General features: G+C 42.1%; 4 protein-coding genes across 5 annotated transcripts in view; 2 read left to right on the forward strand and 2 right to left on the reverse strand.

Moving 5' to 3' along the window:
• Positions 1-7,809, reverse strand: part of LOC135476167 (solute carrier family 15 member 4-like) — a 17,370-nt gene extending 9,561 nt beyond the window's left edge. The window contains exons 1-5 of the mRNA XM_064756098.1: positions 7,170-7,809; positions 5,826-6,006; positions 2,646-2,772; positions 1,133-1,283; positions 412-576 (exon numbers count right to left, since the gene is read on the reverse strand). Of these exons, the coding sequence (XP_064612168.1) occupies positions 412-576; positions 1,133-1,283; positions 2,646-2,772; positions 5,826-6,006; positions 7,170-7,721 (1,176 nt within the window). The 5' untranslated portion in view covers positions 7,722-7,809. The remainder of the gene's footprint in view (positions 1-411; positions 577-1,132; positions 1,284-2,645; positions 2,773-5,825; positions 6,007-7,169) is intronic.
• A 12,528-nt stretch (positions 7,810-20,337) lies between these two features.
• On the forward strand, positions 20,338-49,011 carry LOC135476331 (carbonic anhydrase 2-like). 2 transcript variants are annotated; one of them, XM_064756330.1, is made up of 8 exons: positions 20,338-20,695; positions 38,591-38,620; positions 43,319-43,486; positions 44,288-44,433; positions 45,046-45,138; positions 45,443-45,509; positions 46,764-46,921; positions 48,769-49,011. In XM_064756330.1, exons 1-8 carry the CDS (start codon positions 20,617-20,619, stop codon positions 48,988-48,990), a joined length of 963 nt encoding a protein of 320 aa, XP_064612400.1. In that variant the 5' UTR covers positions 20,338-20,616; the 3' UTR covers positions 48,991-49,011. The 2 variants fall into 2 exon arrangements, with proteins under 2 accessions (XP_064612400.1, XP_064612399.1); XM_064756329.1 differs by lacking the exon at positions 20,338-20,695 and adding an exon at positions 30,927-31,195.
• A 5,247-nt stretch (positions 49,012-54,258) lies between these two features.
• On the reverse strand, positions 54,259-56,469 carry LOC135477243 (uncharacterized). The gene is made up of 4 exons (XM_064757421.1): positions 56,393-56,469; positions 54,991-55,113; positions 54,551-54,633; positions 54,259-54,379 (listed from the first exon to the last, which is right to left on the reverse strand). Exons 1-4 carry the CDS (start codon positions 56,432-56,434, stop codon positions 54,289-54,291), a joined length of 339 nt encoding a protein of 112 aa, XP_064613491.1. The 5' UTR covers positions 56,435-56,469; the 3' UTR covers positions 54,259-54,288.
• Positions 56,470-70,867: 14,398 nt separating this feature from the next.
• LOC135476919 (interferon-induced GTP-binding protein Mx1-like) overlaps positions 70,868-72,089 on the forward strand; it is a 21,072-nt gene continuing 19,850 nt past the window's right edge. Inside the window, exon 1 of the mRNA XM_064757065.1 lies at positions 70,868-70,947. Coding sequence (XP_064613135.1) covers positions 70,868-70,947 — 80 coding nt within the window. The remainder of the gene's footprint in view (positions 70,948-72,089) is intronic.

The following is a 72,089-nucleotide window of genomic DNA, read 5'->3' on the forward strand; positions in this document are numbered from 1 at the left end:
CCCCTTCTAATTTACCTTCAGAGATTTGTAAATACACTAAAATGACCCAAAGTTTTACCCACACAAGTGCATTTTTGGAGGCAAATAAAAATATTATTTTTGGTGCTGACACAATTTTCCATGTTTTCCATGTTCTAAGCAAACCTCAAAATACCTTTCCAAAATCACTGGAACTCTAAGAATCAGGAAATATGGGAAAGTTAGTTACGGATGAAATTTATGGTCTTTTATGATAGCTTGGAAAAGCTTAGGTACGACATGCTCATTTATTCTTACAGACTTTGGAGCCATTCTACCACAAGAGATGTTGGCGCACTTGGTAAGCCTACCAAACCATAAATCACCATAGGGAAACAGTAACAGTAAGAAGGAAAATCTACTAAATACATGTATGAACAGTGCATGACTCACATCTGGGGTCTCCACCTCTGGATTAGTCCAATTTCCTGGGTTACACCAGTCTCCTGGGTTACAGCAGTTTCCTGAATTAGACCAGTTTCCTAAGGTAAACCAGTTTACTGAATCAGAGAATGTCAGTCTCATGTGTAAACCCTGAATGTAGAATGTGGTCTCCATCTGAAACAAAAAAAGCCAAAAAACATGCGCATCTTTTTACTGACTGACTGCTTTAACACATGCTTTAAGACAAGGACACATGATCATGATAGCGGGGTCTCATTGTGGGAAAAGAATGAAAGTATTTTTTTTTTTTTTCATTTTTGAGGGATATTTTATAAATGTTAGCCAGCTTGAGCTGGCCCTATTATTAACTGACTACCGTAACGTGTGTTATTTCTGAAATACAGTCACTGTGGCCTGGCCATGCAGAATACAACAACCTTTCACTTTTACAAATACAGCAAGACTAAAACCTGGCTCTGGGGAACCCATGACTATCCACAGGTTGCAGACAGACCTTCCCACGTACAAATGGAGAGGAAGCCAGCATGAGCTAGAATTGATCTCACAGCAGCTACATTGAGGAGAGGCTCCCTGATCATTGTGCTGTTCTAGCACCCTAAACACTATTAGCCATGGGGCCCCTGAGATGCAGTGCAAAGACAATTGATTAATAACATAAACTGCAATGCAAGATCTTGATTACATCTCTGAGCCATAAACACACACCAACCTGATAATACACCATCCAATATGGCACCATGAATACAAAGACACAGAGGATCTTCAATAAGGATTTCACATCTTCAACAATGCCATCAGTAAAACGACCTCCATATTGCATCTTGGCCCGGTCAAGGAAACCCACTCTAGCCGTGCCTCGGCTGAAAAAAAAAAACGAGAAATGCATTCAACCAAAATGTTGGGCACATTAGATAATATTCATAAATGTACTTGTTTAGACACATACCCCCATGGGGTCTCTGGGGGTAAAAAAGGTAAAAAATTCTCTGGGCAAGCTTGGTGTGAAAGGTAACTAACATATATATCTCTCACGTGTGGGCACGGGGAACAGAAAAGGTCCTTCAATGTCCATCTTCGTTTGATTTAGAGTGCTCTCATCTTTTAAACATGTCCTCGCCACGATATAACAGCAATATTGCCATTCACTCCCTCATTCTCAACACACGGAAGAATGATAACTGCTACAGCCATTTGGTGGGTATGCATCCGTCTGGCACCACTTTTGTTATCTTTGTCATTACATACATCTAAGAATAATAATTCATTGTCATTTTACTTTTTTTTATGTACATGTCATGTACTGTACATGGGGAGGTCTGTCAGCAACCTACAGATGGTCGTGGGTGTCCCCCTGGTTGTGCCCGGTTTCCTTCCACCATAATGCTGGCTGCCATCAAGAATGTACATTTATAGATGAATGAATGAATCCTTTGGGTTTAACGTTGTACTTTAATAACAATGTTTCAATACTATGACGAGTATTATTGTATTATTGTATTATATTATGAGTCATTAGGTGTGTGTACATATACTGTGTTTTCTTGTGGCAGAGCCAGTCCATGCCACCGGCGCTGCAGCCACTGAAGTGTCATTCTGAAGACACCAGACATGACGCCCCGCAGTCACATTATACTGACACCGGCCCAACCAGTCATGTTTCTTTGCTCTAACCTCTCAGTTCTGAGCCTCAACCGAGGCAGCAGCAAGTAATATTTGTAAAGTCTATCGTGGATCTATATGCACACTGCATATATACTACTGGATGAATAAATTATGGGACAGGCCATGGTCTAGTGGTTATTGAAAAGCTGTTTGCCTTTCAATCACCGGCACACTTAAGGTGTGGGTTCAAAACTGGCCTTCGGCAGGGAAATTGTAAATTTTGCCATTCTCACTAAAGAGGTTGACATAATGATATCTTTAGCCAGGGCGTGTCTCACTGTCTTTCAGACAACCTATTCTGAGAAAATAGAAGAAATTTGAAAATGAGGCACCCTCTTTCAAAATTCTGGCTAAATCTACCATGGTTGACAATGATCGTGAGTCTTTTTGACAACAGTATTAATGTTTGTTCGAGGCCATTCCTCCTGACATCACATATCTATTTTTCACGTGGCAAACTTCATCTGTAGCTCATCAAAAGGTTGCTGGTTTACCCCTTGACTAACAAGCAAGTCCAACTAAATCAGTCTATTAGCTAGAAGTTCCCCAGGGTGACTTACGAGTTGGTGAACCATTCTCTGTCTGAACTGCTGCGTCCTCGAGAGCTGGTGCATGATTCACACAAAACCTTACACACATTAGTCAGGATGCTGCCTGAGGGTGGTCTGCTGACATACACAGTACAACCTACAACACAACACCTTAGACACATTAGTCAGAATGCTGCCTGAACGTGGCCTGCTGACATACACACTACAACCTACAACACAACATTTTACACACATTAGTCAGGATGCCGTCTGAGGGCGGCCTGCTGACATACACAGTACAACCTACAACACAACCCCTTACACATATTAGTCAGGATGCTGCCTGAGGGTGGCCTGCTGACATACACAGTACAACCTACAACACAACCCCTTACACATATTAGTCAGGATGCTGCCTGAGGGTGGCCTGCTGACATACACACTACAACCTACAACACAACACTTTACACACATTAGTCAGGATGCTGTCTGAGGGTGGCCTGCTGACATACACAGTACAACCTACAACACAACCCCTTACACATATTAGTCAGGATGCTGCCTGAGGGTGGTTTGCTGACATACACAGTACAACCTACAACACAACACTTTACACACATTAGTCAGGATGCTGCCTGAGGGTGGTCTGCTGACATACTCCGTACAACCTACAACACAACCCCTCACACATATTAGTCAGGATGCTGCCTGAGGGTGGTCTGCTGACATACACAGTACAACCTACAACACAACACCTTACACACAACAGTCAGGATGCTGTCTGAGGGCGGCCTGCTGACATACACAGTACAACCTACAACACAACCCTTTAAATAAATAAGTCAGGATGCTGCCTGAGGGTGGTCTGTTGACATACACAGTACAACCTACAACACAACACTTTACACACATTAGTCAGGATGCCATCTGAGGGCGGCCTGCTGACATACACAGTACAACCTACAACACAACCCCTTACACATATTAGTCAGGATGCTGCCTGAGGGTGGTCTGCTGACATACACAGTACAACCTACAACACAACACCTTACACACATTAGTCAGGATGCAGCCTCAGGGTGGTCTGCTGACATACACAGTACAACCTACAACACAACACCTTACACATATTAGTCAGGATGCTGCCTGAGGGTGGCCTGGTGACATACACAGTACAACCTACAACACAACACCTTAGACACATTAGTCAGGATGCTGCCTGAGGGTGGTCTGGTGACATACACAGTACAACCTACAACACAACCCCTTACACACATTAGTCAGGATGCTGTCTGAGGATGGCCTGGTAACATACACAGTACAACCTACAACACCTTACACACATTAGTCAGGATGCTGCATGAGGATGGTCTGCTGACATACACAGTACAACCTACAACACAACACCTTACACACATTAGTCAGGATGCTGCCTGAGGGTGGCCTGGTGACATACACACTACAACCTACAACACAACACCTTACACACATCATTCAGGATGCTGCCTGAGGGCGGCCTGCTGACATACACAGTACAAGCTACAACACAACACCTTACACACATTAGTCAGGATGCTGCCTGAGGGTGGTCTGCTGACATACATAGTACAACCTACAACACAACACCTTACACACATTAGTCAGGATGCTGCCTGAGGGCAGTCTGGTGACATACACAGTACAACATATAACACAACACCTTACACACATTAGTCAGGATGCTGCCTGAGGGTGGTCTGCTGACATACACAGTACAACCTACAACTCAACACCTTACACACATTAGTCAGCATGCTGCCTGAGGATGGCCTGCTGACATACACAGTACAACCTACAACACAACACCTTACACACATTAGTCAGGATGCTGCCTGAGGGTGGCCTGCTGACATACACAGTACAACCTACAACACAACACATTAGTCAGGATGCTGCCTGAGGGTGGCCTGCTGACATACACAGTACAACCTACAACACAACACATTAGTCAGTTTGCTGCGTGAGGGTGGCCTGCTGACATACATGTACACAGTACAATCGGCCTCAATACCTTATATAATTAAAGATTTTCTGATGAAGATAATCTTAACCATGTAACCAAGAAACATTCATTGAAGATGCACATCTACACGTATGTCAATAGGCGATTCATTATGCAGTACAACATTTGCTTTTTGCTTCTTTCGATGATGACTTATGTGGCATTAAAGTCAGGTTTACAGGTGGAGAAAACCACACAGCCGTGAGTAAACCACCCCATACCTTACAAACCTCCTGACTGAAAGTCACAGCCAAACCACCCAGATATGGATTTGAACACGTGACCTATATGGTCAAGGGTCTGACAGTTAAGAAAAAAATAAGCCAAAAGTTAATCATGCAACAAACACCTCGAGTGCTCTCTGAAATCAGTCTCTATGAAAAACTGAGGTAAACCATACATACATGTATTATCAGATTTTCATTTGCTGGTACTTGGTTTGACATACAAGTACATGTAGTTTGATGCTACCAAGAGGAGGTTATGGTTATGGTAACCAAAAAAAAAAAATCTTGAACATTTGTCACTCAACAATTATGTACATCATGGAAATCAAATAACAATGTGGGCAACGTGAATACATGTAATTACCAAACAGAAATAACAATGTGGGCCAAGTCAGATATTAACAAACATGAATAACAATGTAGGCAAAGTCAGTATAACGATATGGGCAAAGTCAGTAATTCCTAAACATTACTGTTAATGTGGGCAAAATCAGTAATTCCCAAACAGGAATAACAGTGTGGGCAAAAAAGTCAGTAATTACCAAATATGAATAACAATGTAGACAAAGTCAGTAATTCCCAAACAGGGATGACAATGTGGGCAAATTCAGAAATTACCACACATAAATAATGTAGGCAAAGTAAGTATAATGATGTGGGCAAAGTGAGTAATTACCAAACAGGAATGACAATGTCGGCAAAGTCAGTAATTACCAAACAGGAATAACAATAAAGACAAAGACAGTAATTACCAAACAGGAATAACAATAAAGGCAAAGACAGTAATTCCCAAACATGAATATCAACATAGGCAAAGTGAGTAATTACCAAACAGGAATAACAATGTGGGCACAGTCAGTAATTACCAAATATGAATAACAATGTGGGCAAAGTGAGTTATTACTAAACAGGAATAACAATAAAGGCAAAGTCAGTAATTACCAAACAGGAATAACAATGTTGCAGCTCCCAGACAGCAGCAAGCCACCAAGTATCCCCAGAAGAAATGATACTGTTGTTGGAGATAGGCTATCCCTCCTAATGCTATGAACGCTCCCAAATTCACGCACCAGTAAAACCAGTTGAAGAACACTCGCATTGCTTTTTGACCAGAGTTTTTTAACTGAAAAATGATAAAGATTACAAATCATATCAATTTTCAGATCTCATTCATTTATTTCATCACCAGGCATGGGGACTGATTGTCAGATTGTCTAAAGTGTATCATGGAAGTCCAAAAATACCTCACCCTGCCTCCAAATTACATTAGCAATCACCAGATCTGATGAAGTCTGTTATTTTTTGTTTCCCACATTTTAAACAAAATAATCTGAAATCAGCCAACTGGAGCCTGCATCATGCAAGTTCCAGACAGGTTAACTTTTACTTTTAGAGAGCAATACCTATATAAAACAATTGTGGATATTTTCTTCACTAAACATCCTTTTAGGCATGTTAGGTGACATAGCTACCACCTAAAGTTAGATAGTGGTTTCCTGCCTTATGCATACTGCTCTTTATATACCAGTAGTAGATCTAATATAAGAACAGCATTTAAAAGCAACATACGATTTTAATGTTTATAGGAAAGAGAACTAAAATTGAAGTAAGCAGCAGCAGAAATAAATTAAAAAAAATGTACATACAATACTTACATTCAATTATTTTATTTATTTATTTATTATTTGTAGATTTTATTTCCATGAATTTAATGCAGTAAACTGCATTAATTGTAAAGTGGGCACTGTGGACCATATTGATATTGTACATGTCACAAACGACATCACATCAACTATTTTCTGGCCTTAAAAGAGGCATTTAATCTTATATTCCGGTTCTCTTTTTCACACACAGTTCACAGTTACACATTACAGGGTCAAGTGCTCACAAAAGAATATAAAACTGATGCGTCCTCAGTGAGATATATTATCAAGCAGTATGCATTCTTCATAAAAGCCACATACAATTCACATAAAGTACATTAAATGGATACAAATCTGACTCTGACTGGCTGACAGTGGAGATAGGATTTGCTGGGTTAAATCTTGCAGCTTTGGTCACCCTTGAATAAATGTACCATACCTAAAATTTAGCTTCTAGGCAAGGCAGAGCTTGCCTACCTCTCACACCAGCCAATCAGAACAGATGCTGTATCCTTTTAACTTATGACAAAAACCTCTTTGTGGAGTCAGTCCCAGATGTTTACTTCATTTCTATATGTTTTTCTTTCCCTCAATTTAGGTTATAATTTAAGCAATCATCCTGTATGAAAAACAGATAAAACACCTGATCTGCTCCAAATGGGGCTATGGTAGCCTTCACAGCACCAACTCCTATGGCAACAATAAACAAAGCCAAGTACACAGCCCAGGCACAGCTCTCATCAAACGGGTTCTTCAGTTGTGAGATCGTATACATTTTCTCTGTCCTATTCCCACAGACACCCGGTAAGGTTTCCGCATCACTATTCCATGATAAAAACGGCAAAAAGGCACATCCTCCTAAGTAAATCACAAATGAAACCAATATAGTTCTGGCTTTGCCGAGAAGACTGTCAGCCACCCATCCTCCAACCAAGGACATGCTGTATGACACACCGAACAGGAAAAACGAGGCGTTTGCCGCATTGTAAGACATCCAAAGGTATGGTTTTTTGTTCAGAAACAACACAAGGTTTCCAGCAATGGAATAAAACGTCACACGTTCCAAAATTTCAGCTAATAATATAGTAGCACAGGCCAGGCGCACTTTGCATTTTTCTCGCCCCTCAATCCCGCTCTGGTACTGGACGCTTCGTCTTTCCCGCCGCAGCAGTCTCTGTCTTTCGCCGTTCATCATAAATTCGTACGATTCTTTCGTCCAATTTACAGCCTAACCAAAAAAATTTGACAGAAAACTGTCATTTTGACATCACCATTTCCTGATCCCAATCGGTCGGTCGCCATTTCTATATCATGTGACTGGCTTTCAACCTTAGGGTTGACTAAAAACGCGGAATTGACTAAAAGCCGAAAATATGATGTAGGTCGCGTTTAATCTAGGTGGCCCATTTTTCAGTTTCATCTTAGCGGTTTACACCAACTCTTTGTGTTGAAATAAGAAATGTCTAAAGTCTATTTTAGTAATATAAAAAATCCCTATTCAGTTCGGGGTCTCTTAAGTCGAATTATATATTTCGGTATAGGCCTACATACGCTTGTATATCATTCGAGCTCACGCGCCTTTCTACGTGATTGTCTAAACTTTGGGTAGGAGTTTTAATGCTGAAAGTTTGAAATTTTGAAAGGGCGAGAGCACACAAGGAGATAGGTGGTGATGAGGCTGCGAGTGACGTCCCCTTGGCGTTGCTAGGCACTCCTCCCAGCTGCCGGCATAAAAAGGTCCAAATTTTGACGGTCAACCTATATCAAGATTTTTATGGCTTCTTTCTGACAGGCTGGGCCAGTTATGCACCAAAGCTTATTGGCCACGGAATGTTTCGGATTGAGCTACAGCGCTAAACGTTAACATTGTCGCTTATGGAAAATTAATGGGGGTCTGTGGCCACGTAGTCCTATGTGCGGTGTATTCTGTAAGATGGATTGGAAGCGAGAGGCCACGTGATCTCCTTAGTAACAAACGGCGTGGGTGAAGAAAACGGTCCTCCCAACGTTATAGCATGGGAAAATGCCTATTTTGGAATCGCTGTCAGCGATCTTGTATCCGTTGGATTTGTATAATTTTCAGCTTTCCAGATAGTATGAGTATATTTGGTCGCTAGCGAAGTCGCAAAAAGCGACATTTTCCCCAATGCTTTAACACTGGGTGGCCATTTTGTTTTAGAAACGAAAGACTGATCACGTGACCTCCAACTTCCGAGCCGTCTTACAGAATAGCTGTCCTGTGACCAAGTATGGAAATATACATGTATTAAGCATTCCGAATCCATGAAAATGCTATATGGTGTAGGCCTAGGCCTATATGCATGTACATATAAATAAACTAAATAAAAATTTACCTGTACGCGTGTCATCGTTGTTTTATGTTTTTCTATAAGAATTACACGTTCGACCCATGAATGGACATGTAGGCCTATATGTGTAGACAGGAATTCATGTGGAGAGCATAAACTCGTAATGGCCTACATCTACCGTAATACAAAGCCATTTTTATGTAAATTAGTTGTCTACCGGCATACTCTGATATAAGAATATATATTATATATACTATATGTAATCTAATACATTCTCCTTATAAGAATTATTCAGCACTAAATTATGTTGAAAGGATATAATTACTGACTTAATTTTTATGGCGTACTATTATCATATCGGTAATGGTGTGTATGTGCCTATGTTTTATGCATGTGCTGCGTCACTCGAACGTCATACGAAAGACACCAATAGGCCGGTCTCACCAAGTCACGGCTGTACCGCGAGCCAAGTCACCATTAATTAATCATTCGTTCTCATGAAACTCTCACATCTAAAATACGATGGAAAATAATTCAAATACGAATTAAAATACTTTTTGCTAAGTCCACACATCATATATGGAAAGGTTCTCCAGCAACCTGCAGAGGGTCGTGCATGGTTTTTTCCAGGCTTTGTGCGGTTTTCTTTTACTATAATGATGGCAATTGTTGTATATAAATGAAACACCGATCGTGAGAAATGACAGAAGGCCTTAGCCATGCCCAGTATATTACCCGCTGCCGAGAGTCCCAAGCGAGGAAATATGTGTACCAAACTGTGACAAGTATTTAACCCGAGTCTTCTGTGTAGGCTACATGTAGATGGAAGCATCCTGTGTATGGAAGCAATCTCGGACCAATTGTCTGTAAGTGCGATACAAGAAGATATATTTGATATCTTCATTTGATATTCATTTGATTAGTGTTTTACGCCGTTCTCAAGAATATTTCACTTATGACACGGTGGCCAGCATTATGGCAAGAGGAAACCGGATAGAGCCTGACTCACGACCATCTACAGGCTGCCTGCAGACCTTCCCAAGTACGTCCGGAGAGGAAGCCAGCTATAGCATAACTTGAAGATAGATAATTATTTATTATATGATGGGACGGCAATTTTTTGTTCGTAAACAACAACTATCCTTGCGCTGGCGAAGGATTACAGCTTATTGTGCGTAAGAATTAAGATATAAACAAATTGTCGTTAACAACATTGGGTGTGGGCTGCAAAACTCAATAACAGCAAAGGAAGAACTCGGGTCCAGTCATACCAAAGACTTTAAAAAGGGTACTTGTTGCTGCCTCTCTTGGCTCTCAGTACTCAGAGGTTAGAGCAAGGAAACAGGACTGTTATGGATTTCCCCCGGGCTCTGCCCGGTTTCCTCCCACCATAATGCTGGCCGCCGTCGTACAAGTGAAATTTTCTGAAGTACGGCGTAAAACACCAATTAAATAAATAAATGAATAAAATACAGAAGCCTATAGGGTTTAGAGGAGAGAAGGCCTCGAAGGAACTTGCATTATTTGCCTAATGATGTAGCCCTATACACTGTTTCTCAGTCATATTTTGCTGTTTTTGACTACTAAACTTTCTAGATGGACAGAAAAACCCCTTAAAGACGTTTTATATATGTGGGAGCGTGGGAAGGTCTTCCAGCAACCTGTGGAAGGGCGTGGGTTTCCCCCAGGCTCCGCCCGATTTCATTCCACCATAATGCTGGTGGACGTCGTATAAGTTCGTTTGAGTTCGGCGTAAAATACCAAACAAATAAATAAAAATAAAGAATAGCAAATATGGCGAGTTTATGTCCTATATTCTAATTTTACAAATTGGAATGAAACACAAATATAACAACGAAGCATGCATAAGCTTCAGAGTTATAATCTCCGCAGATGTAGAATAAATATACAGCTATAAATTTATTCAAAACGAACAAAAACAACTTCACCGGGACTTGCTTCTTTTTGGCTCGATCTCCGCATTCATGCAGCTTGATAACACTGAGGGATTTAAAGAGAGGGGAGAGAGGCGAGGGATAATCAATACATCCCCTCTGACGGGCTGTTTTCTTTCTTTATGCGTATTTACACACGGAGGCCTTCAACGATGAAAGTGAATTGAGGGAATTAAAATTCTTTTTCCCTTTAAAAAAGTTGCCCGTATAATCCCCTTGCTCGCGGTAATGTAAACGGCTGTAGATTTCTAATCATGTTCTTCAAGACGAACGGGTTAGCGTACGTACCTGCTGTCGGCTTGGTTTGTCTACTAATTTTCCAATCTCCGTGTATTCTAACATGCGCTCCTCCCAACCTTAGAGGTAAGTGATGAAATTAGACTCTACTTTATATGTAAAATACTGGTACTTCATGGGCGATGCCTCTTCATACAGCCTACTGGAACTTTCTCTCTGATCCGATATACCAGTGTTATAAAATAAATCTTGATAAACGTGAATTTACAGTTATATAGTGAAACTCAATGGGTTTTATATCTTTAATCCCATGATACTAGAAATACAGAGTTTTACCGTTTGACTTCAGTCTGAAGGATAAATCTACCCGGGATTTTTGGTAAGAGGGAGTGGGCCGTGACTGAGTGGTTAAAGAGTTTGTCTTTCAGTCTCTAGTATGCACGAGGTGAGAGGTTCAAACCAGGCTGTGAACAAGGAATTTGTACATTCGCGGGCAATCTTTTGTCTTCCACCAATATGGCGTGCTTATCTGTACGTTGTCACGTTTACCAGTGACTTACCAATGGGTGGTGATTTACCACGGGCAATCCAGTTTCCTCCACGCATGAATCTTACACTCCAAAAATTAATCTGTTAATTTTGACAGAAAGTCGGTTGTTTGACTGATGCTAGAATGTATTTTGTTCTTACAGCATAATACTATGTCATATTCAACATAATATCCTGTTAGTTTAATAGGATCTTTATGCTGAATTAATAGAATATGTGTAATATAGTTAACAGAATAATCTGTGGCAATAGCATAATGCATTCTACCATCATTTAGATAACAGACTTTCTGTTAAAATTAACAGATTAATTTTTTGAGTGTACTAAGGGGAAACTTTTAGAACGTGGCGTTTAATAACAATGGAATGAATAAATGAGTAAAAAAAAATATGAAAGCTTTCATGGATGTGTAATGTTCAGAATAAGGGATCATGTGGTCATAAAACGTTGTCAGCTTAATACATGTACAGTGTTCACAGATAAACATTGTGATGGATTTTCAAGATGTTTGCTAAACTCTCGGTGACCTTAATGATTCATTCACATGAGAACTGCATGCACACTGATATTCAAAGACGACAAAAATCCAGGTTAACCCAGGATGTTTTTTCACACATGTAATTCAACTTGTAAGGCAACGCAGCGCGGCGCAATGACCCATCAGCCTCTTACCAGTGCTATTGTTGTGAGTTGAAATCCAGCTCATGCTGGCTTCCTCTTCGGCCGTATATGGGAAGGGCCTGCGGCAACCTGCGGATGGTCACGGCTTTCCTTCGGGCTTTGCCCGGTTTCTTCCCACCTCATGTTGGCCGCCGTCGCATAAGTGAAATGTTCTTGAGTACAGAGTAAAAGACAGTCAAATAAATAAATAAATGGAAAGAAAAGTGCCTTAACAAACACTTTAACTTACTGTAGAAATCCAGACTAAGGCGACGACAAAGGTCTGTGGATAAATACGTATTAAGATTTGGAATTTTAGGATTTTCAAAGTTCTTAATTGGTCACGAGTCTTATAATTACAATTAGGGTGATGTTGACAGCTTTGCTGAGATTCACATCTTCTGCTTAGCAAAAACGGTTTGTGTTAAAATTCACATTGATTTATAAGATGTGGTACTTAAAATGGATTTATAGACACTAAGAATTCATAATCAACAATTTTGGGATAATTGGGAAGCCATCTATTAGCATATCGTCTTTCAAAGCATATTGCAAAACCAAATATATACAATTCCAACCGGGTAATAACTCGAGTCTGTATCTAGGCCACGGAAGTAAATTAAAACGGCGTTAAATCAAAACTTTTTCCTACGGCTGTAAATAGCTAATTGTAATCTGCTCGCCATAACTTCATTTTTTTAAAACTATAATAATTGTTCCTCATTGCTTTGATGGTGTCAAAATGTAATAAATTGTTAAAATATTACGCGATCAGAAATTACACGCTGCCAGTGTAAAAGATACACTGAGCTGTATAAGATTTTACTAGTGGTGTTTGCAGACGTATATATTATAGCTATAGGTATACCCGCGTTACTGCCGTTTAACATTTTATAAAACATCGTGCAATTCACGATGCCAGCCATAGTTCGGCATAGCCGAAAAAGACGGTGCGTCAACAAGATAATGGAGAACAAGCTGAATGACATTGAAAAAAATGATTAAGGGCTATGGAAAAACAACATGGCTCTGCAACAGGATCCACGTGTGGTACAAGCTAGATGAATGTTGTTACGTGAACTTTGTGAAACGGGCCCGGATCGTGGGTCCACAGCGTACGTGTACCAGGCAGTGTAACCGTTTCCCGCATCCTATATATCATTCTACAAGCAAACAAAGGCCTGTTGTTCGGTGAGTAATTACCACTCACTCTTCAAATAAACAACGGGCTTCTATCGCAGTTCCTGTCCCCATATTTAACGATAACTATGCAGTATAAATATCTCCATGGGCAATCTTTCGTAGAAAAACAGGTGGTATTGTACCACCAAACTTTTGGAGAAAAACAGGTAGAGTCGTACCAGCGTAGAACGAGGTGGTACTCTCTGCGTGCACAGTTGACTTAACCATGTCGACAATTGGATACACCTGGGACTATTATAATAGCCCCAGGTTATACACACTGTTTGCTAGACGACTGTCCGTAGAGTGCATAAATTTTACAGTTAGTTATACGCAGTGTTTGTTAGATGACGGTCCGTTGAGTGCATGAATATAGCGTACTTTGTGAAGTTTATCCACCAGCCCAGAATTGCCGCTTAAGAAGGAATGTCTTATCATTGCAAACTGAATCTCTTCGTATAAGCAGACGTAACATGAAGAAAAGTAGTGCTTTGATTCTATGTCTATATGTTGTATTTCTCCTATACCCGAATCTTTCTAATGAAGCTATAGATAACCAACATAGTTGCTTTAAGCAAGGGCTTCTGTGTTTGTCAGCTGAAACATAATCCTTGAAAATACACTGTGCAATTCTGAAATCACCCAAAACTGAATGCCGACCGTGAGTCTTATCGAGACTATGTATGGCCACCACATTGTGATGTATTGTTTCTTTTCTTTTGGACAAGGGATGAAATGTTATCTTTATTGGGTAGTTGTCTCTAATGATGTGTTAAGTGATTGACGGTTGGCGTAAACACGGGCATACACGGGGACATCGAGAACAAAGGGGAAAACAAATGCTGTAGACATCGGGATTATGGCGAATTTTGATCTATGAATATCAAAACTACAGGTCAAAACTCAAGACCTTGACGAACTATGGACTTCCTGTCCCCACAGGCTCAGTATTAGATATATTTGTCTCATTGTAACACTTGTTAAGTTTTCCTAATTTTAATTCATATGATTTAGAAATAAGCGTTTAATTCACATTTCAAATTTTGACTTCAGCAGTACGGTTACACTAAGAAACACCGTAACCGATTGGTTATTTGATGATTATTTGGTGAATCAGATCTCTGACTCATCTGCAGCTGTCGCTAATTTGGGAACAGCTTATTCTATCACACGGTGACAATGAATGTCGATTTTAAGCTATTTCTCTCTAAAATATCATTCAGAACTTCGTCAGAATCTGTCTCCTCCGGCAGAGGCTGTCGAAGAAAACCCTCAATGCAGTGACAACGCGCCTTCGACATCTGGGTCCCAAATAACCCCACAGCGTACTCGCACGACACGTGTGTCATCTACTCCCAATCGACCCAGATCTTTTGATTTTCCGTTCTGTGAGACTGGAAAAAAAGCTATCGTTAAACGAAAGTTTCAAACGGAATGGTGTGACAAACACACCTGGTTGCATTATCAAGAAAACAGCGACTTAGCTTTCTGTTTCGTATGCCAAAGCGCAACTTTTTCGTCAAGGTTACCCTCCAGCGGTAAGGCTGGGCCCACTTCCATATCTAAAGGTTTCAGCAACTGGAAAGAAACACAGGGCGTATTTAGAGAACACGCAGCTAGCAAGTGTCATAAAGAGGCCGTTGAACGTCTCATTACCTTACCAGCAATTACTAGAGATACTGGCATATACTTCAGTCAATCGCAGGAGGAGAAAAAGCGGAAAATAGAAGCATTATATATAAAATATATGAAAATATACGTCACTTATGTCCGCAAGGTTTACCATTCCGTGGAATCAGTTTTGCTGCAGAAGAAGACGATGGGAACTTCACGCATCTTCTTATTTTGCGTGAAAGTGACGACCCGTCTGTTCTACCGTGGTTAAAAAAGAAATCAAAAAAAATATGTATCGGATGACATTCAGAATGAAATGATTGGTGTTCTTTCAAGAAAGGTCATAAATGAAATTCTGAAGTATATCCATCGCTCCGAATTTTACTATGTAATGGTAGATGAGTTAGCTGACGTTTCTAATCATGAAGAGGTCGTACTAGTTTTTAGGTGGGTAGGAGAGGATTTTATTGTCTACGAAGATTTTTGGACACCCTTTGAAGAGTGAATATATCAATATAAAAATGCAGAGGGCAATGTTATGTTGGCGCGAGCAATATGAGTGGGAGAAAATCCGGCGTGGCTGTCAGGTGACATGAATTGGAACCGAAAGCGTGTTCACAGACTGCTATGGCCACTCATTAAGTCTTGCGTGCAACGACGCCATCAAAGGGGTAAAAGCTTCTAAAGACGCTTTGGAAGTTACGCACAAATGTGTAAATTGAGCAAATACTCACCCAGACGTGAAGCATTGTTTGATAACTCACCCAGACGTGAAGCATTGTTTGATAACTAATACTCAACCCGATACACCTGGAGTTAGAGTACTTTGTCCTACGCGATGGACTGTTCGTGCAAATTCACTGGGGCGCATTCTTGATAACTATGAGGTTTTATTTAATCGGTGGGAAGAGGGACTACAACGTGCGACAGACACTGAAGTGAAAGCTAGGATTATTGGAGTGCCGTCACAGATGAGAAAATTTGATCTTTTCTGCGGAATATCACTCTCACACATTCTTAAGCACTCCAGTCCGATAATCTTAGTAAAACATTACAAAATGCAAGTTTGTCCAGAGCAGTAGGTCCAGAAATTGCTTCTTTGACTCTTAAAACCCTTCCGAAAATAAGGCAAAACCGAGATTTTCAGCTGTTTTACGAGAAGATTCTCCAAAACGCAAAGTCACTTGACGTAGAAGATCCCGTGTTACCGCGAAACCGCAAAACACCATCACGATACAAAGTTGGCGAAGGGACAGGACAGTTCCCTCAGACGCCGCGAGAGGTCCACAGGCAACAGTACTTTGCTGTTCTTGATCGTATCATTAATGCAATTCAAGACAGGTTTGATCAACCTGGGTTCCGACAAAATAGAAATCTTCGGGATCTGTTTCTGAATGCCTGCAATAATAAAGAGTTCAGTCACCAACTAGAAGCCGTGACAGCATTGTACGCATCAGATTTTGATAAAGAGACTAAGTACTCAAATACACTTTCTGTAAAATTTGCCGAACGGGAAGACTCGTCTGTTGATTTGAAGTCTCTGATTTCCCTTTTTTCTGATATGTCACACTATGAGAGGACCTTTTTCTCCGAGGTTTGCATTGTACTTCGTATGATCCTTTTTATACCAACCACAAATGCGACATAAGGATTATAACCACAACATTGATATCAAAACTACAGTGAATCAGTTCGTTGAATATACTATATCACTGTTATATAGCTGGTTTCATGGGCAGCAGCCTGCACGCCAAGCTTCAAAATATAGCAGGCCTACCACAACCTCATAGCCATAAATACGCGGTGGACGATATTGACTTGTTATGCGTTTGGAGTTAAAAAAACTCAACTCTATTTATCTATAGGTGCTGGATAATTTGTCTTCACTCTTGTTCTGCCTCTGTTTCTTTTTCATTATTTTTTTCGACGTCGTTGTTGTAAAAAGCATGGCGCCGAAGTATATCACGGATGCATTAGGTACATTTCTATTTTGGAATGTCACCTTGCTTTTCAAAATAATCATCCCTCCGCTGGAAGCAGTTAGTTATTAAACAAAGTGGACAATATGACTGGCCTGAACTAAGACATCAAATGAGACAATGTCCTGTACTATGGGATATCGTTTACCCATAGTGTGAAAAAGTTATGTACATCTTTCCTCAGCAGAGGTTAACATTTTCGTATTAGAACACTGATTGATCATTTTTCTGTGTTCCTTAGTTCATATATTCTTTATTATAATAGTGCCCCTAGTTTTTCTTTTTAAATTGCAAACTTTCAAACACTGGATTCTTTCAAACACAATGGCTTTTATAAGACCATGCAGACAGTGTATGACAGGCGTCCCTGATGACGTCAAGGTCCTATCGTGAAAGCTGGGAAGAGCTGGGGCTTTTATTATTCTTTGTCATTGTAAACTGACAGATCCGTGTCGTAGCAGTAAAGTTCAAACAAGGTCTTTAAAAGAATCAGGCGACAGCTTTGAGCTACATTGGATAACTGTGGTGTGTTTATATTGGCTGGCGTCCGTGTTTTTCTATTTATACATGTAGTAAATTTACGTTACGTGACGAATGAGACTGTGTCCATTTCACGAAGCCATTTCTGACTAAATGCTGATAATTGTGTGGAAGCTTCAAATTTTGATTAGTCCGAAACGGTTATGTGTACACACTTGGCCGCGCTATTCCGGCTGCGGCTGTAAGTCAGAAAGCTTGTCATGTTCATGACGAAAGCGGTGGTTTTGTGTGGATATCGGATTTTCTGCGCACTCAGACGTTTGCTGTGACGTCACGCTATTGTCTGAGCAGCTGATTATTTATTCAAGAATTCACACTTAAGAGTTTATGGTTTAAATGGTGACGATTTTTACCACATAAGTTGTGTACAGTAAAGCGGGATCCGAATCCACGCGCATAAGGCTCTAAAACATTCCTATATCCCACTGAGTTATCAGGGAATACCATACAACCCTCTTCTTTTAGACGTTTGTTGTGACGTCAGTCCTTTGCTTAACACCAAACTGCATACTGCCCCAATCTTTGCAAGGGACAAACAGCCATCAGGCACCACCTACAATTCAAACCCCCTACAGAGCATGTATTAACAACAGAGTGAAAACAAGAACAGTTACGAATCCGTGGTTGTCACCGTACGAAAGATAATACAACGTATTTCTCACTTATTTGTGCCAGTACGCCAACAGGTTGTATCAGTCAATTGCCTTGCTCAGCATTGTTGTCAATACTGCCATAACTGTTTCTACCAATTCCTGATCGTGTATGGATACAGAGTAAAAGCATACATTCCAACGCCATGTAATAAACGACCGTTGCAGAATTATGACCAGTCGAAACAAATCCGCTGACGCACAGATGAGTTGTACTTCATTGCGTGCTAAAGATCATTCGCATTTTTAAGACTGTCACTGTCACTGTACATAATCTTACACACCCAGTGTTTGCTCATGTAGTACCTTTGTACGGTGCAACCGACTGGACCTCCATTGGCTGAAAACTGCTATAGCACTAAAACTTCATGTAACACCGTCACGAAAGATCAACCATGCTTATACATGCCACTGAGCCGGCACGAAAGAGCATTCATTGACGCTAATTTTGATGCAACTTTTTTTTTATTTGTTTGAAATGATCCAGTGCGATTCTTGAAAAAAAATCGATAGTTGCTACATGACTACGTTTAAGTTGGAGAAACAACTCGGGGCAGTTGATTCTTGAAAAAGAATCGACGCGGCGCGACTATTCCTCGTTGTTTCTCCACTTTTCTCTGGCCCTAAAGCAGGCGTTGCTGTTAAATCCGTCTTCGTGCACTCTACACATTACATGAGTAAAGCTCCAAAGAGATTTATGTAAACATTCAACATAACGCTGCGTTCACACCATGCGATTCGTGGTACAGACATGAAAATATTCATTCAATTATTTGACTGGTATTTAACACTGTACTCAACAATGTTTCACTTATGCGGAGGGGGCCAGCAATGTTGGGAGGAAACCCGGCAGAGACCGGGAGAAACAGAATAAAAATGTAGGGCAAGTCTATTTCATAAACCGCACCCAGGAGACACAATTTGTATTTTCGACTCGACGAATTCGACAAGTGGAGTGAAAATAGAGTCTGTAATATGCCGCATCCCGGCGATACAATTTGCATTATCGAATCGTCCAATTCGACAAGAGATATAAAAAAGACGAGTCTATTTTACCACAATACGAATGGCCATATTGGTATATCATCGTATAGTCCATATTTTTGTCTTACGCGATCGATATATAACCGTATAATAATTGTATATTTTAATAACCTCGTGTAATTTGGAAAATATATATGTCATATGGTTACACTTTCTGTGCAGGCTACTTCTACAGTTGAAACACACCAGTTCACATGTGTTTTGTGCAAATACGACAGAGAATGTATACGTGCAGTAACCCAGTATTATACATCACATCCGGGGGCATTCAAGTGTGTTATACACTTGCATTTATTTTACATTTACACGGCCATTAACACTGAATACCCGCATGCTGTACCACGTGACTCCTTTTATTAGTCAACCATTATACGGTAATAGCAAATATCCAACTTGCTGGTTTCTCAGTATTTTTGAAACCTATATGCGCATTCCATTTAAATTACAACTCTTTAATATAGCCTTGCGCCTGTGCCTTATAAAATATCCTTTATGGAGATCTATGAGGAGTAAATGTAACTGTCACAATTCACGCAGAACACAACACATTTTGACAAATTTCCCGGCACTGTTTTAAGTCAGAAATGACTTTGTGGAATCGGCCTTTATTTCATTCTTCCCAGCTTACCTTAGCTAAGTCAACCGATCTCGGAACTGAGTAACTCTGACATGCAATGGCTCAATTCTAGAGGTACGGTTATCCTATTCCATTATCTTTTCAAGTCGACAAGCAGCACCTAGAAGAAGCAAAGGTGCATATGTATGTCATACAGAGTAACAGCAGGGCCCCGTTTCACAAAACACATGTAGTGCAGTGTTCACGCAAATACCATGGCGACCTAATAGTACCCACAATATTGCTCGCCGCCATGGAAGTTACGTGCAGGTAGCACTATGTGAACTTTGTGAAACTGGCCCGGATCGTGGGCCTACAGCGTACGCGTACCAGGCAGTGTAACCCTTTCCCGCGCCCTATGTATCATTCAACAAAACAAGCTAAGGCCTGTTGTTCGGTGAGTAATTACCACTTACTCTTCAAATAAACAACGGGCTTCTATCGCAGTTTCTGTCCCCATATATAACGATAACTATGCAGTATAAATATCTCCATGGGCAATCTTTCGGAGAAAAACAAATGGTATTGTACCACCATATTTTTGGAGAAAAACAGGTAGAGTCGTACCACCGTAAAATGATGTAGTACTCTCTGCGTGCACATTTGACAGTCAGTTATACGCACTGTTTGCTAGACGACGGTCCGTTGAGTGCATGAATATACTTTGCGAAGTTTATCCGCCAGCCCAGAATTGCCGCTTAAGAAGGAGTGTCTTATCATAGCAAACTGAATCTCTTCGTGCAAGCAGACGTAACATGGAGAAGAGTAGTGTTCTGTTTCTATGTCTATATGTTGTAATTCTCCTATACCCGAATCCCGTACAAGCTGGTGCAGGTAGGTCTGACATTTCTAATGAAGCTATAGATAACCAACATAATTGCTTTAAGCAAGGGTTTCTGTGTTTGTCAGTTGAAACATAATCCTTGAAAATACACTGTGTAATTCTGAAATCACCCAAAACTGAATGCCGACCGTGAGTCTCATCGAGACCATACATCGACCACATTGTGATGTATTTTTTCGTTTCTTCTGGGCAAGGGATGAAATGTTATCTTCATGGGGTAGTTGTCAGTGATGATGTGTTAAGTGATTGACGGTTGGCGTAAACACGGGTATACACGAAAACATCGAGAACAAAGGGGAAAACAAACGCTGTAGACATCGGGGTTCGATTCCACATATGGCGAATTTTGACCTATAGATATCAAAACTACATGTCAAAACTCAAGACCTTGATGAACTATGCAGTTCTTGCCCCCACAGGCTCAGTATTAGATATATTTGTCTGAATGTAACACTTGTTAAGTTTTCCTAATTTTAATTCATATGATCTAGAAATAAGCGTTGAATTCATATTTCAAATTTTGACTTCAGCAGTACGCTTACATTAAGAAACACTTAAGGCTTAATTTTTTGCTTCGTCCAGAGTGGTTCTGCAGATAATACTTTAACACTGCCCCGCAAAGAAGTTTAATTACAACTCGAGCTGTGTTCGACTAATGTTTTCTAATTCTGTGAGAACCCATTTGTCTGGAGTACCACATAGCCGTTCAAGATCACGTGCCTTTCTCTGTGATCTTACGATACCGAGACAAGGCTGGTGTAGAGATGGGCGCAATCAGTACAGTGATGTCCTCTACTAAGGGATATCGTTTATACATAGTGTGAAATGATCTGAAAACTTATATACATCTTTTCATATTAGAAGATTCATTGGTCATTTTCTGTGTTCCTTAATTCATATATTCTTTATTATAGTAGTGCCCCTAGATTTTCTTTTTAAATTGCAAACTTTCTAACACTGGATTCTTCAGTGGCATTTGTAAGACCACGCAGACAGTGTATGACAGGCGTCCCTGATGACGTCAAGGTCCTATCGTGAAAGCTGGGAAGAGCTGGGGCTTTTATTATTCTTTGTCATTGTAAACTGACAGATCCGTGTTGTAGCAGTAAAGTTCAAACAAGGTTTTAAAAAGAATCAGGCGACAGCTTTGAGCTACATTACGTAACCTGATATTAGCTGCTGTGCGTGTTTTTCTACTTATACATATATTAATATTACGATGTTGATAATACGACCTCAGTCTCCTTCAATCTTCACGTAGGGCATAAATCTATATTTATTCCATTTTGTTATTGACGTATATGTATGTATGGACAAGCTTTTGCCAATCGGAGTTTAACTGATATGATTAGAGACCGACATGAAATGTCGTGTAAACCTTCCATCTATACCGAGGCCAACAAGAAGACGTTTTTGACATCAGAGAGCTCGCCGTAACATCAACTTGTAACATAACATTGTAATTGAGTGAGTGAGTGCTTGGGGTTCTCAACAATTTTTCAGTCATATGACGACGAAGGAATCATTAGGGTGCATGTACGTGTAATGTGCCTCCTTGTTGCCTCTTTTATTTTAGTGCTGCCTCACTGAGACGACTTACCGAAGGGAAGCAAGCCGCCCCCGCCCGAGCCATTATACTGATACGGGTCAACCAGTCGTTGCACTATCCTCTTCATGCTGAACGCCAAGCGAGGAAGTTACAACTTCCTCTTTTAAAGTCTTAGGTGTGACTCGATCAAGGATTGATCCTGGATCTACCGGTCCCGAAGCGGACGCTCTACCGACTGTGCTATCCGGGCCGGTCCATTGTAATTGAAGTCAATTGATTTACGGTTGGTATAACCCCACAAACCTGTTCTTCATGGTTATGTTGATATTTTTTTGTCTGCTGTCTAAGATAATATAATTATTAATTTATGTATTTATTTATTTTTGTCATTGATGTTTTACGGCGCACTCAAGAGTATTTCACTTATTATGAATTATAGTGGTAGGAAAAAGGGGAAAACAACGACCATCCTCAGGTTGTTGAAGGACCTTCCCACAACCAGTGGGGCAGCGAAAGCCAGAGTGATCTGGAATTTAACTCACAGCGAACGCACTGATGAGAGTTTCCTTAGTCAGTATGCTGTGCTAACACCCTGACGGCTCGGTCACAGAGGCCCTCAGTCTGAAATAAAGCATTATTAATAATAATAATATTATTATTATTATTACAAAGGCCATAGACGAAAAAGGTTGTGTCCCTTTCGCAAAGCCATTTATAGTCATAAATTCGAAATACGATTTCAGAGATTATTGTTACGATTTAGAAATAAAAATTTTTGCCATCCCATAAATGCTACCTGAAGACAAATGTCCCAACTTTCAATTGTCAGTTCTAAACACTGAGAATTGTGCGGAAGCTTCAAATTCGGCCCCGCTATTCCAGCTGCGGCTTAAAGTCAGAAATCTTGTCATATTTATGACGAAAGGCGGTGGATTTGTGTGGGTATCTTATTTTTTCTACACTTAAACATTTGCTGTGACGTCACGCTGTTGAGCGTGGATACAAGGTAAGGGTATAAATTCAAACGTCATGTTACAAAAGACCTTTGTAGAATTACGTCCTGTCAAAAAAAAAAAATCAGAAGACGAACAAATGAGTTGTACTATTTTTTTTTTTTTTTCATTTTTAAGAAATGAACGGATGATAGGATTTATGCTATTACTTCACTGGGTGAAGAATAATAATCATTGTACATAATCTCACACACCCATTGTATGCTCGTTTTGCACTCTTTATAGAGTAAAACCTACTGGACATCCGCTGGCTGAAAACTCCAATGCTGTTGCACAAAGCCTTCATGTAACATCATCACGAAAGATCAACCATGCTAATAAATGCGGCTGACCCGCTACGAAACAGCATTCATTGACGTTAATTGTGATGTAACGTTTATTATTATTATTACTATTATTATTATTTGTTTGAAATGACACCGTGCGATTCTTGAAAAATAATTGATAGTTGCTACCTTACTGCAAACACGTTAAGTTGGAGAAACAACTAGGAGCAGTTGATCCTTGAAAAAGAATCGACGCGACGCAACTGTTCGTCGTTGTTTCTCCACTACGTAAACATTACACCGACTTTTCTCTGGCCCTGAAACAGGCGGTAAAGTTAAATCAGAGCACACAACACATTACATGTTTAAAGCGCCAAAAAGATTTATCTAGACATCGCGCTGCGTTCACACCATGCGATTTGTCGTATAGACATGAAAATATTTCTTCAATTATCTGACTGGTGTTTTACGCCGTGCTCAACAATGTTTCACTTATAGGGAGGCGGTCAGCAATATGGAGGGAGGAAACCCGGCAGAGACCGAGAGAAACGGAATAAAAATGTAGGACAAGTCTATTTCATAAGTCGCATCCGGCCGATACAATTTGCATGCTCGACACGTCGAATTCGACAAGTGGAATGAAAAAAAAGACGAGTCTATTTCATAACAATGGATGGCCATATGGGTATATCATCGTATAGTCCATATTTTTGTCTTACGCGATCGATATACAACCATATAATAATTGTATATTTTAATAACCTCGTGTAATTTGAAAAATATATAGGTCATATTGTTTACACTTTATGTGCATGCTGCTTCTACAGATGAAACACACTAACACACCAGTCCAAATGTGTTTTGTGCAAATACGACAGAGAATGTATACGTGCAGCAACCGAGTTTTATACATCACACTTGGAAGCATTCAAGTGTGTTATACATTTACTTTTATTTTACATTTACATGGCCATTAACACCGAATACCTGCATGCTGTACCACGTGACTCCTTTTGTTAGTCAACCATCATACGGTAAAAACATATATTTAACAAATTGGTTACTCAGTATTTTTGAAACCTATATGCGCATTTCATTTAAATTACAGCTGTCTAATATAGCGTTGCGTCTATACCGCATAAGATATCCTTTATGGAGATCTATGAGGAGTAAATGTAACGGCCACAATTCATGCAGAACACAACACATTTTGACAAATTTTCCGGCACTCATTGCCAAGTTTCAAATAACAATAATTCTTTGCATGTCACAGGCGCTAAAACGTCACGCAAACGTATTTATAAGGTCTTCCGCGTTCACGTGAATAGTTGTTTTGGTCCAGTTAACAAAGCGATCTGCAGTAGGGCGTACGATGTTTAATTGCTTAATTCGAGTTTCACTATAACCTCCGCGCTTTCGTTTACGTCGAAATTACAGATCAAGAGCGATATTCAGCCAGACTGACAATTCCTGATATCTGACAATTCCTGATATCCCATCCCACAGCATGCACTTTATGTTTTATTATACCGAAAAATTGATAAGAGTGGGGTATATTGTCTGGTGACAAAGTGGGGTACATTGCCCTGTAACCGATTTGGATATATTATCTGGTGACAGAGTGGGTTATATTGTCCTGTAACAGAATGGGGCATATTATCTGTTGACAGAGTGGTATATATTGTCCTACGACAGAGCTGGTCACATTGTCCTGTAGCATATCGGGGTATATTGTTTGGTGACAGAATAGGGTTCATTGTCCTGTAACAGAATGGGATATATTGCCCGGTGACAGAGTGGTATATGTTGTTCTGCAACAGAGTGGGTCACATTGTCCTGTAACATATTGGGGTACATTGTCTGGTGACAGAACGGGGTATCTTGTTCTGTGACAGAGTGGTGGATATTGTTCTGTGACACATTTGTGTATATTGTCCTGTGGGACAGTGGGGTATATTATCCTGTTGGAGAGTGGAGTATACTGTCCTGTGGGAGATTGGGGTATATTTTCCTGTGAAAGTGTGGGATATATTGTCATGTGGGAGAGTTGGGTATATCGTCCCGTGAAAGTGTGGGGTATATTGTCCAGTGAAAGTGTGGGATATGTTGTGCTGTGGGGGAGTGGGTATATTGTCCTGTGGAAGAGTGGTTATATTGTACTGTGGGAAAGTGGGGTATATTGTCCTATGAGAGGGTGGGATATATTGTCCTGTTAAAATGTGGAATATATTGTCCTGTGGGAGAGTGGGGTATATTGTGCCGTGAAAGTGTGGGGTATATTGTCCAGTGAAAGTGTGGGATATGTTGTGCTGTGGAAGAGTGGGTATATTGTCCTGTGGAAGAGTGGTTATATTGTACTGTGGGAAAGTGGGGTATATTGTCCTGTGAGAGGGTGGGATATATTGCCCTGTGAAGGTGTGGGATATATTGTCCTGTGGGAGAGTGGGGTATATTGTCTCGTGAAAGTGTGGGGTATATTGTCCACTGAAAGTGTGGGATATGTTGTGCTATGGGAGAGTGGGGTATATTGTCCCGTGAAAGTGTGAGGTATATTTTCCAGTGAAAGTGTGGGGTATATTGTCCAGTGAAAGTGTGGGATATGTTGTTCTTTGGGAGAGTGGGTATATTGTCCTGTGGGAGAGTGGGTATATTGTACTGTGGGGAAGTGGGGTACATAGCCCTGTGTGTGAGGGGGTGGGATATATTGTCCTGTGAAAATGTGGAATATATTGTCCTGTTCGAGAGTGGGGTATATTGTCCTTTGAGAGAGCGGGCTATAGTGTCCTGTGAAAATGTGGAATATATTGTCCTGTGGGAGAGTGGGGTATAGTGTCCTGTGAAAATGTGGAATATATTGCCCTGTGGGAGAGTGGGGTATATTATCCTGTGGGAGGGTAGGGTATATTGTCGTGTGGGAGAGTGGAGTATACTGTCCTGTGAAGGTGTGGAATATATGATCCTGTGGGAGAGTGGGTATATTGTCCTATGGGAGGGTAGGATATATTGTACTGTGGGAGAGTGGGGTATATTTTCCTGTGAAGGTGTGGGATATATTGTCCTGTGGGAGAGTGGGGTATAGTGTCCTGTGGGAGAGTGGGATATATTGTTCTGTGAGAGAGTGGTGGAGTATGTTCGTGGAAGCTTGGGGGATTTCTCGCACAAATCTACGTGATATTTTCGTCTGTACAGTATGACATTTGTCATTACACATTTTCTGTGAACATATTGGGCATATAACCGTTGAAAGACTGATCTTTGATCGCCAACTTTTTTTTTAAAGAAATTTAAAGAAAGGACGAATGTAAAGGGAAGTCTGCCTCCACTAATTCGTTCGTGTATCGTAGGCTGTCTGTCATGAGATCTCCTTCCATTTTTTTTTTTTGTTCATGAAATATTTGTGGACAATATCCGGTCCATTTTTCTGTCCATTTATATAAGCAAAAGGACATAATCACATATTCGAAAAGATTTCTAACTCAAAGGTGGATGTTTTTCATTACTGCCTTTGTTAATACTTTCTATATTTATCTGTCAATTGTTCAAGCTCGTTTTTCAAGCTTCCGACCAGTTATTTTGGGGGACTTAATCCAATGCATTAATGGCACAAAGAAAAAAATATGGATGTACACTCGGGCCAAATACCCAGGCACTAAAAAATTCACATCAATTCATCACTTTTTTTTTATTCGCTGACACAAATTTGTTAACCCATTTTAAACTCAGTGTCAGTGGCCTGATATATAAACATAGAGTCACTGGTAAGTTATGGAGTTTCACAAGGAAGTCTCCTAGCAAGGACAGAGTTTATATAGCCCGAGACCTATTATGTGCTATATCAACACTTCTTGAGTAAGTCGGCTGGCATCAATGTGTGCTAGACCACATTTAGAAATAGCAATTGACCAAGGGCAATAATAGCTGACTCGGTTCCTCCGTGGCCGCGGTGGATAACACTCCAGTGCAGCCCAATCACCAAGGAACCTCCCACCAATGCAGTCCAAGTCCAGCCCTTGCTGGCTTTTCTCCGTCCGTACGTGGGAAGTTTAAATTGTGTACACTTATTTTTTACTGCAGAACAATGTACTCACCACGATCTGAGCTCTTTACTGAATTTTAACTACTTTTAACCACCTGCAAATTAACACATAAGTCTTAAATTGCTGGATAACTACTGGCCCAGATCTTTAGCATAGCCGCTACGGGCTTCCATACAAGAGACTCAAAAATGTATTTGAATCATCGTGGGGAGGCGTTGAACTTTGTCTTGGAATTACAGCTCATCTTTGTATTTAATGTCTACGTTTAAAATGCATTATACTCTGCAGCGGGGACCTCCGTGGCCGAGGGAATTAGCTCGCCAGCACGACGCTATGACCCAGGTCCCTGTCACCAAAGCGATCGCTGTGCGTTCAAATCCAGCTCATGCTGGCCTCCTCTCCGGCCGTAAATGAGAAGGTGTGACAGCAACCTGTGGATGGTCGTGGGTTTCCCTCCGGGCTCTGTCGGGTTTCCTCCCACCACAATACTACCCGCCGTCGTATAAGTGAAATTTTCTTGAGTACGCGTAAAACACCAATCAAATAAACAAATAAATAGCTGACCCATGGCAATAATAACGGACTCGTGGCATTCTAGTCTGGTTACAATAATGAGGATATAATATGGGTTCCACTGGACACCGTCTACCTGCGGATTGTCGTGGGTTTCCCCGAGCTCTGCCCGGTTTCCTCCCAACATAATGCTGGTCGCCGTCGTATAAGTGAAATATTCTTGAATACGGCATAAAACACTGATCAAATACGTAAATAAAATTGGACATCGCCGATTGTATTTGTGCAAGTCCGCGTAAAATATATAAGTATCAAGTCAAAAAACCCAGCATAGTTCAGAATCAGTAATAATCAAGACCAACCTTGAAAGTTCAAAAACATTTGAACGAGAAATCTTCATACAATGCAAACTTTGAAATAGTTTCCTGTGAAATAGAAGTCAGTTCTCATCAGTAGGCCTATTTTCTACATTGTGTACTCCTTTTCGAGATTTCAGCGACCTATTTGGGGTCAAACACATAAATATAAGCGTCATGTCCGACATTCGTATACCATTCGTAGTTGGTAAAGGGCGTTCCAAGTCGATAATCGCAAGATTTATTTCCAAAACAACGTTTAACACCAAGTACCCTAGTACACGTGTATTGGGTCACTATGGAGAGCGAACTTCAGCTGCGCGCTAATCGGTATAGGCTATAAGAGCAATCCCTCCCAGGATTAGCACTTACATGTATTCGATTTTGAGCCAATTGAGATGACAAATTGCTGTAAGTAATACGAGATATCAATGCTATGGTGTAGAACTGCAGCACGCTAACAATGACAAATCCTAACCTTATTATTTATTCCCTTTCCCTGTTATAATTCACGTCTTTTGTGACATTTTTCTTTTATCCAACCACATCCGCTTGGATGCGTTCATTGAAATAAACCTTGTTGTTAAAAGAATATATTTTTTCAAATCCCATGATATTTGACTACTTTTGTTATCCGTTCTAAGTGTCAAATTACTGAACTCAAATGCAAAATACCGAGACATTTGCATCGATAGACTAAAATGTCACCCCTTTTTCCATGGTTGTTATGCTTGCTACTGCATAAATGATTCGCATCTGTATCTAGGCTCACGTGTTGATGCATAATTTGCTGAGACCAGCGAATCAGTGCATTTCTCTAGGCGACGGTCCGGTAGGACGACTGCTGGTAGTGTACCGTATATATATCCGCTATCGCTACACGTCCTGACACATTAATTACACCTGGGTACAAAGAGCGGAGTGTGCCATCCGAACAGTGGGAGCGTCTCATATACATATACACAGCGGTATACAGTTAAATCACAATGCCCTGTGACAACTTTTTGTCAGGGGTGACGGTATTAAGACTGCTGTCTGGAGCCGCTTGGGTGATTACAATTCTTGCCAGTGGCGGTAAGATTTCGCCTGTTTTATTTTCATCTTCAATATATTACGTCGATCTTCTGTTGTGGCTATGGCATATAAAAAGTCGACTCACTTTCGTATTAAATCTGCACGATGTTGTATTAACCATATTCATCTATGAGTGGCATATACATACTACAGGCTTGTATAAAATGCCGAAGAGCGGTGGGTGTGGATGCTGTGAATATGAATGTATCAAATTCAAACTGGATTTTGAATGACTGCATCCGTATGCTTGTAAAAGTAAACGTTCAGCTGATGTCACGTGCCTCATACACATCAGTGCTGCAACCCATTCTTGAAAATCGTACATCTGAAATCGTTTCCAGTGAAAGTCGAGTTTCTGTGTTTTGTTTTGTCAATTGTTTTTCGAGGATTTTTCGGTGGATTTCGAGATTTCGACATCCATTTTAAGTCTTGTATTGGGTGATTATCCACTGCGAACTGCAGCTGTTCACTGTGCAGAACAGACTATAAGAGCAACCCCACCCAGGATTAGAATTTACTAGTATTCCATTTTGATCCAAGCAAGATAACAAATCTCTGTTAGCAATATGAAACATCTATGCGCGTGGAACTGCAACGCGCTTATAATGACGCAACCGATCCTTGTTATTCCATTTTCCTTTCGCATTTCATTTCCTTTGAGACATACATTATTATGCTATCCAGCCGTAGGTACGTCCGTCTACGTATCAATGCGTGGAAACAGATACTCGTGTACCAGCCGTCAACTAATACGGACGTTCCAGATCAATAATCCCAGGGCCAATTCTAAAAACGCCGTATAACAACCCAACATAGAACTAAGAAAGTATAGAAAGTACCACATTTGGACGAAATCATTCAAACAGAGACAGTCAAGAGTTTTCAATGATGCTGAAAAGACGCAAGGAATGTTAAGGATGAATCATTTTGGTTGACGGCTGGTATAAAAATGTCTGTTTCGACGCATAGATGCTAGTATATAAGTGGTGGAAAATAAATTATGTATCCCAACTGCACTTTGAATGCAGCTGGTCATGTATCCAAAGTCGCGACCTAATTGAATACGATGAACATACCGCCCCTAGCCCCGGGTTAACTAATTATCATCAGCAGAGTGGCAAGATCGTGGACGGTGTGTCCAAATTTATACTCATTGTCGAACTTAATAAATTCATAAACTGAAACAGCTTTTAGTGTTATAACTCAGAAATCTTTGAACAGTATTGCTATTAGTACCTTCTAATTACCAAATTACTGATCTCGAACACAAAATGCAAAAAATACCGTGACATGCCCATCGATAAAATGAAATACATCAAGTACCAATTCGTTTCTCCATGTTTTGTATGCTTTCCACAGCAAAAGGATTTGCATCTCTGTCTCACATGTTGATGCTTTATTTCTTGTGACCAGCGAGACAGAGCCTTTCTCTAGGCGACGGTCTGATAAGCACCGCAAGGGGACACCTACTGATAGGGTAACGTATATGTTGACATTCCCTGCACATACTTGTGCACTATAGCTGGGTCCAGAGAACCATCTGCACCGTGGATGCGTCCTGTGTATATACATAGCCCTGTCCAGTTAAATCAGAATGTCCGGTGACAACTTTTTATCAGGGGTGACGGTACTAAGACTGCTGTGTGGAGCCATCTGGGTGACTGTAATTCTTGCCACTGGGGGTAAGATTTCATCTATCTTGTTTTCCGATTCAGTATATTCTTCTTAGCGTCTATTCTGGATTCATAAAAAAATCGATACACTGTGATTTTAATATAACACGATACTGTATTACGCATATTTATCTGTGCTTTGCGTCCATAAAAACACAGACTTGCGTGTTAAATGTCAAAGAGAGAGTGTGTATAAACGTACAAAAGTCAAACTGTAGAGGTAGACGTTCAGCTAAGGAGATGAAGAGACGCCGCGCATACCGATGTACACACTGACATAACCATTTGATGCAGCTCATTTAATTAAACGGCTATCTCAAATGTCAATTAAGCGTTCATGAACTTCTCATGCTAAATTGTATACATTTCACGTTTAAATTTAGATCGCTAGTCGCATACGATATGGCTCATCCGTTTTTATACAAGGCTTGGACTATACAAGCCCTCCAATTCATTCGCCAGCCGATGACATCGTCGTTGGCCAGATAAAAGCGAGCGTCAAATCTCAGTAAAGTATTGTATGACGGGGACCGAAGTCCAATATATTTCAGTGAAATTATGATCGTGCATAGTCTAAATACATGACTTATTTCATCGGACCTGTTTTAATACAAAGAGAGTAATTGCACATTTATTTTTCACTTCCCCTCGTCAAAAGTACGTTTCTTAAACTTAAGAAGTGGGGTGGAAATTTTCTTCGTTTGGTGGATAAATAGATGGTAGACGATTTTGATATAAATGCCCTAAGGCCCTTTTCCCAAACAATTTCGAGATTTAGTTTAAACTTGCAATTCAATCTGAAATTAAAATCCATAAAATTGTGACCCCTGCTTCGGTACTGTGGTCGGATAATATCAGCCAAATTTCAGTTGGCTCTATCCAGCTTTAAGTATTTTGTTTCGTAAAGAGGATTGACATTTCGGACTTTAGCCCTAACATGGATTTGTGAAAAGTGCCTTAACGTCAGATGACCTGTCTCTGTATTCTTGTGCATGGCGCCCAGCAGTTTTCTATTCTTGCTTTCTGTTTAGATGACAGTCAGGGGATGAGTGACTGTACACCACCCGATGGGCAGCCACTCATCCTTTGGCTAATAATAAAACATAATAAAAAGAATAGAAAATTTCTGGAAGCCGGCTAAATTAGACTGGTAAAGTCCGAGATCAATAACAGAAACTACAGCCTTTCAATAAAGTTTGAACTTTGGTACCTTTTTTCTTTCAAAAGTTCAAAAGTTTATAAGACTGGCTAATAGCATGGGTATTGTGGTATACTGGAGATCCGGTTCATAGTCGTATAGTCAGTTTGACCACATGCTCTAATCAACCACGTGATGTCCCGAATGCTACAAGATGTGAATTTGTATTTGCCCGGTGTTCTGTCAGTTTTTTTTCTGCTGTTGAACATATAGCTTTTGTCAGTATAAGTGAAGCTGTAATTTATTACGGTGTTTTATATTTTCGTCCGGTATAAAGTCCATTAAAGCCCATACACAGTGGCCCGCATGACTGTTGTGTTAAGTAAGTCACGCAGCAATCAGCACAGATTTAGTTATATGGGAGTAATATCTTATGGCTAAAATTTGTTCATCTTAAACTGTAGTAGAACAGAAATACCGTGTTAAAAATATAGACAGAAACTTTGCTAAACTTTTTAAATATTTGACGTTTATTTTTTTTAATTTTTTTTTTAAACAATCAATGTAAGTTTTACATTGAGCGGACTTGAAAGAGATGTTCGCTTATTGACAGTTAGTCGATTCTGATGAACACGATCACGATATAGTAAGGTGGGCTTTAAGAGCTATACTGACAGTATCTAAAAACTCTGACGTCACAGCACCTTTTTTCCTGAAGGAAGGAATTGTGGGAAACTTATCGGTAATATTTTACCCATGGGTAAAAAGAGCTATTCCAACATTCAGTGTCGTGATTAGAGTTGGAAAAACTTCCTGAGACGTCTTTGTTCTTAAAATCTGATAGTATGGTCTATAAAGCCCACCTTAGAATTCAAATGTTTAAACGCTTTTAGCTCTTCAAAAAAGTCTAAAAAAAATAAAGGAAATTATATTTATGCATAGTTTTTAGGGTTCTATTTAGTTATGCCTACTTCGATTTCTACAGGCCTTTTACTTTAAGAGTATCACATCTTCTGGCACAATAACAATTAACACTCTTCACACACGTCAACAACGGAACAGTTACACACACACAAAACCCATTGCCACATAACCTTCTTCACCACACCCTTCACACACGTCGACGACGAACAGTTACACACACACAAAACCCATTGCCACATAACGTTCTTCGCCACACTCTTCACACAAGTTGACAACGAACAGTTACACACACACAAAACTCATTGCCACATGACCTTCTTCACCACACCCTTCACACACGTCGACAACGAACATTTACACACACACAAAACCCATTGCCACATAACGTTCTTCACCACACTCTACACACAAGTCGACAACGAACATTTACACACACACAAAACCCATTGCCACATGACCTTCTTCACCACACTCTACACACAAGTCGGCAACGGAACAGTTACACACACACAAGATCCATTGTTTCAACTTTGACATTGTAAATTATCATTACTTGGACAGGAATATACCGAAGCGTCCTCCATAGGACGTGTATATATTTCGCTTTGTAGCATTTGTCAGATCCTGCATGTTGTGTGACAATGTCGATCAACGTCACAAGTTATTACTGCAAAAACAAGTGTGTCAAGGCTATTCCATCAAACGCGTTTACTCTTTTTCTTAAGTTTTACAATGAGTATAATTGTCTTTTTAACTAAATACGGAAAGAGCGTCAAGAATCTCTGGCACATTCTTCATGATTCTTTCTAATTCGGCTTGAAAGAAAAGACCTCTAAAAATCGTTGTAGGCGCCACTAAATAGAAAACTTAAAACTATGCATAGGTATACTTTCATTTGTTTTTTTTTTATATATAGATTTTTTGTGAAAAGAGTTAAAGGCGCAGAAACATTTGAATTCTAAGGTGAGCTTTATGGACCATACTGTCAGAGGGCAGGAAATCTGGCGTCATGGGACGTTTTTCCAACTCTAATCTTTCTTTACGTACGAGTAAAAGATTAATGAAATAATGTTCCCCAAAATCCCTTACTTCTGGTTAACATAGGGAAAAAAGGTCGTGTGACCTCAGAATCCTTAGATACCATCATAAAGCCCACCATAGCATTCAAACATTTGAATGCCTTTCAACACTCTTCAAAAATTCTGAAAAAAAAATAACTGAAAGGAATTTTAGGCCCAGTTTTTAGTTGTTTGTATGATGAGCCTTACTTCATATTTTAGCTTTTCTTTACTTTAACCCGATAGGTAGGGGTTGTATATTCCTTCCTGGTGTTTAATTAGATTGCAATGCCTCAAATATATGAACAATTGCAATCAAAGCGCATCTGAGACAGACATTTTGTGATCAACAACTGATATCGTAGCATGGTACACGATTTGAATACTGATTTTCCTCAGCCGCCTAGAACTGACCTTGCCTCTTTCCAACATCATTGAAAACTGTTGACTACTAGTCTTTGCGTGATTGCGTCCAATTTTCGTACTTTATATACTTTCCTAGTTCTTTGGTTGTTTGTGTTATACGTCGTTTTGGGAAATGGCCTGGCGAATATTGACCTGGAATGTTCTTATTGGTTGACGGCTGGTATACGAATGTCTGTTTCGACGTATAGATTAGAAAATTTTGATAATTAGATTTAATCTGCAATAATTTACACAGACTTTAAGTTGATAAGCAATATTTTGACCTTATTACATCAGAAGTAAAAATTATAAAGTGATTTGAAATTATGACTCCAGTCCAAGATCGCTTCGTGTTCCCAGGGTCATGCGTTTATTTATATCTCTGCTGGATGTACGAATGCAGTACACACTTTACTGTCAGGTGAAGGCCCTTTGTTAAGGTATGATACGTCTCTTGTAGCATGTACTTGTATTTATTTGTTTATTTATTTGATCGGTGTTTCATGCCATACTCAAGAATATTTCACTTACACGAGCGGGCAACATTATGGTGGGTGGAAACCGGGGAGATCCCGGTGGAAACCCACGACCATCCGCAGACCTTCCCACTTACGGCCAGAGAGGAAGCCAGCATGAGCTGGACTTGAACTCACAGCGACCGCATTGGTGAGAGACTCCTGGGTCATTACGTTGTGCCAGCGCGCTAACCAGATGAGCCACGGAGGCCCCCGCATGTACTTGTAGATTGCAAGCATGTACAACATTGTACCCTTAAGCACAAACATTTTACGGACGAAAGTCGGATACATTGCAGATGTGGATTAGCGGTGTTGTTATTTTGATATTCAAGAGAGATAAAATATGGATATGACATTCAGGGTTCCAGCTGTTGTTCAATCCTTCTTTGCAAACATGCATTGCTGAAACAGCTCTACACGGCTTTGTTTTGTTTTGAAATTTCCTGGTACACGTGCATATATATATATATATATATATATATATATATATATATATATATATATATATATATATATATATATATATATATATATATATATATATATATCTTTGGTATATATACACGTAATTATTTGGGTTCGATATTCTGCAGGAGCAAAAGCAGCTATATTTGAAAATTATGCAATGAGACGATATGTGACAGGATGTGAAGTACCTTCGGTCAGTTTTATAAAGTTGATTGGATCAACATCATTGAAAAGACACCAGACCGGACATTCCTCCCGATTCTGTTGTGCTGATCATCAACGTCATTTCCACTAAATACTTCGTTGCAAACAAACAAACAAACCTCAAGTATCATACTATCTAAAAAGACCTGCCTTGTTATATCTGTATATAATTAGGGTGAAGATTTCACCTTAGGACAGTATATGACGAAACAGACTAAATTTAGGAAAGCTTTGTGTGTTATTATGATATTTAGGGGTGTTAAAACTTCGGCATCCGGTAGCAGATACAGCTGTTGGCGGATGAAACAGGCTGCTCGTGGCTATAACCGTCCGATACGTCGTGAATGAGGTATTGTGCAGCACAATGCCGGTATTGCAGGTGTAATGTACAACTGTACAATCACCCTCGTATAGATATATACACATCCACACAGTATGGGGTACATCATTTTACTTGGTTTGTATTAAACACCGTACACAAGGAGGTTAGACATTTATGGCCGCAGTCAGGCACATGGGTGGATGAAACCGGAGTGCCTGAATTGCCCGGAATGCCCGGAGTAGACCATCGACCTATACTAGGTACCAGGAAACCATTGGATTAAGGTGATTTGGCCGAATTAAACAGCGACAGCTGGATTCGAATCTGTGTGTTGAAACAGGCATTCTCATACCAGCCGTCAACCAAAATGGACGATCACCAGGTCAATTCCCAAAACGGCTTTAAACACACACCCTTATATCAGTCTGAGCCGTCGAGTGTGTATGTTAGTTAAATACTGACGTCTGGGGAATTCTAATGTGAAATTAAAGGTTGTTTTATGTATTCATTAATCCTGTATTTAATAATGGTAGCATACTCTAGTGTACTGTGGTCATGAATATAGCGGTCATCGATCTCACTTAAGCTTCTTTGAGGTATTCATTAACCCAGTACGCCACAATGTTAGAATACTGTAGTGTGCCGTAATCATGAATATAGCAGACATCGATGTCTATTGCGAATTCACTTAATGATTTGAAGGCTGTTTTCTGTATTCCTTATCAATAGTTACAATGATAACGGTATATATAGGCAATTCTCAATGTCGGATTGTTCGGGGTATTCATGTAGTGTAATGACAACTATGGAAATCAGATACTGTAATTTCTCTCACCCGGGTTGGGTCATACCCAACTTTAAAACGTTGCCGTCTCGCTTGGAGTTGAGCACTGAGAGGTTAGAGCAAAGAAACCGGACTGTTTGGTATTAGTGTTAGTAGGGTGTTAGTTTAATTTGACTATCACGTCCACTGTGAGTTCAAGTCCAGCTCACGCTGGCTTCCTCTCCGGTCGAACGTGGGAAGGTCTGTCGGCAGCCTGCGGATGGCCGTGGGTTTCCCCCGGGCTATACCCACCATATTGCTGGCCGCCGTCGTATATGTTAAATATTCTTGAGTACAGCGTAAAACACCAATCAAATAAATAAATAAATAAATAAATAAATAAATTATCATGTCTGGTGTCTTTGTCATGATATTTCAGCGTCGACAGTACTTTGGCGGCATGGACTAGCCCTGCCACAAGAAGACACAATATACGTACACACATCTACTGACTCCAGGGGCCTCCGTGGCTAGCACGCCAGCGCGGCGCAATGACCAAGGAGACTGTCACCAATTCCTCTTCGGTCGTCTTTCTGAAGATCTGCCACTAATCGGCAGGTAGTCGTGGTTTTCCTCCGGGCTCTACCCGGTTTCCTCCCACCACATTGTTGAACATGTTTCACAGTCACCGGCACGGCGTTAAACACTAATCAAATAAATAAGTAAATGACATTTTGTCGTCATATCACTGATCAATTGCTAAACCCCAAGCACTCACTCACTCTCTCACTCACTCACTCAAGCCTTCTGTTTGTTAGTTATTCATGTATATAAGTCTGCACGTGAGAAACCTTTGTCTGCCCACACTTTCCAGTTACGTGTTTTAGCAGAAAACTGTAAACAACCAACCAGCCATCCAATAAAAACAGCGTATTAAAACTAAAATAAACAAACTACAAATCATTAGGTTTACAAATCTAAATCAGTTTTTAATGTTAGCAAGGCTGCTTGTAAATATCATATCATGAAAAGGTCAGCTGAAGTGGTAGCTTATAATCACGACCTATATATGCCTTCTACGGACAAGTGTATCTATAAGTGGTTCTGCATGTACGGCAAGTCATTGACCCCTGTCATGTGATCGCGATGATGTTGTTTTTACACATGCCATCGCTCACCGTCGTTTGTACAGCTCGCTACGCATGGCAGCTGTCAGCTATCTCATTAATGAAAAATACCTCGCTGTTACATGGAATTTTATCGTTGAATCGTGATGCCTGCTATTGAATCTCTGTACTAGATACGTATACATGTTGTCATATGAAAATACATACTTGCTATGACTGATATTGAGTATTGGCCAATTTTATCAGTTCGATTTGTGACATTCACATTTCCTAAATTTATTATTTGTTGATTTACCCCCTGAGGCCACACGTTCTATAAATTTTTCACTTTCATAGAATTGAGAGTTAAGCAAACTCTCCTGTATTCGGCGTCGTAACAATTGCCGTAATAAATCTTATTTATAGCATTTAATAACAGTTTAAACAGCAACCAATTCTGAATAGTTGTCTTGATTTTAACTTGTTATATTTTTGCAGGAAACGAGTGGGGTTACGAAGGAGCAAACAGTAAGTACGGACTTTTGTTTAGGTATTTACATATTTATTGAATTGGTTTTTACGCAAGAATATTTCAAACGCATATTTAATATGATTTCTGGGTGGGAAAAGGCACTAGAGGAAACCACCGCCCTTTACCAGGTACCTGCAAAACCTCGTGACACAAGGCTGCAGCTGAACTAGCGGTAGAGAGCTCGAACTCGCAGCCTCACTTATCAAGAGCCTTTCACTTTACTAAGGGTCACAAGTAGAGTTCCGTTCCGTTTGTCCTTTCGAACGTACCACATACATTTACGACTCAAGTTTTTTGTTCCATGTCCAAAACGCCTTAAGCACAGGGAGAGTCAATTAATTATTTTGTTATCAATGTATTTATCCATTTTTTGATTGGTGTTTAACGCCGTACTAAAGAATATTTCATTTATACGACGGAGGTGGTAGGAAACTGGACAGAGCCCGGAGAAACCGACAACCATCCGCCAGTTTGCTGGCATGACCTGGACTTGAACTCACAGCGATCGCACTATGGAGAGGTTTCAGTGGGTCACGCCACATCTAACAAGCTGATCCAGGCCACGTGCTTCACGTTGCCTAGTAACAGGATCTATTGAAGCCTGTTTAATTAAGTATTAACTAAATATCCATCCAATGAAAGAAAAACAAGAGGAAAAAAAAAACGCGACAGAGATCGGGCATAGGCTCTTCGTTTACATCTATAAAGTTCGCTGTTTTAAGGAACACAGTTTAAGGCCTACATGATCATTCTGAGTGTTTTCAAAAGCGCAGCAGTATGTAAACACCATACAGGTTGTCAGTTGTACGCAAATGTTCAAAGAAATACTAGTAACAAACATAAAAGCAAAACCAGCTAAACGACTTAAGCCAAACTGATAATGACAATTTTAAGCTCCCATTCTTAGAATAGCTGCTTTGATTGATATCTTTAAGGTCAATGACTGCCCTTCTATCTTAAATGCGTCGTACAACATCTTCCACACATTCTTTTTGATGCAATAAAACCGCTTTATCTCGGCTACCGAGCCCGTGAATGAATCTATGCGATTAAACAGACATTCGTATACCAGCCGTCAGCCAATAAGGAAGTTCTGGGTCAACAATCCCAAGGCCAATTGCCAAAACGACGTTTAACACAAACTACCCAAGAACTAAGAAAGTGTATAAAGTACGAAAGTCGGAATCATACACAGAGAAACAGTCAGCAGTTTCCAATGATTTATGAAAGACGAAAGGTATGTTCTAGGTGGCTGAATGAATCAGTATTCAAACCAAGTACCATGCTAAAATATAAGGTGTCGATTTATTTATTTATTTATTTGATTGCTGTTTTACGCCGTACTCAAGAATATTTCACTTATACGACGGAGGCCAGCATTATGGTGGGGGGGAAACCGGGCAGAGCCCGGGGGAAACCCACGACCATTCGCTGACAGACCTTCCCACGTACGGCCGGAGAGATGGTGTCGATAGTAAAATATTATACGCTTTGGTTGCCTCTGTTCATGTATCCCAAGCGGCGATCTAATACTTTGCATAAGCGCATAATGAAATGTACAGTACAGGTTTGTTTCAACAAACTCAGTAGAGTACAGACGTGGCATGACATACAAGATTCACGCTCTCTGAGATACTGTTACACTACAGTATATTTATTTATTTATTTGATTGGTGTTTTACGCCGTACTCAAGAATATTTCACTTATACGACGGCCAGCATTATGGTGGGAGGAAACCGGGCAGAACTGGGGGAAACTGACGACCATCTGCAGGCTGCTGTCACAGCTTCCCACATACGGCCGGAGAGGAGGCCAGCATGAGCTGGGCTTGAACTCACAGCGATCGCATTGGGCGCCTGGGCCATTGCGTCGTGCTGGGGTGCTAAGCCCCTCGGCCACGGAGGTCCCTCCGGAGGGTAAAATGCATTTTAAACGTAGACATTAAATACAAAGATCAGCTGTAATTCCAAGACAAAGTTCAACGCCTCCCCAAAGATGATACCAGCAATTGCCGGTAGCGGTTATGCTATAGATCTGGGCCCGTACTTATCCATTTATTTAAGACTTAAGTCTTAATTTGCAAGTAGTTAAAAAGTTATACTCAGGAAAGAACTTAAACTGTGGCCAGTACATTGTTCTGCAATACGGAATAAGTGTACAAAATTTAAACTTTCTACAGGAAAACACATATACTGTAGATGTGTTTGAATATTTCAACTAAATGTAAAGCCCAGGGTAGGAAATAAATCAAATTGTAGTTGGTACATTGCCCTGCAGTAACGGACCAATGTGCTTATTTTGAACATTTTTACAGCAGCCGCGTTTGAATAAACACGGGCCTTGAAATCTGTTTCGTAATTCTCAACTTAGCTTTCAGAAATACAGACCTGTACTCTTCCATTTGCTAACCTGGAACTGGAGTTTGCTGTCCTTAACATGTCAAAGCTTTACGCTGAATGTGAACTCATTTTACTTCATGTCTGCTAGGTATTATATATAATGAAGACCATAAAATCACAACTAGGAGGGTCTTACTGGCCCATTGAAACCTGTCGAGCTTCTCTGAGCGTCATTTGTGAACCGAGTTTGCTCCACTTAGCATTGTCCGGACGAAAATAAACTCGTGGAACGTGTGGATTAAAACTATGAAGATGTATACACCAGAAAAAGAGCGATAGACAACATATAGGTTTTATTTGAATTTAATTATTCTTTTAGTAATGAACAGAAGCAATCAGCTATAGTGGAAAATAATGTTTCGATGCTTCGTACTTTCCACCTATCCGTCATATAAAAAGTACTTGCAGGGCGAGAGCAATAATGCAGAAGGTCGAAAGCACCGAAGAGCGAGATTCCGCTGATCCTCGTACTTTCGTACTTTTGATTTCCGCGTATAACTCGCATTACAAACCAAAAGAGGAAAGATCGAAAGGTTAGATTCCATCATATCTCGCCCTTTCGGCCTTTTACCTTCTGATGACAAGCTGGTAAATCCTCGTTCTTTCCCTTCAAACTTTCGTACTTTCACCTCGGCCTTGCACGTTTTTGTTTCGTCCGTTCGTACGTTTGCCTCGCACATTCGTCTCGTCCTATCGTTGTCGCGTTTTTTTTCCAGTAGAAAGCAGGAAAGCACGAATAGCCGTAACTAACTTCGATACATTTGTCCTCCAGTGTTAGCTGCTCAATCTAGGGAGTTCTTGTAGACATGCTGTAAAACTTTAGAACGGACCAGTTTACTGCGCTTATCATGCATTCGATGAGCTTTCTCAGCCCACTTCAAAGGGAGACAAAGTTTGTAACTCATAAAACAGCGATGCCTTTTACTTTACTAAAATAGCGATATTAACTATTAATATACCAGGGGCGTAGGCTGGGAGGGGAGAGGGAGTGCCCCCCCCCCCCCCCCGGCGAGGCAAAAATGTTCCGCTCAAGTCGACGAAAAAATATTTTAGCCTATATTTCTTACCTACCTATTAACATTAATTCCACAGATATTTTCTGTAGCCTGTATAGGCCAATATTTCAATTTCGTACCAATTTACTAAATAGTATATTAGGCCTATTTAGACATGTGAACCATTCCATATTGTTCCCAGTGGGAGACGGCGTGTTTTACATAATTACCTCTCTTGAATCGTACCGTCCATGCAGCAGTAGCCATTTCCGTCTGGTGGACAAGACAGATGCCGCAGTTTTACTTGTACTGTTTGTAACTCTGGAACCCAAGACAATAAATACTATATATTCAGGGACAGCCTGTTTTCAACCCCACCCAGGCTGAACGTGAGTTGTTTTGGGGATATTTTTAAATGTGAAAATGAATGTGTACACATTGGCCAAATCTGCATTCGAAACACGTCGAAATCACTCAGATTCTCTCTCCGGCAATCTAATTTCCCGCAGTTTCCGGGATGACTTATTATGTTATTGAAATCATTGGTATTCAATATTGTATTGTTTTAGGAGTTATAAGATTTGCTTCCCTTTGCAGAGGGCCGGGGAAACCTATTGTTTTTGGTCATACACACGTTTGTGTTTTAGGGGCCAGGTGTTCAGAAGTGTTAAAAGTTTATCTAGGCATAAACCTTAGCACCAGTCTTGGCCTAATACAAAATTAATGGGACTTTAATCCAGGCTAAAGTTAATACTGTTCTTAACTTTTAAAACACTTTTGAACAATTGGGTCCAGTATAAAATGAACACCAGCCCCAAAGCGCCGCCAGATATCTGGAAAACCTCTACACCAAACTCCCAAATCGCACCATCTACCTGGTAAAAGGCTGCATCTCACCAGCTATTTGACAAATCGCTGTAGCCCAGCAGGGAGATGAGAAGCCGTCTTGGTGGGAAACTAATAGATGCGTTTCGAGTTCGAACTCTTCTGTGGTTGAAGGAAAAAAAAACAATCCTCCTGTAACATGTGACTTGTTAGGTAACCTTTGTAGACAATAAATTACCGATCACTTGTCTCACCGTGTTCCAGATGCACAAATAAAGCCTCTTTCCCTTAGAAACTTCTCTAGTTCACAAACGTTCAGCTCCTCAATTTTCTACATCATCGACTCTAAATAACTTTTTGGGAAACGTTTCAGACAGGTCACGCATGGCATTTATTAAGTACTAATTTAAGTCTGGAAATGACGGCTTGACATTACCCCATTTGTGTGATTCTAAGCAATTTTTTTTGCTTCAGGGCCAGAAAAATGGTACGAAGAGTTCCCAAGGTGTGGCGGAAAGAAACAGTCCCCAATCAACATTGTCACGGACGAGGTCATTCTCAACAAGAGGCTAGGGGAGATCAAATTTACTGGCTACGATCAGATGTTGACAAAACCCGTTTTGAAAAATAATGGCCATTCTGGTAAGAATATATTAATAAATAAGATGATGGTTTTGCGGAGAATAGTGATAGCTAAACTGAAGATGTTGATGATGAAGGCGATAATTTTGACAGAACTGTTACACTCTAGCATCAGTCTGGGTAATGCTAAAATGTATTCTGCTATTGTGGCGGATTGTTTTGTTAAATATAACACGCATATTCTATAAATTCAACATAAATACTCTATTAAACTAACAGGATATTATGTTGAATATGACAGAATATTATGTTATAATAACAGAATACGTCCTAAGGTCACTGAGACAACAGGCTTTCTGTTTAACGGATTAATTTTTTGAGTACAGTATAGATGACACGTATGATGACGACCTTACCGGTAAGGTTTCTGTTGATATCGATGATCGTGACGATTGTTATTTTACTCACTGAACTGACTTCGTGCGATTTTTTGGTCAATTTCATTTCAAGGACTTGACTTCATTTCACCCTAATGCGTGTTACTGATCATTTGTTGCCTTAAAATTCTAAATTCCTTTCACGTCTGAGCTGACAGTCTACTTTGTTAGTCGTCGAATGGTTACAGCCAGTTATCAGTTTAGATGTTTTAGGCTCACGTGGTCGTTGTTTGCCTTTGAAGAAGGGGTTTCAATTCATTGATATATGGCTGAAATGTTTCAGATTCCCACCATCAACAAACTGAAAATGTTGGCTCCAATATCCCACTGATATCACAACATGCCGGGTGGGTGGGGGGGGGGGGGGGGAATTGTGTAACAGAGCCATTGCGTTTATTCTTTACTAATGTCTTTTTTATCCCAGCACAAGTTAACTTGGATCATGATATATTCATCGAGTATGGGGGTCTCCCTTACCAATATAAGGCAGCTCAATTTCACTTTCACTGGGGCGAAGCAGATCGGCGAGGTTCGGAACACTCAGTCGACAGTGATGGATTTCCCATGGAGGTAAGCCTGAGTCTCATGCCCTAATTTGTGACCAATTGTCAACTATCACACTGCCGTCGCTCTGGTCTTACTCTCTATACTGCACGTCTTAAATTATATAGCACTCCGCAATAACATTGATTCTGCTGGTGTACTAGGCATCTCGTGGCCTGGTCCGTTTGCATTGTTTTCATGTCACTGTATGATCAATGTGATGACAGTACAGCATTTTGAGAAACTGTAGACAAGTGAGGTATATTTAAATTGCAATTAACTTTTTGTGCTGTATTTTTTGACCTAATTCTACCTGAGCCAGACGCTAGGTGGGGTATAGTTTGCTCCTGTTAAAGCATTTACGTGAAACCCTATCTGAGGTGAATTCACACGAGGCCGTATTTCACCGGTTACAAATCACCATTTACCAGCTATCACACTAACGTCGTTTCTCTGGTTTTGCTCTCCATGCTGCACGTCTTTAAATATATTATATGCCAATAGTTAGTAAATCGTGTTCGTAAAAACAATTACGAAAACGGTATGATCGATTGTGAAGTTGAAACGGTATGTCAGAGGTAAAAGGATGTTTTTTTTTTAATCTGTTATATATGTTAACTTGTGCTTATTTTTCTTCAGATGCATATCGTTCATTACGCCACAGAGTACGCCAACTTTAGCGATGCCGTCAACAAACCGGACGGACTAGCAGTGCTGGCCATCTTTATGCAGGTAACAATTGTATTATATTTAAAATCAGGAAATCGATAACATAAATTGTCCCTCAGTTAAAACAATGCATTTTTAAACTGCTTGAAAGTAGTAAAATTATTTTACGTATTTTTTTGCACATTGTTCGTATTGAAACAGTTGTTTGCACGAGAGTTGATCATGCCTTTGCTTTGCCACGCCTACTAAACATGGCGCATGTTTTTGCTTAGTTATTTGCGGAGTTAGTGCTTTTATTGGAAAAAAATAATAAAACAAATAAATAAACATATACGCGATAAGTAAAAGTTATCGCTCTCTATTGAAGGTGGGTGAAGAAGAGCATCCTGGATTCCAGCATATTGTCAGCCATTTAGACTCCCCGATACATAAAGGTATGTTGCCGTGAGTGACAAGTTGATATATTAGGCGGGAACGGTTGAAAATCAATCTTTGTATTTATTTAACTGGTGTTTTTGAACACAAATTTGAAGGCCATAGAATTACGCCAGATGTTACAGTGAGCGAGACATTAGAATGAGGGAAATCTGAGGTCATTATTGTTTAAACGTTTCCATTGGCCAGTGTTTCATTGGTCAGAATCTGTAGTCATTGTTGTTTGATAACATAACGTTTCATTGGTCAGAAATCTGGTCAATATTGTTTCATAACATAACGTTTCATTGGTCAGAAATCTGTGGTCAATATTGTTTAATAGCCTTACGTGTCATTGGTCAGAAATCTAGCTGTAGTCAGTGTTGTTTAACAGTATAACGTCTCATTGGTCAGAAATTTGTAGTCAGTATTGTTTAATAACATAACGTTTCATTGGTCAGAAATCTGTGGTCAGTATTGTTTAATAGCCTTACGTGTCATTGGTCAGAAATCTAGCTGTAGTCAGTGTTGTTTGTCAGTATAACGTCTCATTGGTCAGAAATCTGTAGTCAATATTGTTTAATAACATAACGTTTCATTGGTCAGAAATCTGTGGTCAGTATTGTTTAATGACCTTACGTGTCATTGGTCAGAAATCTAGCTGTAGTCAGTGTTGTTTAACAGTATAACGTCTCATTGGTCAGAAATCTGTGGTCAGTATTGTTTAATAGCCTTACGTTTCATTGGTCAGAAATCTGTGGTCAATATTGTTTAATAGCCTTACGTTTCATTGGTCAGAAATCTGTGGTCAATATTGTTTAATAACATAACGTTTCATTGGTCAGAAATCTAGCTGTAGTCAGTGTTGTTTAACAGTATAACGTCTCATTGGTCAGAAATTTGTAATCAATATTGTTTAATAACATAACGTTTCATTGGTCAGAAATCTATAGTCAGTATTGTTTAATAACATAACGTTTCATTGTTTAATAGCCTTACGTGTCATTGGTCAGAAATCTAGCTGCCGTCAATATTGTTTAATAACATAACGTTTCATTGGTCAGAAATCTGTAGTCAATATTGTTTAATAACATATCGCTTCTATGGTCTGGATCGAGACCAATGCCATTTCACTGGGCTATATCTATGAATGCTTAGCTCAGTTCAGGCTTATTTGTCCGACCATCTGTGAAACTGTTATATAGCTCTCTGCAGTAACTTTCCATCAAACAAAGTGGCAACAAATTCTTTGATCTTGTTTTTGCCACCAACAGGCGAAGAGATTCCAATGGAACCTATGACACTTAAAAGCCTGTTGCCGTCTGACACGAAAACGTTCTACCGCTACAGCGGCTCTCTGACAACTCCACCGTGTTACGAGAGTGTGGTGTGGACGCTTTACCCAGACTACGTCACTGTCTCTAAAGATCAGGTACAATACAATAATAGCGTCTTAAAGGGATACAGAATAGGCACTAATTGTCTGACAGTAGAGATAGGATCTACTGGGTTAAATCTGGCAGTCGTGAAACACTTAAAATTCAGTTAAATAGCCAAGGGTTAGTCTCGTTTCGTTTATCTCTCACATGAGCGTATCAGCGACGATTTTATGTCACCTTGATAAACATATTTTATGCACTCTACAAACTAAGCTAATTGGAATTTCCCAGTATCAACTGCCACTACAATCACTACAAGAGCTGATTCTGTCCCTACATGTGGTCACGCGGTGTGTGTCCTCATGTGGAAATGGTTCTTTTAATCGGTTTTCTGACTCCAAATGTGTGAAACCATATATATATAAATTACTACCCCAGATTTGTAAACTAATCGCCTCGCATGTCTACTGGCCGAGTGGTTTACTGTGTTTTTCCTACGAGCCATTCGGCCTTGGGCATCTGTATCCTGTGATCTAATCAAGGTCTCGGTCACGCGACTGTGGTTGGACTTGGCTGACTGCGATCCTGTAAATGAAATATTCTCTAGGTTGATGAAAAATACAAATTAAACAAATAAATCAGTCAGTGAAATGACAGTGCACGTGAATGTTTTGACGACGCTGTAAGTGTAGAGTGAAGGGGAAAATTGTACAACTCTAGATGACAGTGGATGACAGTTTGTAACCAAATATGACTCGCCTAATGTAGACATTGATAGATTTACCACCTTAATACACTGTGACAATCAACTCTGAGTAGGCCGAGAATTCATGAATTAATCGATATCATCAGTGATCTTATTGGCAGGACCAATGAAATATATGTCAACTTGATAACTCAGCTATGGAGCCTGCTTTAGGAAGGGAGACAACCCTTGTTACAAGGCTGTTTATATAATCATAACTCCAACTCTCAGTATAGGTTTTATTTCGTTTGCAGTGTTTTACAATTTTCAGTTTTCATCATATTTACCCGATTCTGCTTAAGACATAGTGCCAAGGGACGAGTAAGTCACTGCTGTTTTAAGCATTTACATAAGCAATTAGAATAAAGCTAACTGATGCAAATTGACAACAGGACGGAATTCACTGGTTACGTGCGACCCTTTACCAACAGTATCACACAGTTGTCGCTGCTCTGATTTAACTCTACACGCTGTTGTCTTCAATACAGTAATAGTTGTTCGTTTCGGAGAGATACAGGAAAAATTCTCTCAAACATGAATCATGCTTAAACTTAAACTAACTTTTTGCAAATTTTGGCATTACTGATAAAAGCGGTCGAATTTCAGACCATATATACGTGGTATTCCTCTCCATAGCTTTTGAGTAAAACGTTCCTGCTTGTATACAGCTCACTCTACAAAATCTCAACCGTTTCTTTAGTTTCTTAATGAAGTTTTGGTTAGTAAAACTAACGAAGTAAAGATGCATATAACTTTTGAAATATGACAGTGGATCTCATAATTGAAAATATTTCAATAAAACGAATTAACATGCGTGGTCGTTGTGGATCTCTGCATGCAGTTGTAGCCTAATTTAAATTGTGAACTGTTCCACTAAAAAAATATGCTGTGTCTTAACTAATGCTCAAAAGGTGTTCCATCTTGCCGTTCCAGTGGTAAAGACCCTCGTTTCAAAAATCTTCGTAGGTATTCGATATACTAGTACATAAATATAATAGAATGGCAAAATTTGAGAAACGTCGTGTTATCCAAACCTGTAAATATAAAGACACCCTTATCCATACACAGTATTATGGAGCCTATAACAGATTGCTCCTACGCTCCCATGATCCTTTCTTACAATCTCATTCTAATTCTCCTGTCGCTTTCCTTCAGGTCGACTTGTTCCGCAAGTACCTAAGGGCAAATGCCGCGAATGCGACTAATGAAGTAAGATTGGTGAACGATTACAGGCCCCAACAGCCAATCAACGTCCGCCTTGTAGAGACCAATACAATCATGGGACTAGCAGGAAGCGGTAGTGACGCCAGAGCTACAACATTATATTTAGTACTTGTCTCTTCTCTCTCTTGTTTTTATTTTCACTTTCTACTCTGAATAAAACTTTTTAAAAACGGATTTGTTCCCGTTTTATTCCGGTATTAATGAAATGGTATTCAGTTGTAAGATTAAATAAATATACTACAACTAAAGGCAATCGTCTCCTAACTGGTTGCTTGGCAAAGTACAAAGTGTACTTAAATTTACATCACACCTGATTGACCGACTTGAAGGTGTAATACAACAATTTGTAACGTACATTGTGTGCAACTGCGCTCTAACTAAAAGATTTATTTATTTATTTGATTGGTGTTTTACGCTGTAAGAGTAAAACACCAATCAAATAAATAAATAAATCAGGCAAGGTTTCAGAATGAAATAGAACCAAAGTGTAACGGTGGAGTGAAAATACTCGAGCAGTATAATGTACCACTGATCATGCTATGTCGAGGCTCTCTGAATGTTCCTGAAAACAAAACCGAAGGTCCCAGCAGAGTAAGTTGGCACAATTGTGAATAATGCTGGTTGTTATTCTATATTTGTCAGCGTCTTATTGCTCTTCCGCCGTGTTGTAGAAAGCAGTGTGTGCTTACGCCATCATTATCTTCTTCAGATATAATTAATTAAAGACGTACAGCACGAGAAGTAAAACCAAAACGGCCTCCTATTCATGCTGCATTCGGGTATAAAAGGGGATTCTGCTGGTGGACCCCGAGGCTTGTTTTCATATAAATATCAAATTAGTAAGAAACTAGGACGGATTTGTTCAAAGAGAAGCCGTCAACAGTTTTCAGTGTAGATAGCAAGACGAAGGGAATGAAGGTAGAGTCAGTATGGAAAGAAGCAGAGTCGAATACCACGGTCGTTGAAGACCACTTGTCTTCCACCAATATGACGTGGGAAGATTTGTCAGTGATTTGGCAAAGTCCGGTGATACACTCCAAGTATTCCAGTTTCATCCACATATAACTTACAGTCATCGTATAAGGGAAACATTCTTGAGTATGACCTTACGTAACCGTCAAATAAATGAAACACAGGCGATGATAACGGTATGTTGCCTATGAGTAAGAGAGCTAATGTTAACATAGCACAAAATAATAACGGACTTCCGCAATGATATTTTCCCAAAGAACAAAGTCATGCATTTAAATAAAACTCAAGTGTGATGGCTACAATGATTATCCTCTCGTACGCATTCTTAATCTCGAAGTCCGCTGAGCCTATGATACTGTGTAATCGGCCATTTCTAAACTCGTTTTTGTGTTTCGCACAATTTCTTATTTTGGTCAGAAATGGAGACACATCAACCAAGGCCATGTTGCTGCAACTTCTCTTTGTAAACAATTAACAACACACGTTGGCAAAGGCGGTCAGAAGGCTTAAAAACGGCGATATTTCTAACAATAAAGTAAATGTCTCACTTTCCATGTCGCAGAGAAGAGAAAACAGGCTGACAGTGGACAGTTATCTCCCCTGATAACATAACGCACACATCATATCTACTTTGGCAGAAATATTACTTTTAAGTCCTAATACCTCTCGAATCATGGAATCTTATATTACATGAAAAGATAAATGAACACAGACCTGTGTGCTATATTTGTGAAGCGTCTACCCTTGCCATTGAGGTTAATGTGGTTAACGTTAAAGAAGCAACGGGTTGGGCGTAGTTATAATATAATGTTATCTTTTAGTATGCTTATTTAGTTGTGCGTAGACCGCCGTGGTATACGTGAATTATTCTCGAGGTTATTGAATGAGTGAGTGAGTGCTTGGGGCTTAACGTCGTACTCAACCATTTTTCAGTCATATGACGACGAGTTATTGAATGAATACGGTCTGATATAGACCAGTTCTATTTTTGAGTGGCGCCGAAGCGTGAACGACCGTCTCAAAATACTAGCAGCACGAGTCCACATCAGCCCGTATTTATTCATTGACATTTAGTATACACCAAACATCAACCAATCAATTTTACCGCCGAAGATAATCCTTTATATACAAATACAGCCATGTATCCAACTGCGAAGAAGCAAATAGAATGTGACAGTGGACGCCAGTGGTGTGTTGTTAATACATATTTAGTCACTAACCATGGAAGGCAGAAACGTTCAGCAAACGTTTGTACCGTGGTCTAAAGATGAATGTTCTCAAATTTCGACATACCTCAGCTACCGCATACCCATTTAGAGATGTTTAAAATAATGAATCAATCACTATGAACAGCTTAGGGCAGTGTTTTCCCTCACCACTTTACATGGCATTTTTTTTTCTTTTCTCACTTTGTCCACCCTTAAAACGGCCAGAAAAACAAACACGATAACAATTTTAAATACACAGCTATTCAAACTTTTCACATTTGCCACTTTGGTGTCTCACACACATTATATAATGGGTATGTCACACATACCTAGGAAATTTCAGCACCATAGGTGAATTAGTACGAAAACACCATCAGATATGAAATCCCATAATGCACCGCGCATCGGGCACTTGATTCCACTCATTTCCAGAGTAAATTTTTAAATTTGTGGCTGCTTCAATGCTTATTTATCCCTGATGCTGAATTTTTCATGAAATTTATCCAATACTCATCAAATGATATGTTTGAAATATCAAAGATCTTTGTTCAACATTTTGAATTATAGCAAATCTGTCAATTATTTGCCGATTTTCATTACATGTGTATATACAAATGTGCAGGATAGCACACAGCATAACAGAGGCGTGTCAAGCTACCTGGAAGCAGAAGCTCTATAGAAAGGGTAGCTTATCTTGCGGAGGGTTGCCTGTCTAGCGGAGGGTTGCTTACCTAGGGTGCTATCCTAAGACTTTACGTAGAACACAGGACAAAGGCTTCTTTGGTTTCTCCGTGTTTAAGGTGGTCAAGGTAGACGCGCAGTCCATCAGTGTTTTGAAGTAAACAACTGCAGCTTATTCTAGGAAATGAAAAATGATAATAACCCTCAACGGATCCTGTTTTAAATACTCATGTTACCATCACGTGATCTAGCTGGGGAGATATTTCTGGGGTTCAGTGAGCACTGAAGTCATAGACTTCCGCGGGGTTTTAGCAGATAATGATCATAAACAATTGTTAACACTAAAATCTGCTCATCTAACCCGTAAAGTAGTTAATCCCGTCAGGTAATCTGCTAATCCATGGAACTGATGAGTTAACAGTCATTGCTCATTTGACACACCTGTTGTTTCACCCGATCGCTTTCATCTTGTAGATCCAATCAGCCTCTTAGCGCCTACCGTTTTCTATTCTCTCTTTTTTTAAAGTAAATAAAGTTTAGTAATGTTTGACAAGACAGCTTTGCGTACAATCTCTGTATAGAAGAACAATATCCTTTTAACGTCAGGCGTGTAAAATCTGTCCACTTGGCGTGCGCAGTTAGGGGCATAACGTTCGTGAGCACGTCTGTAAACCCGGTTTCTACCATCACGTCTCTGCAATAGGAATCTGGACTCATCACTGAACCAAATGCGTCGCCAGTTGCGTAGATTCCATGCAGTCACGTTGTTACACCATCGGAGGCGATTGGCGCGATGGTGAGGACGCAGCACGATCCCAACATAGGGCCTCCTGGCTCTCAGTCCATGTTCCCTCAGCCTGTTCCGCACTGTCTGACCTGATATCCTCCTCAGTCCCGGTATGCTGGCTGCTGTGCTTTCAGCTGTAGCACAACGGTCACGCAAACGAAGGACCCCTATGTAGCGATCTTGGGCTGCTGTAGTGACACGTGGTCGACCTGAACGCCGACGGTCATTTGTTGTCCCAGTATTGTTGTAGCGGGCAGCAAGCCGTAAAATCGTGCTCTGGCTGACGTGTAGACGCCTAGAAATGGACGATTGGGACTCTCCAGCTTGAAGTCTTCCAGTGGCAATATTTCTTGTGACAGTGTCAAGACGTGGCATGTTGAATCAGCTTGAAAACACCACTTGAAAGATGCCGATTTCCGGCCCGAAGTTGTGGTTTTATAGTCAAACACTGCATGCTTTCCATGCGTAAGTTCGGCGTGTAAGACTGCACGTGATGCAGTGTGGTGCTGTATTTTTTACTTCTTCCAAAAACGGCCTCCAAACTCAACATTTTCAACCAAGAAATGTTTTGAGGAATAAAATGTGTGCTAACTGTGACTATTAACAATATTAAAACACATTTTGCTCATGAAATGAGACAAAATGTATTTATTTCATTTAAAAAAAAAAACAAAACACCTATGCGTTTCTTTTTTTGGATAGTATATTAACAAAGCATGTTCACGTAGCTTGCAGGTTAGCACTTTTGATTATCCACCTGTACACAAAATAATTATGCACAGCTTAAGACAAGTTTGTGTTCTTCATATCATTCGCAATGCCTTGTTTCTAAACATTTCATCGGTTTACACCGAAAGTCTATAATCACTTCGGAATAAATGGACTGTTCTGAAATTTAATCCGGAAAGAACAAGCATCCTCCAAAGTTTCACCGAATTTCCCCGCGTAAATGTTCAAGTAAAAACAATCATAGTGAGGTGAATGAATTCTAAACACGGCTTCATTGTTTTCCCACCGAAGTGAGGTGAGAGCTTCAGAGTCGTTCACATCCGGGTAACAAGGTAGTAAACATGAGCTTATGTCAGTATTGTCTGGGACTCTCATCCGGATTTCGGTGCTCTGTTTTCTGGTTATGATGGTTGACGTGAGGGGCTTTATAAGGCCAAGTCCGCTGTTGAAGAAGTTAGACTTGAGCAGGGGAAGCTCTATGAATTTTTCTGTAGAGATGGGAGTGTCCAGAAGCTGCCATCTTGGGTCGTCAGGGAAGTGTTGATAGATGTGGTCGTTGGGATCCGTCATGAAGTAAAACGCATCGACGCTGTTGGGGGATATTGCACGTGCGGTGACGTGCAGCCCACGTGCAGTTGACCAGCCTCCTCGTGCTGTCAATGGAAAACGACGTCCAGCAGTTTCGGAATGAATGGGTTTGGATGTGCATACCCGGTTTGTAGCCTGCCCCTTTGTAGTATCCTTGAATAATTTCACATCGTAGTCCAGACAGTCTAAAAAAGTAAAAAGAACTTTGCTCTTGTTAGACGCGTTTGGTAACAAAACCGATTAACTGGAGGGCCCGGAGAGAGAAAGCCTGCAATGGCCTTAAACCGATTAACTGGAGGGCCCTGAGAGAGAAAGCCTGCGATGGCCTTTGATATTGTTAAGCTTTCTTATCATTTCATATATTCGCTATGAATTTAGATTTATAGGTTTAGAAAGATGTCATGCGTTTTTGTTTATGGTACAAGAAACGTGACCACAATTGATAAGTAAGAAAAGGACCCCTTTTAAACCTAACCGGCAAAGTGCTTAGTGGAGGAGATGGTAGCTCTGCCTGCGTGGTCCCCTTCCTGACCGTCTCTGTTTGTAGTCTGTCTCTACCACCCAGCGGAACAACACCCTATGTTAAAGAAAGAGGATAGCACATTGAAACCACATATCTGACTGCCAGGAGCGTACAAAAACAGAATGACTAATGTTTTACATCATATGTATGAATTGTACTAACACGATAATAAATGCATTATTATGTGAAGACAATTGTAAAATTGATAAGAGTTTATTTACATACCTGGTATTCTCGATATCAGTCTCGCAAACTTTGATCAGTTTGTCGACCAGCCTCTGTAAACTTGTAAAGTTCCGCTTCGAAACCTGCATACAAAAATGCATTTTGAAAACCCACACATACGCATTATACACAGAATAAAAAATTCCTCAACATTCAAACACGAGCATGTAGTTACGTACGTGCTGAGGATCTCAATACACTATAAATCACTAACATTTTTTTATTTTTATTACCGAGATGTTGTTATTTTATTGGACCATGGAATCGATTTATATGTATTTTGTTGTCGTTGGTTGGATATTATTAAGTCATTTAGAAAACCCTTTACATTTCACATTCGATGGTGTGAAAACCCGAGTCTCCAACGCAACCGGCATGGTAAGTATTTGATTTAAAAGTAGATATGGATTATTCATGAAGCAGTATCTACACAACATTACCTGTACTGCCCTGTTGTCCAGTTTGTCAAAAGAATTTGGGCTGAAATAGCTTATCGAATTCGATGGTGTTGTTTTGTTCTGTTCATATATGAAAGGTGTTTTGTTCGCCGGTTCTAACTCTCCCTACAAAGGCATAAACAAAAGCAAATGTGAAGTAAAATGTTTATTCCCACAGAGACGCTTTATAAGGTGGCTAAGGTGATCTTTTTTCCAAATAAACATCGTATATGACCACCCCCACCGCCTCTACACACACACACACACACACACACACACACACACACGCACACAAGCACACACACGCACACACATAATGTTTAACCATGTCGGGGGTATTGTTGACTATATGCGATCGACGTGTAGCGGTCTACCGTTCGTTGAAGATCACTTGTCTGCCACCAGAGCATATCTGTACGTCATATGTGAGAAAGTTTGTCAGTAACTTGCCGAAGGCGGTGGTTTACTCCTCCCATGAAACTGATCACTAGTGTATATTGAAGATATCTTGACTACGGTGTTAAATAACAATCAGACAATAAATAAATATTATAGATGACCTTCATTTGGGGGGGCGGGGGGGATATCCAAGCCTTTCAGTTCAGCTGTAGAGATGTAGGCTGACTGCATGATTACAGAGGAGACAAATTCTACACGGTGCGTCTCTCATCCGCTCTATACACTGATCCTGAAAGGTGATTTGGTAACGTGACTTGATCATGTACATTCACGTTTCTGATAAACGTTTATATTTCTGACTTATTGTGTATATTTACTCTGTATTATATACTGGGACCCTTGCTCTGGAGTTCCTTTTATATAGGATATCAAATAACCGCCAGCACTCAGGTAGCCTGGATGAAATGGAGTCTTTCTGATAAACGCGAGATACATGAGCAATAGCTAAACAGCACATTTCTGTTTGGATACACCTACCAGCGTTACCGTCATTGAATCAGTCTGTGAGCCCAAATTTCGCCCTGTTAGTCCAAAGATTCTCGCTGGAGACTAATTTGTTCTGTGAGGTGAGTGAATAGAATTAAGCCGTCCTAACCCATGTGAAGTACATATAACAGCACCAGGTCGATTTGAATCTCCAAAGTCAGAGGAAATTGTCAAGATGCCAGGGGGACGTTCTACAAAGCAGTCGCCAACTGCGATGGGCGCAAAATCCATGGCAAAATATAGTGAAGAGATCCGTAACCATGGTTAATGCGCTTGGGTAAGGTTGCAACAACTTTGTAGAACGGGCCACTGTAGTTTTATTGTAAAAAGTAGCTTGATTGTAGAGAGTAGCTAGATTGTAAAGAGTGTAGCTTGATTGTGCAGAATAGCTTGATTGTAAACAGTAGCTTGATTGTAAACAGTAGCTTGATTGTAAACATAAACTTCATTCACTACTTACCTTAAATCGAACTAGAAGCCAAGCAGCGGTCTCCCAGGTCATTGCTTCAAACCCCCAACAGGGTTTCTTCTTACATCTAGTAGTATGCACACTATAGGTTCTGGCGCACGCCCCCCCTTGGGGCCCTCCCCATAACAAAATAGAGGCCCCACCCCCCTTTCCCTGCTTCCCCATACCCCAACTCCCCCTTAGGCGCCTCCCCAGCCAAGGCATACACGCTTATTTACAAGTCTCGCCTACACACACACACATTGATATGAGGCGACCTAGTTGGCATTTAATACATAAGGATTATAAGGATGTGTGTAAGGGGCGTATTCATGTACTACATGTATGAGGGGATGTTTGGTAGCTCAAATCCGGATTTGGTCTCCTGTATATGTAGTATATGAATGCGTTACCTGCATATGGCGCCGGGCTCTACGCACTTCTAAGGAATCTCTGCAACTTTCGACAGTTTCGGGGGCAGAGAGACCTTACCAAGGGGTGTTGTAGATGGCCCAAAGGTAGTGGGATGTGTCAGCCCCAATTAACCCCCCTAACCGTGGGTCGCTAGCGCAAAAAATCCTGAGCCCGCCGTTAGGGTGGTGATTAATTGGTAAAAGGCTGAGCTATAAACCAGGCCTTTTGCCTTTTTGGACCATGGGTTCGAACCCCACACTGGGCAGAATTTTTTTTACCCCAAATCCAGCCAAAGGGGGTATTTTTGACGGGTAAAATTTTGAATCAACAGCCCACAGACCAGTACACTGTTTCAAAGTGTATTAATATTATATGTATGTATACTAGTAGTATAGGGAAGGAGGGTTCTGGCACACCCTCCCCCTGGGGCCCTCCCCAGAACAAAATAGAGGCCCCAGTCCCAGCCGAGGGTCTGATGGCTATCGAAATTTCTTATTAGGTATACAGCGAATACAATGAATAATCATGGGATCTCCCACGATGGAAACGACCAGCCAGCCTATTTGGGCGAAGATAGTCGGCACGATGCAAGACTTGCGAGGCTACAAAGAAGTCACCCACAGCATGGGTGCTGGTTAATTGGTAACAGGTTGAGCTATAAACCAGGCCTTTTGCTTTTTTGGACCATGGGTTCGAACCCCACACCGGGCAGAATTTTTTTTACCAGGCTAGCCAAACATTCGCCCAGTTGGACGGGCAATCCAGCCAAAGGGGGTATTTTTGACGGGTAAAATTTTGAATCAACAGCCCACAGACCAGTACACTGTTTCAAAGTGTATTAATATTATATGTATGTATACTAGATTGTGAATATTTTTCTAACATGTATGTTTACAAAGTGTATTCATATATGTATTCAGATGACAGAAATGATGTTTGACATGCAATACTGTGCCCAGAGTTAATTTCTCGACATAGATAGTACATGTATTTGAATTGTTTTTTGTATTTTACAAAGTTTATTTCTACCTACTGTGACTTAGGTGCTCAAAACGTATGGTGCCACTACTCTTTTAGTGAGTGACAGTCACAGATTCAGTGGTGATAATTTTGCCTGTTCTCAGAGCGACGTATACTGTATTCTGATTTGGTTTCGTTGCATGTGAAGTAGTGTAACAAGTTCCCCCCGGGCACCTCCCAGAGCATCATTCGGAAAGAGTGTTTTTCAGCTCTTGCCGAGCTAGTTTTCGGCCGCGATCTATAAGCTGTTTTTTCGTCCTTTCATCGATCTCTACGGCGTTGAATGCCTTACGAGACTTAGCGCGTATCTCCTGCTTCAGATCAGAGTAGTTCTTGAGCTCCTGAACGACTTGCTTGAATTCTACGTCCGAAATAACACCATCAGATAATGCCGTAGATACCTGCGCACGGATGCTGTTAAGTTTAGCCTCAGCCAACAGCCGTATATCGTTATATTTCTTGGCCTTTGCGTGAAGTCGGCGGCTAACGAATTTTCCGGCGATATTTAAGACACCGCAAGCTAGGGCCGCAGCTTCCATGGCCAAGACAGCAGGGGCTGCAATTATTGTTGTGAGTAGTCCCACGCCTGCAACCCCTAGTCCCAAACCGGCCGTAAGCATGGCCGAATCAAGGGCCTCGGCGGCTAAGACACCGCGCCGGTACTTTTTGTACAGGGCCCGGCGGAGATCTCGCTCAGATTCAAGCTGCCTCTGTATTTTGCTGATATACTGCAGGCAATGGGCGTGCGCCACGCCCTCCGGGGGGTTTTCAACCATCGGCGCGGTCGGGGTCAAGGGATGGTCATCCGTCGGCTCTTCATCCGTGATCGCTGGGTACAGTCGTCCCATATTGTCCGTCTTACGAGTCAACAACGTCGGTAAGCCCTAAATCGTCATCGGGAATACTAACACGAAAGCTTATAAGTTTTATACCGGACTCTAAATAGATGTAATCGAGTTTGGCATCGCTCCATACAAAGACCCGTATATCCTCGAGAGAGCTCCGGATGACTGGGTCGCCCTGGGCCGGTAATTTGATCATAAGTCTGAGCTCCTTTCCATTGTGCTCTGCAGGCCACTTTAGTCTCACACCGGTAATCAAGGAGACACGGCGCTGAGAGGCCGCGCCAAGTATGATGTTGAAGATAAGTATAGATCCAGGGTTTATTTCTATCATGGACAAAGATATACTTGTTTGCCCTATAAGAAGTGCGGAATCTACACCTTCGCCCGCAGATAGTGCTAAGCCACCTCTTACACCCTTAGCTAGATAACACTTGCTGACTGGTATCCACGACACGAAAGAGGTTCCGGAGTTGAAAACTTTTTTCACCTTGGTTATATCGGCCTGGACCGTCAACGGGGTCACCTTCACATCTATAAACCAATCGGGGTCGCGAGCTCTGGCAAGAACAAAGCGGTCTTCAAAGCGAATTAATGAGAGTTTTTGTTCTTCAATCACCTCAGAAGGCGACCTGCGCTCTTGCTCTACAGAGGATGAGACATCTTGAAGGGAAGCAAACGTGGCAGGTTCTGCTTGCCCCCCCGTAATCTTTTTGCGGCTGTACTTGCCACTTTGAAACTGGAAGGCGTAGATTTTACCTCCCTGGCCTTGAAGTTCGAACTCCGACACATCTGCCAAGTCGCTTAAAACAGGCACGCAGACCTGGGACCGGCTGCGTCCACCATACCCATTGTATTTCTAGGGTAGCACTGAGGTACTCTACATTAATATACTTGCCGTTTTTGTCTAAAAGTGCTACGGTCAAGTGCGTTATATAGTCGGCGCGTTATATAGTTCTGAACTCGCTGTCTCCAGGGCTGCGACTGCTGCCGGATGCAACGATGTCTGTTCTTTTCTTTTCCAGTCTATGAAGCCCAGCCCCCCTTCCCCCCTAACAACATTAACCCCTCCTTTATAGGCGACTGTTGAGAAGGCTAGCGGTTCACCTGTTCGTTTGTTGATGATGTCCAGTTTGGGGTGGGCCGCGAGTCGCAGACGCCCTTGGACAACCTTAAACTTCGTGTAATCGCGAAAGAGGGGGGTAAGGCTGGGATCCCCTTCGCCAACGCATCGTAATAATCATTCACGGCGGCCTGCGTCAGCTCTTGTTGAAGGTTTCTGGCGGCCGCACCCCGGCTTTGTTGCTCGGGAACGTCATCACATGCAAAGAGAGGGGTCTGTTCGTCGTCGATGTTGTTGTCCCCTTGGGCGTCGTCGAACGCCGGATTATCAAAGTCGAAGTCTGCCATAATCCTGGTATTGAACATTGCAAGGTATACCTTCAATACACACAATGGATGCATACGGACGCAGGCTAAACCCTTTCAGAACACTCCGTAAGCCTCGGGGGGTACAAGGTGTACGGCAGTCCTTGGTCGTCACCAACAACCCGAGTACGATCGACCAGAATCAACAACTCTTCGTCCGCTTCCCCAACCTCGGCGCAAATGACGTCATTGTGCCCGGTACCGTGCGCTTGGCCTTCTCGATTACGATCAATACATCCGACCCGAACGCCACAGTGGTCGGGAATCTCGGACGCGCAGTAGTCAAGAAAACCACGATCAGAATCAGCGGGAATGAGGTAATGTCCATCGACGACTGTGATGTGTTTCATTGCTACGGCGACTTATGGCTGACCAAAAACGAACGGCGGAATGCGGCCTAACAAGGCATCGGCAGTGAAAACATGCTTAAACTTCGAGTCGAAGCGGAGGACGCTCGCTCGCGCCTTTGGCAGCCGGTTTCACATCCCGTTAGACTTTGAGCTTCTAGATGGCCACATGCCATTCTACCAGAGTGCCTTGGCCGACCGACTGGAGTACGAACTGACGTTCAACGATTACGGTCGGGTCATCCAGGCAACAGACGATGCCGACGCGACTTACACTATCGACATCAGCTTGGAGTTCGATATGGTCACCGAAGAGGAGCTCGCAAGAGAGAGAAGTCTGATACTCTCTGGAACATAAACCTGAACACGCCCGCGAGAGCAATGAAGGGCATCCTCATGCTGTTCGAGACTAAAGGAACCCCGTGGAATAGGAGGTCGGAATCCTTCTACAACCCGAAGATTACCAAAGTAGAAGTCACAATAGAAGGCGTCCCCAATCAGCTGTACATCCAGGGCATGCGGGCGTACCAGCAGTGGGGCGAGGTCCAGAGGTTCTTCGCCAGCTCACCCCTACGAAAGCGGGACCCTGAGGTGGCCAAGGTCGTTAAAGACTTAGGCCTGGCAGGCGTCTCCCTGGAAGAGTTCTTGACGCACAAGCACGCCTTCTGGCTTGACCTTCGGCCAAGCGACGATGACGAGCTGCATGGCAGTGGGAGGCGCGTTCTGAACGCCGGCGAGGGGATTACGATACAGGTGACAAGAGAGAGAGAGGAGCCCGGCGTGTTGAACGTATATCTCTATGTGATCATGGACGCAAAGCTGCACATCGAGAATGGTAGATTCGTTAGCGCGCTTTATTGATGACGCCCACTGCGCGATTATCTGTGGGCAGACGGGATGCGGCAAAACAGTCTTCGTGCTGGACCTGCTTGAGGGGCCTTTCCGCGGTTTCTTTCATCACATTGTGATCCTGTGCCCCACTCTTAAGCATAACGAGGCGTACCGGCGGCGATGGATACTGTCTGACCCTGAGGTCTATTGTGTTGATCCCGGCGAGCGGCTCGACTGCCTGAGAGCTTTCTACAGATTTTTCGAGGGGGAGCCCACCCTATACATCATCGATGACTGTAGCGCGTTAGAGGCCATGAAGAAGAAACAAAAAATGCTGTCATTCATGGCTTTCTCGGGCCGTCATACAAAGCAAAGCGTCTGGGTCCTCACTCAGAAATACAACGCCGTCCTCAAAGACTTTCGCGAGCAGACAAGGTGGGTGGCTTTATTCCACTGCAAAGATCGGCACTCGTTCAACGAATGCATGGAGGAGAACGACATCATCGAGGCCGAGAGCGAAAAGGCAGAGGTTCGACAGAAGCTCAAGAAGAATCTGCATTCTAAGCTCCTGCTAATGACTGATACGCCCGCCATATCTAAGATTATATATTAGACGTAGTCGCCCCTACATATTAATAATGGATACCGACGAGCTTATACACGATATTCTGGGCGCAGAGGAGGAGGAGGAGGAGAAGCCCGGCCAACAGCCCAGCAAACATGCACAGCAGCTCAGGGATAGACTGGCGGCACTTGCGGTGGGTGGGCAGGTCAAGCGATGTGTGGGAAAAGACGTAACAGCCGCTGAGATCGACGCCAAGAGCGACGAAGACGTTGAAAGGCTGCACTCCAGGTACGAGGCAAAGCTCGGTGCACGGATGGTTGACGGTCTCGGAGGTATATTCTTGAGATCATATGTAAGGGCAGCCAGCTGGCTCCTACCAATCCCACCCGAGAATCGACCAATGCTAATGGCACAGCTTGCCACCGACCCATTTGTTGAACAGGCGCTTAGCAGTGCTAGCTGCTGGCTATACTACTGTTATGGTAAGTACTTGGCACCGTTAACCATGGCGCTAACCACTACTGAGCACTGCTCGTTTAAACACCACTGCTCTCCTAGAAATGATGATCCAGAGGAACATGAGTACAACGAATCCTGAAGGCCCGAAAGAAGCGGAGGGGGTGACAGCGGATTCTACGAATGACGGCCCTGCGAAGAATCCCAAAAGAGTCGCTGCGGGTCGAGCGAATGCTGCAGCGAGAAAGACCAAGGCTGAAAAGCTCAAGGACGAGCTTCGCGAGGCAAAGGCTTCTTTGCTTGGCGCAGCTGATTCCACCAAGAAACAGCCGAAGGAACCGGATTCTACGAAGGAGGGGGGAGCCACAAATTTTGCGAAGGAACCGGATTCTACGAATGCACACCAAATCACCCGCTGGAGTTATTACCCCCTAGCGTTATTAGGCGTTGGCGGCCTTGTGTTGCTATGCGCGTGGCGCAGCCGCTATACAGCACGAGGTGCAGATATTACGCCGTATGCACGAGGTGGAGATATTACGCTGCATGCAGATATCACGCCGCAAGAAAAAAATCTCCATTTGAATACACGTCGCGACCCTTTTTATATAGAGCAGCATGTCTACTCCACCCAGTGACGGAAAAGTGCTAGTCAACGCGGCCTGTGGTCTCTCTCCTGGCTACTGGGTACGCTCGTCTCGGCCAGATGTTCCTGAAAGGAGCCCCCCCGAAGCTGGACCAAACACCCCGTGACGTCGGCATGGTCATTGCAGATGTAGGCCTGGCCATGTTTTCGAAGGACCTGCTAATTAAACAAGGGCTCCTTCCTCCCAATATAATCAAGTAGTAATGGCCTCCATCGCAATGATGATTGGCGGCGCCCTCGTAAACGCTTTGGCCTTCAGCGGGAGCAACTATATGTTTTCGATGCTGAGGAGTTCCGGTGTCGACGAAGAGCGGAGGCGCCATGACCGCGCTGTAGAGCAGCTCCAAGCCGCCCAGGAAAAATGAGCCCGAAAGCGCACTGAGCGCTTGGACTGGATCAACGATGAACTCCGCCGCCAGGGCCACGCTGTCCAAACGTTCCGGGATGTCGGCGCTGCAATCAAGTAACGGGCAAAACTCTTACACGCGATGCACGCAAGGCGCTGCTGGGCTCAGAGCCACAGCTCTCCGATTTCTATGTGCCTAGTGAAGATCAAAAACACCGCGAGATGACCTTCGTCATCCTGGGGATGTGTGTGGTTGGGGGTGTGAGTTACGGAATCGCAAAACTCACCAAGTAATCCGAACTGACTGTGCCGGACTCGCCATCGAGCTCGTCGCCGTATGGCAGGCACGATCTTAGTAGTGAGGTGGTTCTGCGCCGCGACGATCTTTTTCGTCGCAAATCTGTTAGAGGGCTGCTAGAATACCTTGATGACATGGCTAGTAAGGTGTCTGCTCGCCTGGCAAATATCTACTACAGCCCTCGTGGGTACTGGAAGGGCCACGCGGCCATCCAGAAACTTGCCACTGCGGCTTAAGTCTCCGAAGATGTGGTCCGGGCCTGGCTGAAAAAGCAGGCTATCTGGCAGATATACCTGCCTCGTCTCCGAAAAATACCCAGGCATATGTTCGATGTTTCCACGCCAAATGACATCCACCAAGCTGATTTTCAATTTCTACCACATGATCGGCGAGGCCGGAAGCTGTATAAGTACGCGCTGACAGTTGTTGATGTCGCTTCTCGCTACAAGGAGGCGGAACCTCTGGCTACTAAAGATTCCAAAGAAGTCGCTGATGCTCTCTCTCGCATTTACAAGAGGGGACCCCTTCGATGTCCGAGAGCTTCTCCAAGTTGACCCCGGGCGCGAGTTTATGGGTGCGGTGAGCCAACTGCTGGCCAAACACGATGTCACAGTCCGCCGAGGCCGCGTGGATATCCACCGAGGCCAAGGCATAGTGGAGCGTTTCAACCGTACTCTGGCTGAGCGGCTCTTTGGACATCAGTACGCCCAGGAGATGCGCCTCCCTCCCGAACACCGGTCTACTGAATGGGTGGCTCGGCTGCCCTCTGTTGTGGCCGCTCTGAAAAACGAGACAACGAGACTGATCGGTAAAAAGCCGAAAGACGCCATCAAGGCAAAGGGGGTGCCCCATAAGCCTTCCTCGATGGTTCCAGGTCGTCCGGTAGGTCTTAATGAGCGGAAGATCCCCGAGGGTGTTGGCGTTCGTTATCTCTATCAGCCTGGAGAGCTGGAGGGCGGCCGCCGTCGCGCGACTGATCCTGTGTGGCCTCTAGAGATATATCGGTTTGGGCGCTCTGTCACAAAGCCTAATGAACCCGTGCTGTACTATCTAGACGATACGTCGGATGGCCCGCGACGGGGATTCGTTCGTGAGGAGTTGCTTATAGTGCCTCCCGATACTCAGCTTCCCCCGGATGGGGTTCTACGGCGCTAATAGTTCCTGGATGTCCATTCCAGCCCATCATCCTGTGGATGCCGCATCTCTATGACTGTAACCCAAGGTGTGGACACCATCTTCGGCGATCCAGCGCTTACTATCGAAGGGGGACAGTGAGACCTTATTCAGGTGCTGCCCATAGATATGGTGCCGCTCTGGTCGCAGCACGTCCATACCGTGTCGGAAGATCTTCTTCTCGAAGAGGGCCTCTTTGTACTGTTTATGGCGGATGCACTTTTCCACAACTCCCTTTTTCACGCCCTTGGCCTTCTTAATGTTGGCTCCGCCTGCCTCCAGAATAGAGTACATCTTGGGGTGCAGACCAATGTATTTGGCGATCGGCTGCCCCGCGCACTTGTCCTTCATTTTCCCCAAGACCTTCATATTTGCTACGCTGTACAGGGGGTGGTCTTGTGGGTAATCTGAGGTGTCGTATAGGTTTGCATTCTCAGCCATATCCCTATAAACATCCTCAGTCTGAATCTCGAGTAGCAGACTATCCGTGTCGGTGTAGAGGAACTGGCAGCGCTCTCCGTACTGGGCCTTCATGTGGTTGTAGTAGAAGTCGTACATCAGGTGCTTGGGGAGATCTAGAATGCTCATGCCCACGTAGATAGGTCGGTTTAGGACTAGACAGGTCTTGTGCATCTGAATCGCTTCGAGGTCATCATCAAATATGTTTGCCCGTGCGAAGCTCGGGCTGGCTGTCAAGCGTCGGAGCTTGTCGTCTTCTCCAGAGCGTACCAGCTTGACGTCCACACGCTTCCGGAGGTTCTCCATGGTTTTTCCGAAGACCGAGTTGTTCATTAGCTTGTACAGGTCCTTCTCGAATTTACTCGCGGCCGTTTTTCGGAGCTCGGTGTTCATCATGATATAGGGTTCCATCCAAGGGCTCTGGGCGAATCTCAGGGCCCGGTGAACCTTTGTCAGACGCATTCCCAGAGATAGATACAGCTGTAGGTTCCGGTAGTGCAGGACGTACCGTTCCTTGTTGCGGAGGTTGGGGACCAGCTTTTCGACCTCGGTAGGCGCTTTCTTGCCTAGAAGGCTGTGCTGAAGGTCAGACATCCACTCCTTCTGGACCACCAGACGCTCCGGGGTTAATGGGTAGCTGTTATGTGCGTTATGTAGGTCGGCCGGATACTCTAGGTTGGCCTCGAGGATGTAACCCTCAGGACTGTCGTGGGGGTTGGTAGCAATCGTTTCACCGAGACGCTGCGCGTCACCTACCCACTGGAAGCCGCCCGTTGGAAGAAACTGACTCATAGCCCAGCCATATAGATTATTGGCGTCCAGGTATTGGATGTAGCTGTTTGGGCTTTCGGGGTTGTATCCCTCCACCTGTGGATTATTGGCTTTGGCGTATTGCTTACTTACCATGGAGATACCTCCTCGCAACCCCTTCTCAATGAAGAGATGTTGGTCGTAGTCGGTCAACAGCTCCAGCTCTACCCCGGTCTTCTTGAACAGTGCATCCCACGAGAGACCAGGGCTCGTAAAGTAGTGAGCAGGGTCCAATCCATACTGCCGTAAACAAGTCTTCCGGAATACATCAGCCAATACGAGCACGTCTGTGCGGCAGTAAAGGTCTGTGTAGTCCCCCAGATTGGTGCAGTCAAATGCCTTCCATACCTGTTGAGCGTGGATGTAGTCCTCATCGCTAATGCCTCCGACTTTGAGCTTACTGTAGAAAGCCTCTTTGGATGGGAGGCTGGACTCGTCGAAGCGCTCCCAGGAATCCTTATTCTCATAGGGGTAGACACCCTTGCGCATGAGTAGCTTTCGTTTTTCTTCGGCGGGCTCATACCGAGCTGTGATGTGGAAAGCCTCAGGTTTGTTGGCCTCAACCAGATTGTCAAGGGAAGTCGGTAAGAATTGAACGCTGTCGATGAAGCGGAGCTGCCCCAGCGAGAAGGAGATGTACTATTCCGTATTGTTAGGAATGCAGGAGATGCGGCCCTCCACCTTAATTATGGCTTGCATCAGGAGGTGCCCGTCGTAGCCCCGTAGGTTGTGGAAGACTACTGGTATGGCCGTCTTGGGACCCAGCCGCAACTTTAGGTTGCATGCGTTATGGGCCGCGCCTCTGTACTTGCCGGTGATATGGCAGTGATCGCGCACAGAATCGGCGCCTAGGGGCTTCTCACACACGTGGCAGGTTGCGGCGTTATTGTGGGCCTGTCAATCTTGGGGAGTCATATTCATGGCTATAGGGTTGGCTAGAACATTTTTGATTTCCCGCTCCTCCTGTTGGAGAGCTCTGAGGAAGTATTCCGTCGCGTTAGGGCCTCTGTATTCCACGGGGCGTTTTGTGTGACCGTCGCAACGCACCACAACATAGCAGTAACTGCAGGCCTCGTGGTGCTGACTCTTTTGAACCTTTCTGGTCAGAGCCTCGAAGTCGGCATATATGATGAACGGAGCCGGTAGCTGTTTGTGGTGGTTCTGAAAGGTGAACTTGTTTTCCCCCTCCTGTGGCATTTCCACCCTCACCGCCGTCTGGCCAATCCCTCGGCATTCCGGCTTATGCGCCTCGAGCAGGTCCTCCCTTGTGTAGCCGTGTAGGCAGCGCTCGCGGAAGTGTTTGCGATTTGGCGCCTTACTTTCTTGAAACATTAGACGGTTGAGATCTTTTATCTACGTATAATGGAATTTACCTGCCTTCCCAATCAGTAGCAGATTTATTCGGGGCGTGTCGCCGGGTTGCTTGCTGAGACGATGCACGACCACACCCTCGTCCAACCCGAACACGTTGATGGCGAGGTCGTTCTTTTCCTTCACTTTAGGGATCTGAGAGATTGGCGTGGGGGCGTCGATCCCTCCAAAGTCAAGACCATCATTGGTGGGATACTTTGTTGGTCTCTGAGGGTCCCGGGCGGCTGGAAATAAGGCAGATCGGAGTGCCCATCGGAGGCAGTCGTCGTCTTTGTTCTTCACATTGATGACTGCTTTCTTGTTACTCACAGCTGCAGGTAGGGGGGTGTAGGATCCGCCTCTCAGTGACTGATACCTTGCAATGTCAAGCCAGAGTGTTTGCACGCTATTGACAACCCACACTGACCCTCGCTGTGTCCATTTTTCCAGCACCTCCTGGATTGTGGGGAAGGCCTTATCTAGAGCCCCGTCAATGTCACCAGCCTCTAAGAGGGCCTCCTGTTTTCTGTGGAGTACTGGGCTGGTATACTCTTCACTGCCATCGGCGTTGTCCTTTCGCATCTGAACCCTGAGGCCTAGTTGGAACTTAACCCCGTTGAGTGCCAGGATCTCTTCTTCTAGCTTCTGGCGAAAAATGGCTCGAACTTCTTCTAAGAAGGCTACTGGGTCCGTCCAAACGCCTTCGGGTACGTTCATCTGCCAGGCCCGGAGGTGACTCCTTATAGCCCGGCCGGTGTTATTGAATTCTAGTTTCTTTTCACCCAGTATTCCGCCTAGCAATTCATCCAACTCCTCGTTACTGAGCGGGTTCTTGACGTCTTGCTTCAACTCCTCGTTACTGAGCGGGTTCTTGACGTCTTGCTTCAACTCCTCGTTACTTCGGGAGTTCACAGCTGATTTATGCCTGTCGAGGATCCCCTGCAATTCTTCCAAGGCATTCAGCACCACAAGAAAGAGAAAGAAAGACAGACAGTATCAACATGATAAGCATTATATTGCAATAAACCATTTTCCAAGTTCTGTTCAAAAATTCAAAGCCATATGGATATTACACTTGCTGTAAGGCCGAGTAAAGAAGGCATGGGGTAAATCTGAAAAATTACACAAATGCAAGTAAAGGGACTCCCTTAAAAAGGTGTACCTAATGTCCCATCATGTCATAAGACAGATCGTTAGTAGCGTGTGTGAGCACCCATTACATCAATTAAAGGCAAAATACGTCTCCTCATGGAAGTCGTCAGCCGCCGGATGACGTCATCAGGAATTCTGTCCCACTCCTCAAATAAAGCCTGTTCGAGCTGTTGCCTGTTTTGTGGGGGAGGGACGCGTTGTTTCAGACGTCGATCAAGATGATCCCACAGATGCTCTAAGGGATTCATGTCTGGCGATCGTGCTGGCCAAGGCAGTACGTTGACATCAACGGTGTCCAGATAATTTAGTACAATTATGAGGTCGTGCATTGTCCTGCTGCAAAAGGATACCCCTTTGCTGTTGATGCACGAATGGCACCACAACAGGTTCCAGTATTTCATCTCGGTATCTTTGGCCAGTCAGATTTCCCTGGATGATGATCTCGTTCTCACCTGTCCACAAATTCCGCCCCATATAGCACCCCACCAGCACCAAAAGGGTGGACATTCTGAATGCAGTTTTGTGCCAATCGCTCTCCCCTGCGTCGATACACACGAATTCGACCATCATTTCTGAAGAGGTTATATCGGCTTTCATCAGTGAACAGCACCCTTTTTTAGGCTCTGATAACACTCACGCGCAGTCGTCGTAAGACTGCCTCTGCTGATGGGGTGTCCCAGTGCCGTTTCCGCCGTTGACGTCGCCGTCATAAACCGGTTACGCAGGTGGATTGTGCGAATGTACCGGTATTCGCCAGGCATTGTAACACTTGGCCTGCCCGATCTTGGACGATCTTGTGTCCTGCCTGTTAGGCGGTAACGACCTAACAGTCTGCTGATGGTGGCTTGACTGCAATTGAATGTTCTGGCAATGTGGTGTTGGCTGGCCCCCATGTCGGCCATGCCAGTGGCTCTATCACGTTCTGCTTGTGTGAGTCGGCATCTCTTAGATGTTTTTTATGGTATTGCACCCTTACCATGTGCTACATCGGTATTTATACGGCGGTGTTACGGTATTGAAAACAGCAACAGAAAACAGACTCAGTGACTCAATATTACAATGTAAACAATGCTTTATATATAAAATGAGACGTACAGTTTTACAGACAGTTCAACAACAACAACATAAAAAACATACACATCAGTATTACCGGTCTTTAAAAGTTTCCAGTTCACCTTTGCATCCCAAGGAACGTATTCCAGGAGATCCAACGTAAAGACCATGGGATAAACACACAATTCACACAAGTCACAAATTGACTTGAACGCTAACCTAGGTACTTCGCTAGGTTAGCGAACGCGAACACAGTACACAGGTTACACAGAACTGGAACAGTCAAGCCTTTGAATGACGTCACACCCGCAGAGCACAACACAGGGTAAATACAGACATGGAGGTATAATCCACTTTAGAACAGTTTCCCGCAGAAACTCACAAACGAGCCGTTCAGAGACGTAGAGTAATGTCACCTTGTGGCAGAACGAACGTCCTTTACAAAACTGAAAACTTCAGTTTAGAGTCCTTGACGACCTTGTCGGTCAGGTGAGGTCAGTGTGTTAAACAAATTACACAGTCAACACTGTATAATCATAATAAAGATCCGAACACCAACAAACGTGACTTCCGCAGAAATTCACATAAACCAGACTTCAGTACTACTGTGGTACGCAAACGGTGCCGGCATAAAAATCTGTCCTCCCTAACGAAACTGGCATCACCAGCTCATATAAATATAATGGACTCGATACGAGAGCGTCGTACACTCTCCTGGCTCCCAGTGTATGCAGCCAAAATACCTCCTCTCTGCACAGAAAACACGGCTTATATACGTTCCAGGTGGATTCAACTATTTTTAAACACAGAGTTTAACAGCCAATGAACAGCCAGTGAAATAAACAAAGCATTGAACAACGTGCTTTTCACCAGGCCCGCGCTGTACATATATAACAGGGCCTGTTATGCTTTCACAAAGGTCCGCAGACTAACAGTACATGAAAACGTTAAATCGTCGTACATAACAGCGGTCATTATCGAGAATTTTCAACAGGGCCCGAAACTATGTTTTTCAGATTTTTCATAATGTCTTACACCAATTTCATTCTCGTTAAAAAGTGACGTGTACACAGGGTGCTTATGTGCAAACGTATTCGCACAACGTTCAAACTTATTCAACTTATTTTTCCATAGAAAAAACTGCATTTAAAAGTTATATGTTTCTTTTGTCCGGTAGTTAATATACTTAGGTACGCATAATAATACGTCAGTGAATAAAAATTTAAAATGAGTGGGACCTACTTACCTAAGGTTAACAAAACTTTGATGAATGAAACGTAATTTTAATTACAGGTGAAATATGGCGACCAGTGGCCTTAAGTTTCATTCGGCTAATGAGGACTCGGCGACACCAGAAGAATCAGCCAAGTCGCAATCCAGGTACATACACTGCTGCCTGGACACCTCTGTGTTGCTGGAGTCTGACCAGCAAGAGTTGTCTCCCTTCCTTCAGGCTCTTTCATTCAGCTTGTTTATCCGCCCTTCATCAATGGGTTATGATTTTATTTATTTATTTGTTTATTTATTTGATTGGTGTTTTACGCCGTACTCAAGAATATTTCACTTATACGACGGCGGCCAGCATTATGGTGGGTGGAAACCGGGCACAGCCCGGGGGAAACTCACGACCATCCGTAGGTTGCTGTCAGACCTTCCCACTTACGGCCGGAGAGGAAGCCAGCATGAGCTGGACTTGAACTCACAGCGACCGCATTGGTGAGAGGCTCCTGGGTCATTACGCTGCGCTAGCGCGCTAACCGACTGAGGGTTATGATTTTACACAGAAACTATACCATTTAGGCACACATTTAGATATACCATTTTTGCAACATAATTAGACTTATACCATTTAGGCACATGACTAGACTTATAGCATTTAGGCACATAATTAGACTTATACCATTCAGGCACATAATTAGACTTATCTTGCTTCATTTGGCCAAAAGACATCATTTCATTTCACTTCTGCTTTGAAACAAAACTTGGGATGAAACAATCTGTGAAAAAACATTCTATGCTTGGTCAAATATATAAGAATTACTTCTCGTTTGTTGCGCGCGTGTTAATATATTATCTCATTTACAGAGATCATATGTCTTTTACGGTATTTGTAATAAATGTCTCTACTGAAATTTGGATTGACTGATTGATGGTTGAACGTACGTATTTAGAGTTTATTCCAGTTTACTCCAGACATTCCAGTTTCCTTTACCCACAATATAAGCACGAGTGAAACATTCTTGAGGTCATTGCTAAACAACTATCAGTCAATCAATCGTCAAATGTCGGCTCTTCAGATAACGTTAGGTCTAGTTGTGGCAGTTACCTACATCGCTGTAGTGGTTTCTTCAATATTTTGTTCACGAAATACGTATATATAATATATATATATATATATATATATATATATATATATATATATATATATATATATATATATATATATATATATATATATATATATATATATATATATATATATATATATATATATATATATATATATATATATATATATATAT

The sequence above is a fragment of the Liolophura sinensis genome, chromosome 10, assembly GCF_032854445.1.
Source record: "Liolophura sinensis isolate JHLJ2023 chromosome 10, CUHK_Ljap_v2, whole genome shotgun sequence".
NCBI classification, from domain to species: Eukaryota; Metazoa; Mollusca; class Polyplacophora; order Chitonida; family Chitonidae; genus Liolophura; species Liolophura sinensis.

Excerpts from the sequence above, each read along its gene's own strand:
- LOC135477243 (XM_064757421.1), bottom strand. The coding sequence starts at position 56,434 with ATGACCTGGGAGACCGCTGCTTGGCTTCTAGTTCGATTTAAG. Across the intron at positions 54,634-54,990 it reads TGGACAACAGGGCAGTACAG|GTTTCGAAGCGGAACTTTAC; the intron begins GTAATGTTGTGT and ends TTTTGTATGCAG. Across the intron at positions 54,380-54,550 it reads ACTGATATCGAGAATACCAG|GGTGTTGTTCCGCTGGGTGG; the intron begins GTATGTAAATAA and ends TCTTTAACATAG.
- LOC135476331 (XM_064756329.1), top strand. The coding sequence starts at position 31,108 with ATGTCCGGTGACAACTTTTTATCAGGGGTGACGGTACTAAGACTGCTG. Across the intron at positions 43,487-44,287 it reads GAAAAATAATGGCCATTCTG|CACAAGTTAACTTGGATCAT; the intron begins GTAAGAATATAT and ends TTTTTATCCCAG. Across the intron at positions 45,139-45,442 it reads TGCTGGCCATCTTTATGCAG|GTGGGTGAAGAAGAGCATCC; the intron begins GTAACAATTGTA and ends TCTCTATTGAAG.